This window comes from Eriocheir sinensis, chromosome 10 (genome assembly GCF_024679095.1).
Source record: "Eriocheir sinensis breed Jianghai 21 chromosome 10, ASM2467909v1, whole genome shotgun sequence".
NCBI lineage: Eukaryota > Metazoa > Arthropoda > Malacostraca > Decapoda > Varunidae > Eriocheir > Eriocheir sinensis.
This window is the reverse complement of record NC_066518.1, coordinates 21,565,095-21,637,183: the sequence shown is the minus strand read 5'-3', so window position 1 is coordinate 21,637,183 and position 72,089 is coordinate 21,565,095. Positions and strand designations below refer to the sequence as shown.

The window sequence follows — 72,089 nt, the reverse complement described above, 5'->3', positions numbered from 1 at the left end:
TTGGTAGAAAAAGCAATCGCCTGCGCTTGAAGTAGGTTATCAACTCAACTTTTATCTTTCTCTTTCTACTGCTGTCCGTGATGAGTTCTTCGAATTTCTTCATGAGTGCCAAGCACCTACAAGAAGTTAGTGACATTTATGCTGTGGAAATAACGACAACCCTCTCCGATTCCAGTTTGGAAAACTTTGAGAGAAGTCCGCAGAATCTTTGGTGTCGACGACGTTAGAGATGTGTTGTGTGTACGATTTGCAAATAGTGTCCTGCATGTTGTAAGCAGAGCTGTGCAAGGTCTTAGCGTTGTCCTCTTCGATTATGTCCCTCAATCCGCTCAAGGTAGGATTGACTGCAGCGACGACCCGATGTTTGTTTTCGCGTGTCGTGATGTCCAGAGGGTTGCTATAATCCGAACTCAGTTTAGAATCGATAGTCTTGGCTATCTCGCTGCTTTCAAAAACTTTATTGGATCTGTCGTAATCGTCGTTGTTGTTGTTGTTGTCGTCGTCATCGTCATCATCGTCTTCGCTAATCGTTAGCTTAGGATCTGTCGTTATGACAATGAAGTTGGGAATGGCGTCAATGATTTCTGGACCGTTGGTCATACAAACACAGATCAGTCCGTCGTGCATCACTTTTACGTCTACGACGCGTGCGAATTCTTTGATGTCGTTCATCTCAGGCTCGCTCAAGCGATCGCTGTCCAAGTCTCGGTAAGCCACGGGTTCAGAGGCCAGAGTGTCTCTGTAGATAGCGTACCTCTTAACGTTGTCTCCAGTGTATTCCTCGACTGCAAAATTGACATGGTCTATCACCAACGAGTCGTTCTGAAGGGATACTTGAATACCAGTCAGGTAAACTCCAAATTTGTTGACCAGAGGATAAGTGTTGTCGATTATGTTCTTGCTTTCGTTTTCTCCGCTGCTGAGCAGACAAGCGTACACACCGTCCAATCTGACACACGCACAAGCCTTGCTCGTCTAGTCGCCGCGGTGAACGAAAACCGTTTCGGTTAACGATCCTCAATAGAATGTTCTGTCTCAGGTTGATCAGAATATTCTCTCGTTCCGATGAAAAAGACTCTAACTGACCGACGATAGACTCTAATTCGAGGTTGAGTGCTTCTAGGCTGGCTTCTATAACGTTCGCAGAAGGTGATGAGTGCGACGAACCGTTCGTAGAACAATTCGAAGCAATGTCGCGACATTTCTTACTGGTCGTCTTGATATTTTGAAATGTCTTTTGGCGTTTCTCGATTGCCCCTTTGTGAGTCTCATTGACATTCGAACACGTGGATTGAACGTGTTGCCAAAGCAACGACAGTTTGTGGTTGATGTTCGCCACAATTTCCGTGGCGGTGACGGCCGATTCTTCGTGGGAGGAGGGATTGACACTGTGCTAGCATCCTCCTCCATGTCGTCGTGAGCGGAGGCAGGTCCGATCGATGTTCAAAACTTTGGAGACTTTGTTCTACACGTCGACAGATTCCGTCATGAGATTTGTTCTACAGAGTCTGAGACTTTGTTCCACTGATGTCTGTCATTTGATTGTCTAACTTAGTATGACGGAGAGTGAATGTGAGACTTTGTTCTACATGTTTACAGATTCCTAAACCGTGTGAATGTGCCGTCATGTGGCATATTAAGCCTTCGGCGAACGTCTGACTGTATGACGGAGTGAATGTGAGACTTTGTTCAACATGTCGACAGATTGTGACATCTTAGGCCTTCGGCTGGTTGCGAACGTCTGACCGACGGAGTGAATGTGAGACTACGTGCTGCACAGCGACAGATTCTCACACACATCCATGACCGAGTTGACAAATGAAGTCAAATTGTACTGGTGAAAAATAAACAATAAATACGGACTTAACATTCTATTTTACTCTTACTGTCCGATACATTCCCATTCAGTCTTTCATACGGAGACATTTCTTCCTTTGCTTGATGATTGATTTTTTCATGCATGTCGAAGGTTTTGATCTGGCCTTGAATGGTGCTGCAGATGCATTGCAGATGTTGTTAGTTGTGTGAATGCAATACTTTGTGTCAGCGGTAGACGGATTCCAAGTGTGTGTGTGTAAGTTAACTCAAATGTTGCTAATGTGAGACTTTGCGTCAGCGACAGACGGATTCTTTAACTCTTTCCTATGTGTGTGTTTTAAGCGTTTTTTTTTTAGATTCTCTAGCGATGTGTTCATCTGTGCAATCTTAAAATCATTATTCTTTATAGTTTTTTCACATATACTTAATTTATTTGTCTTTTCACTTAATTCGGTGCTAAGGCTTGTTACTTGTGTTTCTAATTCAGTTACTTTGTTACCTTCAGTGAATAATGTGGTTTTTAAGAGTTCGTTGCTCTTTTTGTACTCGGCTTCACAGGAAACGTACTTTTGATAATTTATCAAATTTTCATCGTTCAATGTTTTAATCTCGACGTCTTTGTTAATAATGCTTTCCTGATATGTTTGGATCTCGACGTCTTTGTTATTAATACTTTCCTCCAATTCTGTTATTTTTTGGGTTGCATTTTCTTTATCTACGGTCAGATCGGTAATTTGTTGGTTCATCTGTGCAATTCGTTGATTTATAGACGTTTCATTAATTGTCACGTTTTCAAGAATTTGCTTGTTCAACTGGGTTATTTCGAGTTCTTTGACACTGAGCGTTTCCTGATTCGGGCATTGTGCATCTAGACCAACAATGCAACTCTCTAGTTGCTCTTAATGCTTGTAAGATTTTGTACACTCCGCTGTTAGGTAGGCAAGAGTTCACAATCCGTCTAACGCCGACGCAAAGTCACATATTAACACAAATCCTGCCGTTAACAATGCAATTGCCGCTGCCACCAACACTGTTGTTTCCGGTGATCAAGCCTTTCAGACGTTATCAGACGAATCCGTTCAGATTTTATCAAACGTATCAAACGAATCCGTTCAGATTTTATCAAACGAAACCATTCAGAGTTTATCAGACGAAGAATGGTTCAGTAAGATTGAAAACATAGATCAGGAAAACATCGGTTTGTGAACGAAACACTGGTTAAGTTCTCGGAACAAGTGCTTGGCGATGAAGACTCTTTGAGAGCTAAAATCACCGACATACTAAAAGTTAACATACGCGACACCGTATTGAATCATCTGAGAAACATCGTCTCGGATGTCAACGACGATACTATATTTGATTTGACCGCCCATGTTAAACAATTAATCGACGAACATCAACTGCTCAGTAGAAGTAGTATCAACACATTTGTTATCGACGAATCCAATTCGAAGAACAAAGTACTTCACAAACAAAACAGGTTCTGCATATTGAATTTTTATTTCGACGACGATACGCTAACGTCCTATACCGACACGACTATACCTCAACAACACGGAGCGTTTCAGATTAAATTAATCGATACTCCTTTTTCGGAAAGCGACATAGTGCCTTCTGTGTTTTTGTACGCATGGATAGACAAAGTTTCTGTTGTTGCCAACAACGATGTGATCAATTTTAAAATTCGGTTCAAAAACACAGAAAACTTTAAAGTGTACATCTCTTTGTTTTCGGCACGTAACGATAAAAAAAACCTCCAATAAAAAAAATCTCAATTGTCCTTTTTGTTTTAATCAGTCACACAAGGATACTATCGGTTATAAATTAAAATGATAATATGATTCTTAGGATAAAGAACACTATAGAACTAAATTATGTTTGGTTTAATCCTGTTTTTTACTTTAATCGTTGTCGAGACTTTGTCGAATAACGCTACCGATTCTGAACTCAAAATCAGACGACCTGTACGACAAGGTCTCACATTCACCCCAACAGATTCTGACCAACAGATTCTGAACTCAGTGTTTGAAGGGGTTACTATTGTAAACTCAATTATTATTTTTCATCTGAACTCAAAATCAGACGACCTGTACGACAAGGTCTCACATTCAGCCCAACAGATTCTGACCAACAGATTCTGAACTGAATGTTTGAAGTGAATGCTAGTCTTTTGTCTTAATAATTAACTAATATTGACATATTGCATTACAGTTATGTGAATGCGAGACTTTGTGTCAGCTGTAGACGGACTCTGAATACTATTGTGTGAACATCAGGGTTAATAAAATGTTTATATCCTACATCATATTTATTATTTTCAACAACCTACATCACTCTTGAAATCGGTGCAGCGAGTTATTCTTGCACCGAGACGCGAAATCACGGACCCCACTCGTGCAGGTCAAAGATTGGTGTTTTAGGTGCCTTTTTATTTTTGGAGTGTGAATAAAAGGTTCGTTAGAAGTACATGTTTTATTTTAGACATTGACTCAAAGTTTCAATTCGGCCAACACGGCTTGTAGGTGTGCACCGTAGCCTTCGATGTCGTCGTACAAGAACCTGGCGAACACGGACGAGAACGGAATGGCAGCAGTGAAGATATTTTCGTACATAGTTTCTTTGATGGAGTTAGAGTACGACAACGATTAAAGTAAAAAACAGGATTAAACCAAACATAATTTAGGTCTATAGTGTTCTTTATCTTAAGAATCATATTATCATTTTAATTTATAACCGATAGTATCCTTGTGTGACTGATTAAAACAAAAAGGACAATTGAGATTTTTTTTATTGGAGGTTTTAAACAAATAAAATAAAAAGAATTAAATAGGACTGACTTTGTTTTACTTAGGAATGAATTTCTTTTAATGGTTGACGATTTGCAATGCAAAGGTAAACAATAAATACATTGAACACTCTACGGGTGTGCGTGCGTGGACACCGAAGCCTAATCGAGTTAGGATGGATACCCCGATAAAAGACACGGTACAAAGTAAAGTAGATGTCCCGAAAAAAGACCCTTTACAAAGTACAACCAAACCTCGAATGAAAAAGAGCGCTCCAGCAGTCAAGCGAGTAGCAAGTGGGAAGAGCCAGAAAGCGGGATCTCCGTTCTTACCAACCAGTTTAATCAAGACGTTGAATATACAAAGTCTCGAAAATCGTTCACCTCTAGAGAGGACGCAACAAAAGCCTAGCATATTGCTACCTTCTCCTCTCTCCAAAATAACAAACTCAGGTCAAACAGCTACATCCCCTCAACCAAAAAAATCTCGAGCGTCTTTAAAATGGTGAATTCAAAGACGTCATGTATCAGCGTCGACAACAACCGATTCTTTCTGATCGACGGGAATTTCCTCTTGGGTGGAAGATTAGAAAATGTCAATCTGAAATCAGACCATGTTTTTGAGACTCCTCAGCGTTGATTTGTAAAAGGAAACGTTGCTAGAAAAAGAGAAATAAATATTCTGAACCGCGTCTACGGCTTCGTTGAAATATAGTTCTGTCATCGTTTTTTTTATCAGAGTTATCATCGACGATCGATGCCTTCCATTTGGGGTGAGTAACAAACGATGTGCTAAAATACACAGTGCTAAAATACACAGTCAAAATACACAGTGCAAATACACAGTGCAAATACACACAGTGCAAATACACAGTGCAAATACACACAGTGCAAATACACACAGTGGAATCGTTGTCGTACTCTTCGCTGCAACCAAGTGAGAAGATAAGATTCATTTCGGGTTATGTACATGAATCTCGGGTTATGTACATATAGTAGAATTTCAGTTGACTGTTGAAACAAAGTCACACATTTACTTAGAGTTAAGATGTAGTAGATGTGGAGATGTAGTAGACTGTGAGGTGTAAGAAGACGATGTCGTGACATGTCGACAACTAACAAGACGAATTGCTAGAGTTCAGATGTTATGGGTGTAACAAGACGAATTGCACATCAGAGTACCTGACTGCCGATTCTACAAAGAAGCACATGGATGAATTACAAAATCAACAAACTAAACACGAAGAAGAAAATTCTGAATTAAGGAAAGAAATTGAAAAGTCATCTGCCAAAGTACAACAAATAATGACGATATACAAAGATGTAGATACGAAATTCTTAGAAGTTAATGCAAATATACGAAAGATAATCCAAGAGAAAGACCGACTGAACGCAGAATTATCTGAAAATAAAAACAAGATCGATCTTATGCAAAATGAATACGAACAACTCCAACAACGTAATAACGAATTAGATACAGAGAATGATCAATTCAAACAAGAGTTGACTCAAAATAAAACGATGTCCGACTAAACGAATCGTAACGCGCATGGGCAACATGAAGATCCCGTGCAACGCTTTTGAACTCCTCTCAGAATTCCACAAACTCGAAATACTGGGACCGAACGGGATTGGCAATCAATCGCTGTTGAACGAAGCGACTTTCGGCCAAGGAATTAACAGAGTAGACAACGGTAGGTTCTTGGGTTACGTGCACGTTTATGTTACCCTCCGACGTCTTTCTCCGGTACGAAGCTTGGTCGTAAAACGGATGGAGTAAGCGACTCTTTTTTTTTCGGGTATTTTCGAGATTTTAAGCAATTTTATTTGATCTTCTGCTGCCGCGTCACTCAAACGGTTGTAAGCGTTAGCAGCAGCGAAGTAGGCAAACTGCGTCCATCCTGGAGTGTCCGTGCACAGACCGTGGCGAAAACGCTGACACTGCTTCACTAATCCTGCGAACACCACATATTCATTGGGAGACAACCACATAGCTCTGACTCTTCCCGTCTTTTGCTCCAAGAACGACACCGGTAAGAATTTGGAGTTGAAATGTTGTTCGCTTCGCTTGTCGTATAATTTCATTCTAAATTTGTGACGTACGGTCAGAGCAACCAGCAGAACGATCAAGAGCAAGATGCAAAACACACCGACCACATGAGACCAATTCAGGTATCTCAACTCGTCTTTGGTCATTATTACTTTTGTTCACAGGTACAGCAAACATTCGTTTGTGACATATTAATTTACTCAAGAGATATCTATCTTTCTCATTTCACTTGACAATTTTCTTATTTCACTTGTGTGTATGTGACAAACTACTGGTGGTGATCTTCCCTTTTCTGATCGACATCGAACTGATCGACATCGAACTGTTCGGGATCGAACTGTTCGGCTGCACGTCTTGCCTGGATGGCTAAATTCAATCGTTTGTTTTCGAGTTTTGCATACTTGATGTTAATCTTCAATAGTTCGTTTTCGTGTTTCATTTTCTCGATCTCCGCGGTTATTGCTTTATTCTCTCGAACTAGTTCTTCTTGACTTAATGAATGCCTTGCATTACACAAGTTGCTGGTCGTCTCATCGCTGCACTTTGTAAAATTATTTTCAAACTCTTCAAAATAAAATCACTTGTCTCGGTACCGATAATTTATTTACTCCAAACCCCACTTTTTAGAGCACTGTAAAATTACAGAGTTAAGGTACATCAAATTAGAATATGTAGTGGTCATCACGTATACAAACCTTGTTTTGTCTGACTCTGTCAAGCAGGGTGAATGTGGGAGTCGTCAACAAATTAGGTGTGTATTTCAAAATCTGAAGAATATGTTGTTGTTGTCCAAAGCGGGTGAACTCTTGCGAACTGTAACAAGTTTAAGAATAGAGAGTTAAGATGTTCACCAGTCTTAGAGAGTTATGGTTCGATGTCGCGTTGCAGTCTCTCATCGATATCGGAGATTTGTTTATCCAAACGTGTGTGTTAGAAATGCAAAGTAAATTGTATGAACAGGCACGGACATTCAGTTTAGATTCCAGAACGTACATTGTTGATCAGATGACTAACAATTTTAACGCTTTGGAAAATCGACTCGAGGAAATAAAAAAAGAAGCAAGTCGACATAGAGAAGTTGAAAATAACACCACATAAATCTCATTCCACTATTAGTCGTGTCTATAAACCTATCATGAACCAAATGTAGAGACACCATCCAAGTTTGAGGTATCATAACTCTCTAAGACTGGTGAACATCTTAACTCTCTATTCTTAGACTTGTTACAGTTCGCAAGAGTTCACCCGCTTTGGACAACAACAACATATTCTTCAGATTTTGAAATACACACCTAATTTGTTGACGACTCCCACATTCACCCTGCTTGACAGAGTCAGACAAAACAAGGTTTGTATACGTGATGACCACTACATATTCTAATTTGATGTACCTTAACTCTGTAATTTTACAGTGCTCTAAAAAGTGGGGTTTGGAGTAAATAAATTATCGGTACCGAGACAAGTGATTTTATTTTGAAGTGTTTGAAAATAATTTTAAAAAGTGCAGCGATGAGACGACCAGCAACTTGTGTAATGCAACTGGGCGTGTGTGAGTATGAGTATATGTGCCTCACATGCATCCAACACACTGCCGACGATGTTAGCGGAATCAGACGCTGTCGTGCATAACGAACACGAACGTCTGAGACTTCATAGTCGGCGATCACGTACGCCTACACCCGGCAAGAAATTGACCAGCGCCACGAATAATCCGCGCTTCTCTTTCGTTATTTGTAAAAGGAAACGTTGCTAGAAAAAGAGAAATAAATATTCTGAACCGCGTCTACGGCTTCGTTGAAATATAGTTCTGTCATCGTTTTTTTATTAGAGTTATCATCGCCGATCGATGCCTTCCATGCCTTCATAAACTCTTCGATGTTTTTGACCAAAACTATTATTTTCTTATTTTCATCTTCGTTATGAGGAATATCTTTTAATAGTTGAGAGGACTCACCAAACATCAACACGTGAACATTATTACTTGGGTGACACTAAAATAACGGACAATTGAAATTTGAACAAAGTGAAGAAATAAGTTTGGAAATTTGAACATGTGCAGCGACAACCATCGCGACGTAGACGACCGAAGCAGATGCTGTTCGCGGTGAGTACACAACTTGCGTATTCAACAACTTCGTAGCTTGCTGGTGGAATGCGCATTGGACCCCTACAGTTGCACATCTGTACCGATCTGTCCAATTTGTTCCCAACCAGTTACTTATACTTACAAGTTCATAGCTTAATGCATCATCAGTAAAGAGTAGTGGTATGTATAGTCAATGCATTGTCATTGGGAATAAAAACAATTGGGTGTGAATAGTGTATGTAATGCATTGTCAGGTAAATGTTCTTGACGTGTAGTTTTACAGATTGGGTGTGAATAAAAACCATTTTTCTTTCTTATTTTTTTATATTTCATTACACGGTGCACTCATTCGGCAACAAGTGCATTGTTGTCCTTCGGCAACGAGTGTTTTGGGAACAAAAACAATTTCTTGATGTGTCTCGGAAAAGGTAAGGCTTTCCCACCTCCCGCACCAATGTAGGCTTTTGGCCAAGATATCAACCGATTATGAACTATTACATGTGAGACTTTGTCGAATAACGCTACCGATTCTGAACTCAAAATCAGACGACCTGTACGACAAGGTCTCACATTCACCCCAACAAATTCTGATCAACAGATTATGAACTCAATGTTTGAAGGGGTTACTTTTGTAAAGTCAATTTTGAGTTTTCAGGGGGGTACTACAACCGATCATGAACTTTACCCGTTGTGAGACTTTGTCGAATAACGCTACCGATTCTGAACTCAATGTTTGAAGGGGTTACTATTGTAAAGTCAATTGTGAGTGTTATGTCCATCACAATAGTGGGTACCGACTGGACCATTTCGGGTTTCGCCTGCTTGTTGCGTTGCGTCCTGTTTGTTTTCTTGGACGGTTGTTGTTCCTGTTGCTGTGTCAACCCTGTTTCAACTTTGCTTGCAGAGTCTTCCTGAGTCTCGAATTCCATGTTTGTCTTTTGTTGTTATTCTTCTTGGTGGTCGTTTAATGATAGTGGTGAGCGGAAAGGAATTGGATATCATTGCAAACCTTTCTCAAGAAATAACCAAAATTATGGTCGACAGTGTGTACGTGGCTGCCAATCCTAAGAAGAACATCGTCAATGTGAGCGTGAAAGTCTCTCTCGAGAGCAATACCTCCAAAGTTGTCATCGTCACGTTTGACTTTGTCATGTGAGTCGACGTTCCAATCTCTACATTCCGCTGTTAGGTAGGCAAGAGTTCAACTTACATACCAAAGGTTGCAGATGTTACAGTTGGTTAATATGTGACTGCGTCGGCGTTAGACGGATTGTGAATCGATTAATTGTTTAACATGGGCGGTCAAATCAAATATAGTATCGTCGTTGACATCCGAGACGATGTTTCTCAAACATTCGTTTGTGACATATTAATTTACTCAAGAGATATCTATCTTTCTTATTTCACTTGACAAACTTTCTTATTTCACTTGTGTGTATGTGACAAACTACTGGTGGTGATCTTCCCTTTTCTGATCGACATCGAACTGATCGACATCGAACTGTTCGGATCGAACTCGTCCTCTTTCACATTATATTTTTCTGGCAGCACTAAAAACCACATTTTCAGTTTCGTTAATAAGAATGTTGTCATTTCCTCGAATGTGTTCCGCTGTGACATACTGCCATCCAACAGAGTACTCCCTGTGTTAGGCAAGAACGGAATACACGAAGTTTTGTTCGGATGTGACTGTGTTGGGATGTAAGGGGGTAAAACACAAATTTGTGAATCAAGGGACGATCAAACACCCATGTAATCAAATTGTCTTTATTTTGTAGCACCATTTACCGTCCCCTCTGTTTGTTCTCAAAAACATTAACCAATTCTGATTGGAAATTTTGTATTTGTCCAACAAGTGTTTCTTAATTCTGTTGTTGTTGTTAAGATGAGGATTAATGGCGTTGAGAAGTTGTTTAATTTTTATATTGTTATATTTTATTTTCAGGTTGTAATATTGACTCAACCTATCTTTTTCTACCAAAGAATCGTATATTTGCTTCAGCACATTGTATGATCTTATAATGTTAATATTGGTTTCATCTGAATCGAATGCAGACTGCAGCGACGACCCGATGTTTGTTTTCTCGTGTCGTGATGTCCAGAGGGTTGCTATAATCCGAACTCAATTTAGAATCGATAGTCTTGGCTATCTCGCTGCTTTCAAAAACTTTATTGGATCTGTCGTAATCGTCGTTGTTGTTGTTGTTGTCGTCGTCTACAAGCGCAAACGCATCGAGAGTCTTCTCGACCAACTCTTTTTGACTTTCGAGAACGAGCAGGATACTATTGTAAACTCAAATAGAGAGTTAAGATGTGCAGTCTTCTGATTCTGAAAACCTTAGGGTGTCGGTGTCAAAGAACTCTACGTGTCAAGATCTCTGTCCAATTCTGCGTGATTCTGAATACAAATCTTACTTTGTCTCAGAGTTGGATCAAATGCGTTGCAGATGTTGCTAGTTGTCTGAATGCGAGACTTTATGTCAGCAGTAGACTGATTCTGAATACTATACGAGTGTTGCATGCTTATTCCCTCAGACTTTTCTGACTTGTCACTTTGTCTCAGAGAATGCTGAAGGATTACGAGAACACTTTGTTTCAAAAGAATGTATCAGCAAAGTGCTTCATACCCAACGGAAATTACAACAGCCTGATCGACGCTGTGAAGACCAAACAAATAGATATCATCATTCCCAAGCGATCTGAGGAACACACTCGATTGGAAACGCACTGCGTGTTAAAATCTGATCCGTCGCACTACGTGCGCATTCACGAATCGGGTCGTTTCCTCAGCGTCTATTTGAGGAATTGGAAAACAGACGATGATCCCGTTCTACGTCACCTAGAGGCATCTCCAAATTGTCGTCGCGCGTCTTCGTGGGTGTCATCAGTGTCTGAGCAAGACTTAGAAGATGCAATCAACCAGTACATGAATTGTGATTTCGTCACGGAGATCTATCAGAACGGCGATGCAAGGTTCGACGATATTCGAGCGGCTGTTAAACATCATTTCCTCACCGAGAAGAGATGCTTTGCTAGCATGCAAGAAGCGAAAGCTGTTCTATACACGATCCTGACAGAGAGTAACAAGGTAGTCGCTCCCCGAAAAAATAAAGAAAAAAATGAATCTGATGTCAGAGGTGGCCGTGTGCATCTTGTGTGCCACTAACCCAGTGAACGTGATCTTCCAACCTTGCACTCACGGGTGTTGTTGCATGTCGTGCGCCCGATCCGTGTCCACGTGTCCGAAGTGCTGCAAGGACATTTTCCTAAAACAATCCATCGCCTCGTCCTGAAGATAGGACCTTCACCAACGTTTCAGTGTACGTCACGATGAGGAAGAGATAGAAGACAGAGCCGAACACAAGGTGAACAAACAAGGAGAAATAGTTGCAGAAAGATGGTTTCTTAGAGTGGTGGATGTGCTTGAGCATTTGCAGAAGAGGTAAGTTCAAATCAGAATCTTCTCTTCCCTTCCACCAAAGAGAATGTATCTGACATTGAGTGAGGTGAGAGTAAAGACTTGGAGAAATGCGTTAGAATAGAGAAATGTGTTCCCGGTGCGAGTAGGCAGCGGCAGGGGAGTACCTCTCGGGACCCACGTGTCATCAAGAAATGAATCGATACGTCATCACCTAAACAACTGAGCGAACGGCTATGACACTTATGTTTGTACTAGACAACGTGAGCAGGTACCGTGTTGCTTAATCCTAGATTGGTCCAAGTGTGTTTGTGTGTGTGTGTGTGTGTGTGACCACGACAAATGCAGACCTTGTCATTTGGGAACACGTAACACAAATATATTTGGACGTACATCACATGTAAAAAATACAGACTTTGGTGGTAACAAATGCAGACTTTGCAGACTTTGGTCATTCTGGAAGTGTGTATAATAAATGCAGACTTTGGTCATTCTGGAAGTGTGCATAGCAGACTTTGGTCATTCTGGAACACGTGACGAACGTCACATTGACATGGGTGTAACAAATGTTGGACTCACATGACTTTGTTCTTCCCTAACAGCAGAGTGTACAGATTGGAACATCGACTCACATGACAAAGCTAACGTGACTGTTCGAAGATTGTGAAGTCTAGACCGAGTACGTTGCAGATGCAACGCAGCATGTCTGCTGATTCCTGATTTCCACTGTCGTCAGTCCTGTCAGGGTTGAGACGATTGGTTTCTAACGATGAACGTGTTTCTGAACACCGACCATTACCAAAAGTCAACTTTAGAAAATTTGAGCAGAGCGATGGCAGGGAACAGCAACCGGGAATCCATCGATCCGGTCCACCTTGGAGGCGATAAAAGAGTATGACTTGTTCTTACGTCTCATTTGTATGACTTGTTAATTATAAAATGTTATCTCAACTTTACGTGAATGAATATCCGACTTTGGTACCGTGTTGGCGTGTCTCTGTTCGACTTTGTCTGACCCCTTCCAAAATTCGATTGACCACATTCACTCATGTCAGCGCGCTGGGAAGGGTAGGATGTCATAAATGTCACTTGAAGGGTAGGATATATTAAATTCAGTATTTTAAATAATTGTATATTCATCATTTGTATATAAATCCGTTTAACATAGTCATCTTTGTTTCATGGGTTAGTCATCTTTGTTTCATGGGATACGTTAACATGAAACCCCACCTTTGGCAACATATTGTAACCCCTTTGGGCTGGCTACAAGTGGCTTCCCTTAACCATCCTGAGATAATGTGTGTTCATAAACACAGTGTCTCTGTCCTTTGCTCGTTTGTACAAAACTTTGTGATTCTCGACTCACTCGGCTCAGCCTTGTTGGTAAAAATGTTCTCTTCTACGCATTGTGCTGACCTGACATGTGAAAGCTTGGCTTGAGAAAATGTTGCACACTGCTTGTGATACTTTAGATAATTTATAGAAGTGCTGTTGGTTACTCCAGGTTTTCATGCAGTAATAGAAAGCATCTACACCTGTTCCATTTTTTCCTTACGGAATAATGAATTTAGTTTGTGCTAAATTAGATTTTAGTAATCTTTCCATGAATGCAAGTTTGTCTGAAACATGAACAGAATGTGTATGTTATGTATATATTTGTATAAAAGTATATTTAATAATTTCTTCTTTCTCTCAGTACTTCAACCTATCTATTCATCCATCTATCTATCTATCTACCTACCTATCATGTAATTCATATTTATCTTTCCCACAAATTTAATTTAATGTTAAACAAACTGCTGGGAGTTGGTGGGGTAAAAAGTTTTTGCTCCTTGTCCAGCAGCAGCTATCACATCACAAGACTATAGAAACACTTCTGAGAGGGAAGTCTGCACCAGTGTGGGTGTGAGGGCCTCACTGACTCTATCCAGCAGCTCACAGTCAGATTCCTGGAGTTCAGACATTGAGTCGTCAACGCCTTCCTCCTCCAGGGCGGAGAGGAAGGACAGGTCCGACACGCAGCTGTAGTCTCTGCAGTGGGAGGGGCGGCGGCTCCTGGGGCTGCCGAGCCTGTTGGCGTCCTCGACGACAGAAGGCACGTTGGATATCTTCAGGGCTGACTCTGGGCAGTCATCTTCAAGGTCCGAGACAATGTTGTATTTAGACGAATGATCAAGAGTCAGGTCTTGGCATGAGTCAACAGATATATTATTTGCCAGGAGTATTTTCTCAAAGCTGCAGGGATCATCACCAGCATCATCATTGTCCTCGTTACCGTCTGGACCGCCCCGGGCGTCCTCACTCAGCAGGGGTGTGGCAACAGAGCCTGGAGGGACAACACACACTCAGTCAGGTCAACAGTCATGGTGATTGTTACCATGGAGCTGGAACTAGTAGTGATAGCCAGTAGTGCAGTAACTGCTTGAATATCATTGGTGGAAATAGCAGTAGCACCAGTAGTAGCAGTAGTAGGAGTATAATAAAACCAGATTGGCGAGCCTGTTTTGGCGTTGGCTCCTGCGGGTCCTTTCCTCCCCTCTGCTCTGCCACACAGTCCCAACACCTATATTTTCCTTTCGTATGCTAGCTATAGCTAACATATGGGAGGAAGAGATAGGTGTTGCAACTGTGTGGCAGAGCAGAAGGGAGGAAAGGACCCGCGGGAGCCAACACCACAACAGACTCGCCAATTTGGCTTCACTATAGTAGTAGTAGTAGTAGTAGTAGTAGTAGTAGTAATAATGAGAACAGTTCGACAGCATAGTCTCAGTAAGTCCCATGCAATATTTGGCACCAACAGATCCACCAGCAAAAGTGTTTTCAGCAAGATTTCCAGCGCTTGCATGATAACCAATGTTACATAAGAACATAAGAACGCAGGAGTCTGCAAGAGGCCGGTAGGCCTGTACGAGGCAGCTCCTTTTAATATTTTTTTTTATATTACGGGTGAACCGCTCCATGGGTGTGGCGAGGTACACTCTACGGGAACAGTCTACCATGTTTACATTACTCACCGGCTCCCACGGTGGACAGTGCCGCCACTCAAGGGCCTCGGCACATCACAACCCTTGCTCATACACTTTGATCTGCTTCAATAAGTCGCTCCCTCAAAGACCAAAAGAATTATGTGTCCATCACGTGACAAGGTTGAAGTACATGTTTATATTTGGTTCTCTCCTCTGCTGCGCCTCTCAAATATCCTACATCACCATACTAGTCATGTGTTGACAGGATGAGTGGTGAGCTGCTACTCACTCTTCCTGCCGTGGTGAGCTCCTTCCCTCACACACACAAACTCCTCCTTGCTCCTCTGCTGTACATCTCACTGCCTGCATCACATTATTAATTTTCATATATATTTATTCATTTATTTTTTGTTTTACCGAATTTTGACAAGCATTATGCAAGTTCTACAATCAGTTCTAAGTCTGTTTACCTTGTGTAAGAGGCGAGCTGTGACAAACATCATAGTAATGTGTGGCACGAGAGCATGTGTGATTGACAGGCCATTGTCATGAGTCATAGAGAAACCCAGCCAATCAGGAGAGGCCTGACAAATATATTGCCAGGCACCAGAGAATCACTTCATTTGAAGAGACTACTGAGGAGCCCAACAAGGGCGGATTTGGTGCCAACATTATTTATATATATTCATGACACAAATTACAGTATAGGAGAAGAAAGCTGCTTAAACCTGATTGTAGATGCTATAACTCAAAGAAAATAACATCCACAAACACACAAAAAGTCTCACATAGCAGCAGTGGCGTTCCCTCCATGGGGTCGTCTCCGTGGAAGAGGGAGGTGCCCTGGCTCAGCATCAGCAAGTCTGGCGGGGCGGCTGTGGCCCCCTCGCTGCCGCAGCCCACCAGCGTGTGGGGGCCGTGCATGTCATAGTCATCCCAGTGGTAGCCTAGGATTTGGGAAACACAGACATATATTACCAGGCTTTCTGACACTGAGCCACATGTGGGTTTGTTGAGACAGATCCACATTCCTCAGCCTTCAGTGTATGTCAGTGTATTCACAGCGTGCTTTAAAGATTTCTACGTGACAGTCCCAGACCCATGATGCTGCAAGAGCTTTCTCCACATGCATCACAAGATGGTGAATATGATGTATGGGATACCATGCAAAAAAAATATTAATCTAATAGACTATAACACTTAAAGTTGCAACACCTCATTTAGCTTAATTCTCCTGCAGACTTTTATGACTTTTGTAAAACACACAAAAGGAGGAAATTATATTACTACTAAAGTATGGGTAGGTACCTTTCTTCTTCTGCTGGCTCGGTGCTGCGTGCAAGGGAAACAGAAGGCACGTGAGTGGTCATGTCCCAGAGGCTTATATTTACAATGTGCATTCTCCCTTCTCTCAACCTGGGAAACTTACTTAAAATTACAGAGCAAATTTATTATTATAGATGAGGTTCAAAAGTTATCATATATATATATATATATATATATATATATATATATATATATATATATATATATATATATATATATATATATATATATATATATATATATATATATATATATATATATATATATATATATATATATATATATATATATATATATATATATATATATATATATATATATATATATATATATATATATATATATATATATATATATATATATATATATATATATATATATATATATATATATATATATATATATATATATATATATATATATATATATATATATATATATATATATATATATATATATATATATATATATATATATATATATATATATATATATATATATATATATATATATATATATATATATATATATATATATATATATATATATATATATATATATATATATATATATATATATATATATATATATATATATATATATATATATATATATATATATATATATATATATATGAAACTTTTTGTAAGTTGTAAACCCAAAAAATCAATAAAAAATTGTGTAAATCAACAAAAGCACTAGCTTCATATTAACTATGTACTACTTTGTTGCTCTTTTGGCTGTGTGATGAAAGAGTGTCTGTGGCCATCAACCACAACACAAGACTGTGTCAGTTAGCAGCAGCTGAAGGAACAGATCACAAAGTTACACGGGGATGAAACGCGACAGCACTCGTGTTCTTAAGATATTAAAAAAGCACGTTACTATCACCATGTTAACTTGTATAGTTTGTCATGGTAAGTGCTACTCAAAGCTGAGCCTCAGAAGACTCGCAGCAGTGGCTGGTTATCTCAAGCAGCACACGAACTCAGTCGGGTGAGTGTTGGCACAGTGCTGCATTGCCTCTCAGAAACCCTTTGGCTGTCAAAGCCACGGGGAGCCCTTGTGTAGGGCCCATGCAAGGCAGAGGCCTGGCTCTGAGGGCCATGCAACAGTCTTCTGGTGTGGTCACTATCAGCTGTGGTGGCCTCTTGAGGGTAGTCTAAATGTGCTGGGGCCCGGCGAGCCAGGAGGTGGGGGCAGGGGAGAGGGGGCATAGCGGGGGAACCTGACGCCTGGCCCCTCTCTGCACCCGCCAGGATATAAATAGAAGTTTGTTATTCCTGAGGGTAAAGTCTTGTGATGAGAGTAAACTGCAAAACCTTCACACTTCCCTCCTTGCTGTGAGGGGAAGAACCTAAACCCCTCACAGAAAGGCTTTTAGTGTTTCCTTGGACAAAATCAAATTTATGCAGATCATAAATTAGAAGCAGGCACCAAATAAATACATGGAGTGAAATTTAATAGAATTTTCATTAGAGTACATTAACCAAGTCAGTGTTAAGCAGGCATGCTATTAGTGCCATCAGTGGGTGACCCATGCTGCAGCAGCACAGCGTGCCACCGGGAACCTCTGTGCAGTACAGGAGCTGGGCACTTCTGGCCAGCACCACATGATGCAACCCTGAGCCATCACACAAACAAAACTCCCGCCATGACAGATTAAAAGGAAAGATTTTTCTGAAATATATATATATATATATATATATATATATATATATATATATATATATATATATATATATATATATATATATATATATATATATATATATATATATATATATATATATATATATATGTATATACTATACTGTGTGTGTGTCTCTCTCTCTCTCTCTCTCTCTCTCTCTTTTACACACACACACAGAAACAATGGTGAGGGACATGGCAGATAAGAAAAAATGTCATAATGTTTGGTGTACAAGAAGAAAAACACAGTGAAGACTCAGAGGGAAAGTTGTGAGAAGAATAGGGTGAAAAGTGTATTGAGAAATTTGAATACTGAAGAAGAGGAAAAGTTTGAGGAAGAAGTAGATGAAATAACAAGATTGGGAAGGTATGAGGAAGGAAAGAACAGGCCATTAAAGATTAAGTTAAGATCCCAAATGACAACAGAAACCATCCTAAATAGGTTGTGGAGATTAAACAACTCTGAAGAATACAAACAGATATATGTGAGGAGAAATATGACGGAGGATGAAAGAATGAAGGTAAAAGAAATGATAAATGAAGTGAAAAAAAGGAATGAGGAAAGATCAGAGGAAGATAAGAAGAATTTTTTTTGGAGATTGAAGAACAAAAAACTGATGAAGTGGCGGAAAGGAGGCGAAGAGAGGGAGTAAGGGTGTTGATATCCTTTCCCTTCCTCCCTCCTTATTTTCACATATTCATTTCTTGCTATCTTAAAGTCTTCTTTATTCCTCTGGTTCTTTTCAATCTTTTCCACGCTTTGTCCCTTTTTTTCTTTGCACCTGCACATCTTGCGTTAAACCAATCTTGCTTTCCTCTTTCTATTGGTTTATATAATGGGACATTTTTTGACTCCTGTCTCATATGCCTCTATGAAAACAATATTTTCCTGCACTTCGTTTGTTCTTTTTAACTTTTCCCAGTCCAGTTTTTTGTAATATTTCTTGAGATTTTCAATGTCCACTTTCCTGTAGTTTCTCCTTTGTACAATTTGTCTTCCTCAGTGGCGTCCTCATCGGTTTCCAACTCTATTATTACATGATCACTTTTTCCCATGGGACACACATATCTTAACTCATTTAACAGGTGCACTCCCTTCGTCAGCCCCAGGTCCAGTCTTGCTGGCTCGTCATCACTCCTGTATCTTGTATTTTCAGTCACCCACTGCATCATTATGTTTTCCGTAGTCAGTTTTAAAAATATCTCTCCCCATGCCATGTGTGTGTGTGTGTGTGTGTGTGTGTGTGTGTGTGTGTGTGTGTGTGTGTGTGTGTGTGTGTGTATGTGTATGTGTGTGTGTGTGTGTGAGTGTGTGTGTATGTGTATTTACCTAGTTGTAATTTTCCAGGGCCTGGGCTTACGCTCGTGTGGTCCCATCTCCGTATCTATAATTATCAAACTTTTCTTTGAATCTTTGCACACACTTCGCCGATACTATTTCTTCACTTAATCTGTTCCAAACCTCTATATTTCTTTGTGGGAAGCTATATTTCTTTATGTCTCTTGAGCATCTTCCCTTCCTCAACTTTTTACTACAGCGTCTAGTATTCCTGCTGGAAGGTTCTTCTCTTAGCAATTTCTCGTTATCTACTTCTTCCATGTTACTCAATAGCCTATATATTTGTATTAGGTCTCCTCTTTCTCTTCTTTGTTCTAGTGTTGGCAAGTCCATTTCCTTTAGTCTCTCTTCATATGTCAGTCCCTCCAGTTCTGGAACCATTTTTGTTGCCATCCTCTGTATTTTTTCTAGTTTTATTATGTGTTTCTTCATGTGTGGAGACCACACTGTTTCCGTGTATTCTAGTTTAGGTCTAATCATAGTAGTTATTAATTTTTTCATCATTTCTTTGTCCATGTAGTGGAATACTATACCTACCTATATTTTTCACCATGTTATATGTATCACCGAAGATCCGATTTATATGACTTTCTGGTTGCATATAATCTTGCATTATTACTCCCAGGTCTCTCTTTTCATTTACTTTCTTTAATATTTCACCATCTCCCATTTTATATGTCCATTTTGGTCTTTCTACACTTTTTCCCATTTCCATAACATGACATTTCTTCACGTTGAATTTCATCTCCCATTTCTGACTCCATTTCCAAATTTTGTTTAGGTCTTCTTGCAGCTCCTTGCAGTCTTCATTGTTTCTTATATGTCTTTGCAGTTTAGCATCATCCGCGAACAGGCTCATGTAGCTGTTTATTCCCTCTGGCATATCATTAATATAGACTAGGAAGAGTACTGGTGCTAAAACCAACCCCTGGGGCACTCCACTTTCCACTGTTCTCCATTCCGATCTAGTGTCCTTAACCACGGTTCTCATCTCTCTTCCTCTTAAGTAGCTTTCCATCCAGCACTTCATTTTTCCTCTCAATCCTCCTTTATTTTCTAGTTTCCACAGCAGTCTTGAATGTGGAAATTTGTCACTTTGTGTGTGTGTGTGTGTGTGTGTGTGTGTGTGTGTGCAAAAGATGTAAGGTACCAATTTCTTTTTCTCCTTTCTCATGTTGAAGATTGGCTTTCTTTATGTCTTGAATAAAATAAATCCATTAATCTGCACAAGTTATCAATGCTGAGTTAATATTTTTCTTTACTTATTATCTAATTCTCAGAAATCAATGGCAAGTCAATTTTTAAAATGGCAAATGACGACTGAAACACGGCAGATATACTTTTTGAGGAGTAGCTAAGTTAGGGAAGGGGGAGGAAGGAGGGGAGTGAGAGGGAGGAGTGGAGGAAGGGTGGGAAAGGAAGGAGATAATGGAGAGGAGGGAAAGGAAGGTGATGAAGGAGGAGCAGGAAAGGGAGGAGGAGGGAGAGGAGAGAAAAGGTGGAGGGGAGGGAAAGGGGAAAGGAAGGGAGATGAGGATAAAGATAGGGATTAGGATGAAATAGGAGAGGAGCACAGATGGGAAAATGGCAATAATGATAATGGTAATGATGATAATGGTAAGGAAAGTAATGATGAAAGAAAAGCCTATTGAGAAGAAAGCTAAAAAAATAAAGAAATAAAATACAGGGGTCTGGAAGGGCTACATTAACCCGGTAGCAGCAATGGGCCAAATTTGTGGCTTTACAGTGTAGCAGCAACGGGCCAAATTTGTGGCTTTACAGTGTAGCAGCAACGGGCCAAATTTGTGGCTTTACAGTGTAGCAGCAACGGGCCAAATTTGTGGCTTTACAGTGTAGCAGCAACGGGCCAAATTTGTGGCTTTACAGTGTAGCAGCAATGGGCCAAATTTGTGGCTTTACAGTGTAGCAGCAACGGGCCAAATTTGTGGCTTTACAGTGTAGCAGCAACGGGCCAAATTTGTGCCATAATATAAACCCCCAAAATAGATGCTACATAATCTGATCACAAATACTTTGATATATATTATGAAATGGTTTGTGTGAGGGGTGATTTTTTCTCATTTTTCTCGCTTGGTGGGACCATTAAGAAACCTGATTCCCGCTGCTACCGGGTTAAGAATGTCATACCTGAAGAATCGTCTGAAAATGGAGACTGCCGGGCCGTGGAGGTGTGGGTCTCGCCGAGGTTGGTCACCAGGTCACAGCCCACATCTGAAAAACAACGAGGACACATGAAGTTCTGGTCCTCACAATCTGACGCACTCCCAACGCCTCAGATACAAATAAACATAGTGCAGTAAGGAGAGGAGACACTCAACAGGGAAAAGGGGATCAAGTTGCAAGTTATAATATAGTTCTGGTCCTCATGGTTTGGTGCACACCCAACGCCTCAAGTACAAATAAACACAGGCCAGTAATGAGAGGAGACACGAAAAAAAGGAAAAGGCCCCAATTCTCCCCAAGCCTTTGAATAAATTACTCTTAAATTGGTGGCCTGGCCATCTCATTCTTAAGGCAGTGAGGTTCCCCAACATCACACTTGACATTTAATTTCTTAGGTGATTCATCAAAAGTTGTGTAGAAATCTCTGGAGACAAACACTGACGATCTCAGGGCAAGAATCACAGCTGCCATTGAAAGCATGGAAGTGTTGCAGTGTACATGGCAGAACATAGAAAATACAAATTAGTATGATGATATTTCCATATATGTTTTGGCAGCTCCTGCTCAGCATTCCCTTAGAAGGGCTGCCACAGCAGATGTGTATACACATGCAGTGAAGAAGGGAAAATACTTAAAGCATCAAGCTGCCTGTGCTCCTTGTACTGCTCTAGGGCTGTGAGGTAACAGTGAACGGTGAGCTGATGCCTTCTGTAACGCACACCTTGGCAGGACTGCTGGGCATCACTAAAGTGGCTGTGTGTCAAACTACTAGCTATCACTTTAGTAAACAGGAAAATTAATCAAGGCCTTTTTTTACCTTCATTCCCTGTGCATGCAAACTTTTGCTCTATGGGCCTATGACTCACTCCCCACAAGTCACCCCTGCTCGCTGGGATGTATCTGTAAGAGACAACTCTTGGTGAGGCAGAGCACAGGGAGGCCAACAAGTCTTGTGCCCTGAGGGAAATGACTGACCCTGCCAAGACTTATTTCCAATGGTAAGGGAGCTGCTGTGGAGGCCTGGACATTTCCAAACCACTGGCCACTATGGTTATGAAGTCGTCCATCACTGGGGTAGTACTGGCACTAGGGAAAAGGCCAATGTTGTACCAATATTTACAAAGGGGGATAAATAAGCTGTGTCTAATTACCACCAACTGGTTTAAAGTCAGTTGTAGGGAAATCATTTGTGTCTTACAGCTAGAAATATTCATGGCCACCCAGACAAATACAATCAGATTACTGACTTCCAGCATGGGTTCACGAAGGGTAAATCTCATCTCACTAACCTTATGTCACTTCTCAAAAAGGTGCATGAAGGGGCAGGAAAGGATGAAAATTATGATGTTGTTTATGTATCTCACTTTAAGTTGAGCATTCAAGACTTAAATAAAGTCAAAGCACATGGGACAGAGGGCTAAAGTTTGGGGTGGATCAGGAGGTGACTAAGAGACAAGACGCAGAGAGTTCAAGTAAACACAGATAAATCAGACTGGGTGTGTGTTACTGATGGCAGCCCACAAGGTTTAGCTTTAGATCCATTGCTATTTACTATTTACATCAATGATCTTGATTGCAGTGCAACCAGTGACATCAGGAAGTTTGTGGATGACACATAAATAGGACGACTAATCAGTGACACTGGCATTGCAGGGCGACCTAAATGCACTGTACGAGTGTTCCCATGAATGGATGATGCAGTTCAACATGGAGATGCTGATACTTTTAAGTGTAGGAAAAAATGATCTTCCAAGTAGTTAAAACAAATAATGAAAACAAATAAATAAAACAAGTCTTGGTCACTCTAGGCATGTGTGAGCCCTGACATTCAACCCCCAAATCAATGTATTACTGCCCTGAACCACACAATTTTTTATTTTTTATTTTTACAGCAAGGGAGGCAGCTCAAGGTCAAAAAACAAAAACAGCAACAAAAAGGCCTGCTATATGTACACTGTTCTGACAAAAGAAAAAAAGAACGAGAGGCCAGAAGCGAGGTCAATTTTGGGTGGATAGGGGTCTTGATACTCTCCACTTGAAAGAGCTCAATGCAAAATAGTCTTGGGCTGTATTTCTATGGGCATCAGCAACTGGCAGTGCAGAAGTAATCCTAGTTGTATATTTGCCACTGGTTAGACCCTTCCTGGATAAGACTGCTCAATTTTTGTGCCCCTATTACAGAGAGGATACAGTTCCTTTAAATTAGTACAGAGGAGAGACTAAAGTGATCCAAGGACATAGAAACGAGCTGTATGGGGTGACTGAAAAACTTAACCTGGTAGCAGCGACGGGCCAAATTTGTGGCTTTACTGTGTAGCAGCGACAGGCCAAATTTGTGGCTTTACTGTGTAGCAGCGACAGGCCAAATTTGTGGCTTTACTGTGTAGCAGCGACAGGCCAAATTTGTGGCTTTACTGTGTAGCAGCGACAGGCCAAATTTGTGGCTTTACTGTGTAGCAGCGACAGGCCAAATTTGTGGCTTTACTGTGTAGCAGCGACAGGCCAAATTTGTGGCTTTACTGTGTAGCAGCGACAGGCCAAATTTGTGGCTTTACTGTGTAGCAGCGACAGGCCAAATTTGTGGCTTTACTGTGTAGCAGCGACAGGCCAAATTTGTGGCTTTACTGTGTAGCAGCGACAGGCCAAATTTGTGGCTTTACTGTGTAGCAGCGACAGGCCAAATTTGTGGCTTTACTGTGTAGCAGCGACAGGCCAAATTTGTGGCTCTACTGTGTAGCAGCGACAGGCCAAATTTGTGGCTTTACTGTGTAGCAGCGACAGGCCAAATTTGTGGCTTTACCGTGTAGCAGCGACAGGCCAAATTTGTGGCTTTACCGTGTAGCAGCGACGGGCCAAATTTGTGGCTTTACCGTGTAGCAGCGACGGGCCAAATTTGTGGCTTTACTGTGTAGCAGCGACGGGCCAAATTTGTGGCTTTACCGTGTAGCAGCGACGGGCCAAATTTGTGGCTTTACCGTGTAGCAGCGACGGGCCAAATTTGTGGCTTTACCGTGTAGCAGCGACAGGCCAAATTTGTGGCTTTACTGTGTAGCAGCGACAGGCCAAATTTGTGGCTTTACCGTGTAGCAGTGATGGGCCAAATTTGTACCATGATTTAAACCCCCCAAAATAGATGATCCACACACTGATCACAAATGCTTTGATATATTTTATGAAATGGTTTGTGTGAATGATGATTTTTTCTCATTTTTCTTGCTTAGAGGGACCATTAAGAAACATGATCCCTGCTGCTACTGGGTTAACATATTCTCCGGAAAGCCCTACACTGTGAGGTGATTTATTATAAGTTTTCAGACGGGTTACAGGTGTAGCGTGGAAAATCGAGAAAAAATAATATAATAAATTAAATAAATAAATGAATAATTAAAAGCTACATCCCTTGATTATGACAACCACTAGGGTAGTGAATGGTATGTGGTAGCGTGGTAGTTGTCGAGCGCTGGTCCCGGATGTTAAGGCCTCAGGACAAGTGAACACTCGTTCCGAAGTTTGTGACCAGAAGGGCGTTACTTATGGAAGGTGGGAGGATTTCCGTGGGAACCACTTTTTGAGACAGCATTAAGAAATTGGATGGTGATTATGTACTATGGAGGGGATGTGTGTATGGTTCGGTAATTTCCAATGAGCAGCAAAACAGGCTCCAAATGATAACACTCAGTAAGGTTAGATATAAATATGTATTTGGTTTACTTTAAAGGTTAGCGGAGTGCTAATAAAAAATATGAACAAAAATGAATGACCGACAGGCCGTAGGCCTCTAAACTAGCTAACTACCGGCACAAGGGGAGATTTGGGGAATACACAGAATGCTTAGCTCTGTAGTTGATGGATGCGGAGGAGGAGGAGCTGGCGTGAGTGTCGGGCTCGGCAGAGGACGTCCACGATGGGAATGGGCGGTCCTGGTGCTGGACAGACGGGCGCCGCTTGGCGTGGAGATGGAGCGGCTCGGGTGGTATGAAGAGGCGGGCGCCCTTTGATGTAGGGAGCAGCTTGGGGGCAGTGGTATTGGAGCCCCCAGGACAGTCGAGGGGCAGGTTACCCCGCCATACAAGTTCCCATCCTGTAGTCCGTCTCACCCCGCAGGCCGTGGGTGGTCTTTCGGGGGGGGGGGGCTGAGTGGAGAGGTGGACACCGCTCTTACTCAACTCGCTGCCTTTCCTTGCTAGGGCTGCTGCTCGTCTCCTGCTAGCCCGCCTCACACAGTAGGCCGTGGGTGGTGTGTACGTTCTCCAAGCTTCTGGCTTGCTGCCGTGGTGCTCGTCTCCGGTCTACCCAGCTTCTGCCTTGCTGCCGTGGTGCTCGCCTCAAGTCTACCCCGCTTCTCGTTGCTTCCTCCTCCTCCTCGCTTACTCATCAGCTTCTCTCCTCCATCACGTGATCTTTTAACCCCGCATTACTGACTCTCTCCCTTCCGGAACATTCTTTTACAATCACTCCTACCTATCTAACTAACTAGTTATTGGTTTCTTGGAGGGGTTCGAGGCATTTCAGTAACTCGTTCATATATTCGCTCATTCGCTCGCCGTTTTATCTTCTCATAACCTTTTACGCACTTACATTCCTCAGCTACCCATTCACTCTTTCACTCATTCACTCATTCACGCTCCCACTCGCTCATACTTACTCACTCTGTCACCGACTTACTCACATTCTCTCATTCATTCACATTCGGACCGTTACACGGCTCCCTCCTTCCTGAGACTGAAATCCCTTTCTCAAAGTCTCTAACCCATGGGTAACATGTCTAAAAAACAATCACATTTCTACTCACTCCAAATAAAACATAGTTACATCTTATATAAAACATCCTACTAAACAAACAAAAAATACATTACTAGATTATTTAAGGGTCACAAAAAAATTGGTTTTCAATCGCGGCCAACCATATGTACTACATTATTCCATAATATAGGCACGAGTGCCTTGGGGTCTCATCAGGACCCGGCATCCTGGTAGGGTGTCAGGTGTGTACCTCCCACCTCCTCCTGGCATCCGGGGTTGCGTGGTAGGGCCTTTCCAGCCCCTTTTCCACACCTTCTGCAGGGAGCCCAGGTCGTCCCAGATATTCCTGGTGGGGTTGACGAGGTTCTTCTGGGTCCCCATGCTTCCTCGGGTTTCGCTGACCCTGGATGCGGGAGAGATTTCCCAGTGCCACTCTGCACTGCAACAAAGAGGGTTCATTACTGTCCTGCACCGCACAACTCTGTTCCAGGAGCCTACCTAAACTTCCTCTATTAGCCTTCGGGGCGGCCTTCTTTCCCTCGTGGGACGTTGTTCAACTTCGTCCTCATCACTATCGTCCACCGGTGGTACGAGTACTTCCTCCTGTTCGATGAGGATTTGTTCTTTTCCTACATATGGTTTTATTTTTTCGGCCGCACGTTGTATTTGTGTTCCATTGAAAACATTCTCTAGCACATATGCACTTCCATCCCTAAGTATTTCTTTAACTTTGTACGGACCTAACCACTTCACTCCCAACTTCCGCTGTACCGAGGACTCACCTTGTTCCTTTTTCACCCAGACCAAACTGTTAAGTTCTACCCTCTGATTAGTTCTCCCTCGATTAGCCTTGTCTCGCCACTTTTGTGCTCTCTCCCTATTAGTTTCTTTAACCACCTCATGCGCGATTTTTATGTCCGCGTCATCATCGTCTTGTGGCAAGGGCGCACTTACACTTCGTGGCGCGTAACGAGAGAACATTAGGTAGAACGGTTGCTCCCCGGTGGTTTCGTGCACTGCCGCGTTTAAGACTGTCTGGCACTGCCCGAGATAGTTTGGCCACCGGTGGGGGTGTCCTCGGCACAACGTAGCTAGGACTGATTTCATTGTTCTGTGCATCCGTTCTGAGATGGAGTTGCCTTGGGGATGGTAAGGAGTGCTGAACACCAACTGGGTGCCCATTCTGGTACATAGGTCTTTGACAATGGTTGCGTGGAACTCGCGCGCATTGTCCGTTAAGAGCACTTTCGGTGCCCCAAAATCTCCCATGTACGTTTGCAAACCCTTCACTACCTCCTCCGCTAACCTTGATCTCATCTTTATAAATTTTACATACCTAGAGTAGTGACCTATAAGCGTCAGGACATATCGATGTCCGCTGTTGCTCGTGTGCATATCTGTGATGTCCATACTAATTCTCTCAAGGGGTTTATTACATGGTGGAAGCTCTTGCCATTGCATTTGAAGGCCCCTAGCAGTTTTGAGTTGCTGACAAGTTATGCATTCTTTAATATGTTTTCTCATATCTGCTCTCAAGTTGGGCCAGTAAAAATAGTCTTCTGCCTTGAGGGCAGATTTGAGAAAACCTAAATGACCCGACTCTCTCTCATGTGCAAAACTTAGAGCCTGCCGCCTTAATTCATTTGGTATTACCAGGGTGTACAATATGGTGTTGTCTTTCTTCCTGCGGGTGGAGTATAATATTTCATCCTCGATGTTAAATTGTGCGAGGGTTGCTCTAGGGTATTTTGAGCGTGGGATACATCCTCCCTCTAAATACTGTCTCATCTCCCTCCACCTTGGTTCCTGCATTTGCAGCTGGCTAAACTCTTCCCTTGTTCTTCCCAGAAATAACTCACTTTGGCCGCCCCAGGGTCTTATAGGTCTTACTGGGCGACTTAATTGGTCAGCCACTACGTTCTTTTTCCCTGATTTGTAATCAATTGAAAAATGGTAATCCCTCATTTCTAAAATCCACCGATTCATGCGGGGTGATTTAGTTTTTTGCCTAAAGATGGAGACTAGCGGTTGGTGGTCTGTCCGCACAAATACTTTCGTGCCCCACAGGAAATGGTGGAACTGGCGACATGCCAATACTATAGCTAAAGCTTCCCTGTCGGTGGTTGAATACCTCATTTCTGCCGGACGAAGTTTTTTGGAAAAATAACCGATGACCCTGGGTAAATTATTATCATCGATTTGCATTAGCACAGCACCCACATGGGTGAGGCTGGCATCTGTTTCTAGGATGAAGCTTCTTGACATATCTGCCCGTCCTAGGATGGGGGCTGCTATTAATTTCCCTTTCAGAGTCTCGAAAGCCTGCTGACACTCTGTTGACCATTCGAATTGTAATCCCTTTTGGGTTAAGTTAGTTAAGGGGGCGGCTAGTTTCGAGAATTGCCCAATGTGTCGTCTGTAAAATGAACACATTCCCAGGAATCTGCGGGTTTCTTTAACGGTTGTTGGGGCTTTCATTTTCTCAATTGCTTCGATGTTTTTAGGGTCCGGTCGATATCCTTCCCGAGAGACTACATGCCCTAAGAATTTGACTTCCTTTTGCCCAATGTTACATTTTGATAGGTTCCTTTTGCCCAATGTTACATTTTGATAGGTTCAACTTGATTCCTACCCCTCCCATGTGCTCGAAGGTCTCATGGAGTCTACTGAGAAGGGTATTAAAGTCAGGTGCACTTATGATCACGTCGTCTAAGCAAGTCTTTATCCATTCCGCCTTTAAGAGGGGTGCAAGGGCGGTTTGTAACTGTCTACTAAAAATAGCTGGGGAACAAGACAAGCCAAAGGGTAACCTTTTAAATCGGTATAGATTAATCCCCTCAGTAAATGTGGTTAAATCCCGGCTTGGTTCGTCTAAAAGCACTTGATAGTATGCATCTTTCATATCTAAGGTGGCATAGTATTGCTGTCCCGACACTCTCTCTACCAGTTCCTCAAGTTTTGGTAGAGGGTGTATGTCTACTGCTAAATGGGTGTTAACCTTGCGGTAATCCAGGCACATTCTTTTCTCGCCGGACGGTTTACTGACCAGAACTATTGGTGACAACCAGGCGGCGGTAGATGGCTCTATTATGTCTCTCTGCGCTAGGTCCTCTATAATATCTGCTATTAGCTCCTTTGCTTTTTCTGGGTATCTATAAATGGGTGCCCTGCATGGTACGGGATTCTCGACATTAATGTGGGCTGGGGGCGCTGTTATCAAGCCTAACTCATTTTTGTCTACCATAAACAACAACTCGTGGCGCCGTATTACTTGGAATAATTTCTGTTTCTGCTCTTCATCTAAGTGAGTCCAATCTCTTTCGCTTAATATGGTGTTTAATTTGTCTCCTCTGGACATTTTCCCTGGGACCGCGTCATTTTCGGGCCCCATCGACTCACTGATCGTGGTTTTTAAGCATTTTGCCTCCGGAAACTCTTCAAGGTTACTGTTGATTATTTCATAACGTGCCAGAAATACCCCTTGATGTAGTGTTAGGTCTAATTTACTATTATTGATCATTGGGAGGAAGATGGTTTTTTCCTCGGTTACCTCCGTAATGAGAGGCAACCCTCCTTGCACGTTCTTATGTTCCGGGTCAACCACCAGGGTAGTACCAGGTGCTTCATCCACTTTGATTTCCCTCATAGCAGCACTGAAAGGTGGTAATTTTAATTTTGCTCTTAGTCTCACGAAAGCTTTGGCCGGGGAAGATTTGTGGGTGGCAATGGATTGAATCTTTATGTGCGTCACCTTCCCGTAGCGATGTTCATGATATTTAAGTGGGTAGGTGACATTATTCCAGGTAATTCTCTTGTTTCGGTGGTCAAGGGCTAGGGTTACTCTTCCCAGGGCATTCATGCCCAACAACAAGACTGGTTCTAAGTAATTATCGGGTACGATGGCTAGGGGTACCTCTAAAGGTTGATTGTCACCAACTATGATGGAGGTAGTGGTTTGCCCTAGGATTCTGAGTTTCTTCCCTGTAATACCCTGTAATTGCGGGATGGTTTTTCCTGTAACTACCTTGAGATTGAGTTGTTGCACCACACTTTCTTTGATTAGTGACATTTCGCTACCAGTGTCGAGCAGGGCCTCTAGCATATGGCTTTTGATGTTGACTGTGATTATTGGGGACCTAGCTTGCGCCAGTCACCGTGTCTGAAAGGTCTTCCTCCCTGGACAACCAGGGTACCCTCTTCGGCAGTTCATCCTCAAACAATCAAAACACGAACCGGGAAGCGGATTCTTAAAGCATGACTGCACGTCGTGTGTTGTGGACCTACAATACGGGCAGTACACGGATGTCCTTCTCTCTCGAGGTTGTTTCTTTTGCTCTTCCCACCGCTCTAGTCTGCGCTCGATTCGATCGAGATAGGAGGCTAAGGCGGTAGGTTCGGCCAAGGATTCAGCCTTCGGGGATGTTAATGGTGGTGCTCCAGTGCCTGATGCACCAGCTGGAGGAGCCTCATCCGTCACCATAAAGACACAGTCTTTTTTCCTTGCTTGGGCTACTAGTCGTTCCACCTCTAGTTTTTCCATAAAGGTGTCGAGTGGCACGTGATTATCCATATATATTTCTAGCCTCTCTCTACTATCTCGAGGCATTCCCTTTAGCAACTTTGTTTTTATCAACTTTTCCCTCTTTGGCACTTCTCCTGGATTTGATTTTACCTCCAGGAGTGCGAATTTACATTTAAGTTGGGTGACAAATTCGGTCGCGTCTTCCTCATATGAGTATTTGAGGTCATTTAAGGCGTCGAATACCTTTCCTTTACTCTGATCCGTTAGTTCTTTGATCAGTGATGTCTTGAATTCTTCCCAGTCCACCACGGGGCCATGCTTCAGAGTGCTTTGGATATAAACTGCTAATTCGGCGTCTACTCGACTCAAAGCTATTCTTTTTCGATCTTCCCCCCGTGGGGTGCATTGTTCAATCTGGGAAAGGAATACCTCTAATCTGCCTCCTCCTTCTACTCCCTTCAAGTGTCTTCTCTCGAGGATGGGTATGTCCCTTGGTTTAAGTAGTGGTTTGGTAGGCGAGTCTTCTTGGCTTCTACGTAATCGGTCCACTAATTCTAACATTGATGTTTTTAGAAAATCTACTTCTTCCTCGAGTTCCTCCATTTTCACGGTGTCACCCGCTTGTGGCTCTTTCTTTGACTGTGTTTGTGCCCTAGGGTCTGCCTGGTCAGTGTCAGTACGCTGTTGGCCTGGGCAGTGTTCACTTTCCCATGGACCCAGCAAGTCAGCTATCTCTTCTTTTACAGTTTTCTCCATTGTGTCAAAATTTCCTATGTTCCCTCAGTATCAATATTTACAGTTTACTCTACTAAAGATAAGAGAACAACCAAAGCAAACTAATAAAACAAATATATAAAACCCATAAACTCAAACGAAACTACCTTCGAACACATGAGCAAGGGAGGTTAAGCACTTGTCTGATCGTGATAATTACCGCGCCATTGCAGACTACCACTTTCCATTATTCTGCGCGAGACTCTTACCACGCGCTCGCTCCTTCCACCTCTTCCCTTTCCTCCTCATATACTGCCTGAATGCAGTCATCCTCAAAGAAATTCCCGGCTTTTCCTCCCGGGGCACGAAAATTATCTACCTGAATTTCCTGCTCCTCTACCTCCAATTCCCTTTGAATATGACTATGCCCTACAAGTGCTACTCTAAACATGTTCTCTGGTGTTATGAGCACCGAGAGAAAAAAACGTTAATGCAAAGACACCAAAAACAAAATGTTAAGACTGCAAAGCAATAGGGCGACCAACAATCAGTCAACAGAAAAAAAAAAACAAAAAAAAATATTAATTATACTGTCTAGTTAACTCTGCTTCAACAACGGGGGGGGAATGGTTCACAGGGAAATCCCACCGCAAAAGCCACCATATGTAGCGTGGAAAATCGAGAAAAAATAATATAATAAATTAAATAAATAAAAAATTAAAAGCTACATCCCTTGATTATGACAACCACTAGGGTAGTGAATGGTATGTGGTAGCGTGGTAGTTGTCGAGCGCTGGTCCCGGATGTTAAGGCCTCAGGACAAGTGAACACTCGTTCCGAAGTTTGTGACCAGAAGGGCGTTACTTATGGAAGGTGGGAGGATTTCCGTGGGAACCACTTTTTGAGACAGCATTAAGAAATTGGATGGTGATTATGTACTATGGAGGGGATGTGTGTATGGTTCGGTAATTTCCAATGAGCAGCAAAACAGGCTCCAAATGATAACACTCAGTAAGGTTAGATATAAATATGTATTTGGTTTACTTTAAAGGTTAGCGGAGTGCTAATAAAAAATATGAACTAAAATGTTTGACCGACAGGCCGTAGGCCTCTAAACTAACTACCGTCACAAGGGGAGATTTGGGGAATACACAGAATGCTTAGCTCTGTAGTTGATGGATGCGGAGGAGGAGGAGCTGGCGTGAGTGTCGGGCTCGGCAGAGGACGTCCACGATGGGAATCGGCGGTCCTGGTGCTGGACAGACGGGCGCCGCTTGGCGTGGAGATGGAGCGGCTCGGGTGGTATGAAGAGGCGGGCGCCCTTTGATGTAGGGAGCAGCTTGGGGGCAGTGGTATTGGAGCCCCCCAGGACAGTCGAGGGGCAGGTTACCCCGCCATACAAGTTCCCATCCTGTAGTCCGTCTCACCCCGCAGGCCGTGGGTGGTCTTTCGGGGGGGGGGGGGGGGCTGAGTGGAGAGGTGGACACCGCTCTTACTCAACTCGCTGCCTTTCCTTGCTAGGGCTGCTGCTCGTCTCCTGCTAGCCCGCCTCACCCAGTAGGCCGTGGGTGGTGTGTACGTTCTCCAAGCTTCTGGCTTGCTGCCGTGGTGCTCGTCTCCGGTCTACCCAGCTTCTGCCTTGCTGCCGTGGTGCTCGCCTCAAGTCTACCCAGCTTCTGCTTTCTTCCTCCTCCTCCTCGCTTACTCATCAGCTTCTCTCCTCCATCACGTGATCTTTTAACCCCGCATTACTGACTCTCTCCCTTCCGGAACATTCTTTTACAATCACTCCTACCTATCTAACTAACTAGTTATTGGTTTCTTGGAGGGGTTCGAGGCTTTGGGATGAGGGATTTCAGTAACTCGTTCATATATTCGCTCATTCGCTCGCCGTTTTATCTTCTCATAACCTTTTACGCACTTACATTCCTCAGCTACCCATTCACTCTTTCACTCATTCACTCATTCACTCATTCACTCATTCACGCTCCCACTCGCTCATACTTACTCACTCTGTCACCGACTTACTCACATTCTCTCATTCATTCACATTCGGACCGTTACACAGGGATGAATATTGGCAATTTAGTAACCTTCTCTGACTTAATGAAAGCCTAAAATCACTTAACTCGTATGGGGTGAGATTAAAAAGCTTATATTCTCTGGAAAGCCCTAGACTGTGAGGTGATTGATTAGAAGTTCTCAGATGGGTTACAGGGATTAATAAGGGACTTAATGAAAGCCTAAAATCACTTAACTTGTACAGGATGACTAAAAAAAAAAATTAACTTACATATTATGGAAAGCCATAGACTGTGACGTGCTTTATTAGAAGTTTTCAGATGGGTTGTAGGGATTAATAAGGGCAATTTAGTAACCTTGCCTGACTTAACAAAAGCCTAATTCACTTCACTTGTACGGGGAGGACTAAAAAAAAAAAAACATATTCTCCGGAATACTGTAGACGGTGAGGTGCTTTATTATAAGTTTTCAGGTGGGTTACAGGGATTATCCTGGTAGCAGCGACGGGCCAAATTTGTGCCATGATATAAACCCCCCAAAATAGATGATACATAAACTGATCACAAATGCATTGATATATATTATGAAATGGTTTGTGTGAGTGATGATTTTTTCTCATTTTTCTCGCTTTGAGGGACCATTAAGAAACATGATCCCCGCTGCTACTGAGTTAATAATTACTGAAAGCCAAATTTACTTCACTCATATGAGGTGACTGAAAACCCTCAAATTATATTCTCCAGAGAGCTGTATAGACTGTGAGGTGATTTATTATAAATTCTCAGATAGGTTATAGGGATGAATAAAGGCAATTTAGTAACCTTGCCTGATTTAACGAAAGCCAAATTCACTTCACTTGTACGGGGTAACAAAAAAAAAAAAAATAAAAAAAAATTAACATATTCTCTGGAAAGCTGTAGACTGTGAGGTGATTTATTAGAAGTTTACAGATGGGTTATAGGGATTGATAAGGGCAATTTAGTAACCTTGCCCGACTTATTGAAAGCCTAAAATCACTTAACTCGTATGGGGTGAGATTAAAAAGCTTATATTCTCTGGAAAGCTGTAGACTGTGAGGTGATTTATGAGAAGTTTCCAAATGGGTTATAGGGATGAATATTGGCAATTTAGTAACCTTCCCTGACTTAACAAAAGCCTAAAATCACTTAACTCGTATGGGGTGAGATTAAAAAGCTTATATTCTCTGGAAAGCTGTAGACTGTGAGGTGATTTATGAGAAGTTTCCAAATGGGTTATAGGGATGAATATTGGCAATTTAGTAACCTTCCCTGACTTAACAAAAGCCTAAAATCACTTAACTCATATGGGGTAAGATAAAAAAGCTTATATTCCCTGGAAAGCCCTAGACTGTGAGGTGCTTTATTAGGAGTTCTCAGATGGGTTACAGGGATGAATAAGGGCAATTTAGTAACCTTGCCTGACTTATTGAAAGCCCAAAATCACTTAACTTGTATGGGGTGAGATTAAAAGACCTATATTCTCTGGAAAGCCGTAGACTGTGAGGTGATTTATTAGAAGTTTCCAAATGGGTTATAGGGATGAATATTGGCAATTTAGTAACCTTGCCTGACTTAATGAAAGCTTAAAATCACTTCACTTGTACAGGGTGACTAAAAACCCCTTAACTTACATATTCCGGAAAGCCGTAGACTGTGAGGTGATTTATTATACGTTCTCAGTTGGGTTATAGGGATTAATAAGGGCAATTTAGTAACCTTGCCTGACTTTCCTAAGGCCAAAAATCACTTCATTCAGGCAGCTGCTTCCCATCAATCATGTACCTCCCTCTCCTGCCACCTCTCTTACACCCTCCTTCCCCTCCTCTTCCATCACAGCACTCATTCATTCCCACCCTGCCATACAAAACCATACAGCACCTCAGAACTCATAGCACGGTACAGCACCTCATCAGAAGAGAGGGAGCAGATAACAAGAGGATTATTTTTTTACAAGGGAGGCAGCTCAAGGGCAAAAAAACAAAAAGAGCAACAAAAAAGCTTGCTATACGCTGCTTCAACAAATGAAAGCAGAACGAGAGGCCAAAGGAGAGGTCAATTTGAAGTGGAGAGGTGTCTTAACCTGTCCGCTGCGATTGGCACAGATTTTGCCCTCACTGGTTGCCTGGTATCATATATATCCCTTCACTGGTAGCCTGGTAACATATGGTCCCAGGTCTTTCTCTGCCTCTGTGGTGGATAGTGGAGTGTTTCCCATGTGGTATTGGTGTGCTGGATATCCCTTCATTGGTAGCCTGGTAACATATAGTCCCAGGTCTTTCTCTGGCTCTATGGTGGATAGTGGAGTGTTTCCCATGTGATATTGGTGTGCTGGATATCCCTTCATTGGTAGCCTGGTAACATATAGTCCCAGGTCTTTCTCTGGCTCTGTGGTGGATAGTGAAGTATTTCCCATATGGTATCGGTGTGCTGGATATCCCTTCATTTGGTAACATATAGTCCCAGGTCTTTCTCTGCCTCTGTGGTGGATAGTGGAGTGTTTCCCATGTGGTGTTGATATGCTTCCCCTCCCAAGGTGCATGACTTTACATTTTTCTTCACTGAATTGTAGCAGCCACTTTTTGTTCCATTCCTGTAGCTTGGTGATGTCTTCTTGTAGGAAATCCGCAGTCAAGCAGTTAATACTCTGTGGCAGCCTTTAACTGCTCATGCATGTAAGTACCACCCAACAGTCTGGCACATCGATCATCCACCACCGGGCTGCTCACCTCCAAACAGGCTGAGCGGACTTTTACTGTACGTCTTAATAACCTCAGTACCAGGGGTGTGGAGTCGGAGTTAAAATTTTCCAACTCCGACTCCGGGAAACTTTAAAGTTGCGACTCCGATTCTGACTCCGGCCCCCATGCCCCTCCCCCTCTATGGCAATTTCTTATTTTTTTTATAGATGTTGCCTGTAGTGCCGGTAGACTCTCTTGAGGTCCTTTCTCTTACATGTATTTACATCAAAATTATATGTACTCTATATAGACAACATCCGGATAATGTATAAGAAAAAAGTTCACAACTACATTACACGATAAAGGATTACGTTAAGGAGTCAGAGTCGGGGGTATTTTTATCGACTCCGACTCCGGCCAAAAGTACCCGACTCCGACTCCACGGCCCTGCTCAGTACTATTAATCCAGTGCTGAAATCTTACCTCATGACTTGACATTAAAGTTTCAGTATTGGATTAATAGTACTGAGGTTATGTTAGGTTATGCATGTTTGTATGTATAAACTCTATATCAGGGGTTCTCAACTTGGTGTAAATCGTCCCAAGTGTGCTAATTTGATCTTTTCTGTTGGGCAATATTTATTTATTTTATATTTTCTTATTTATTTATTTATTCATTTATTGGCAACTGGGAGACAGACGGTAACCAAGAAAAAAGTCTCAGTAAAATCCTATCCATTGTATTAGGCTTCAATTCACTAGAGGCTCCATATGTTCTTCTCTGTCCTTTTTTATTCCTGCTATTTACCTCGGCCTAATATACCACATACAAGTTTATTAACAAGTTTTCAAAGTGTGGACGCTAAAATGTAATTGTGGAAGCCTGAGCAGCGAGGGGAGATGAGTAAAGGGAGGCATGGAAAATGGGGTCATGGGTAAACAATGGTTGGGACCCCCTGCTCCATATATTGCTCTATTTACAGAGCTATTTGACTCACCCTTGATGGGCATGAAGTAGGAGTCGTTGAGGTTGTTGTGGTGGTCCCAGGGCTTGTGGAGAGAGTCTGAGTCACTGTTGGAGGGCGGCGGGGGGGAGAGGTTGGGCGGCATGACCACGGCCTTGTTAAGGCTGTGGAGGAACTCGTGGGAGCATCGTGAAAGTGTCTCCAGCTCAAGACTCTCGTGTCCCGCAGCAGACAGGTCCGCCAGATGCTTAAGGGTGTTGAGAATGGCGGAGTCGTTGCCGCTGGGGGTGTAGGAGGCCGGGTGGGGGGGCAGCGGCGGCCCCTGCTGTGTGGCACCAAGGCAACAAAAAGAAAACAACTCAAAAGTCTGTAAGAAACAAAACATCTATGACGCTGACGCCCTAACACACAGAGGCTCAACAACATCCACAAAATGAAATATGGACAGAAAACATTCAAATTGCAGCCTGTAACTTGATGCCAAGGAAGTGAGTCTGATAAAACTAACATGTACCAGTGTCTGTCTTACCTGGTCTGCCTCCACGTTGCAGATTTTGGAGTTTCTTTTGGGTGCGTCATTCGCCTTGAGGTCGTTCTTCACGTGGTGGTCCGTGAGCTTGACGCGGTTGTTCTGCTGGTGACGCTTGTGCCTCCACCGCCACCACTGCCAGGCCCCCAGCAGCAGCACGGCCATCACGCACCCCAGGAACACGGCCAGGATGCACAGCAGCTCCTCCAGGGTGATGTTCAGGGAGGAGGACGGCTCTTCAGGCTTCCTAACGGCCTCTGTGCAGTTATTCACCGCACCGGTAACATTGGAGGAACATATGCACTTGAACCCACCAAAGAAGTTGAGGCAGGTTCCCCCGCTCTGGCAAGGGTTGCGGGTACACTCATCAATGTCCAGCTGGCACATTGCACCGGTAAAGTGTTGGCACTTGCATATAGGCCCATCGGTACCCTCCTCACAGCGACCGCCATTCTGACAAGGGTTTGGGTTGCAGAAAATGCCATATTCACAACGTTTTCCACTCAGTTTTGAAGGACACTGACACTTATAGGTGTGGCCAACAACGATACATTTGCCTCCATTAAGACAGGTTGAGGAGGAGCAGGGAGCCGTGTCCACCTGGCACTGTCCTCCGGTAAAGCGTGGAGGGCAATTGCACTTATAAGAACCTTCATTTTCTATGCATGTCCCAGCGTTCTGGCAAGGGTAGGAGCCACACGCGCCGGCCAACGGCAGCACGCCTGGACACTGGAGCTCCACGTTGGCCAGGCGCGTGAGCACCGTGCCCCTGGAGGCCGTCCCTGTTATTGACACGGGAAGCTCGGTGCCGTCAATAATGATCTGATCGAGGCAACCCACAAATCCCAGGCTGCTTTGGGAATAGGAAGACATGCCTGACTCTGGTTCACTGCTGAGGGTAGCACCGAGATACATGAAGTTTGAATCCATGTTCAGAATGTCATTAGCACCCGGCGCCGCTCCTGAACTCACCTCGCTGTCCACACTCAGTGTTGATATGGTGCCGTCTCTGGTCAGGTTGATGAAGTGCCACGCATCATTGTCGACCCTCACCGTGGACACCCTGACCAGCCCTTCCCCGCTGCCACAGTCCCGGCGGTACTGCAAGTGTCCGCCGGCCACCTCCAGCACGCTGTAGTCCACATCCCCGGCAGTAAAAACCAGCGTTCCCACCGGGTGTCTGGTGCGCATGAAGGCACTCAGCATCAGTGAGCTGTTCTCACTTTGCTGAGCTATGCTGTACTGGGCATAGCTCTTTCCCCTGAAGGAGAGAGGCCTCAGTGGGTAGTGGCACGCAGGGCTGCGGCACTTTGTCAGGTCCACTCGGCACGAAGGTCCTGCTCTGCCGGCAGGGCACTGGCACGTGTAGCCTCGGCTGCTGGTGTTGGTGGGCGCACACTCCTCATACTCAGCACAGGGTCGGTGCCCACAGGCATTGACTAAAGTAGTGCAGTTCTGGCCTCCATACCCTTGGTCACACACACAGCCAACTTTCTGGGTAAATCTTGGAGCAACCAGACTAGACAGCTGTGTGTTGAAGGGCATGGCCACATCATCGTTGATTTCCACCACGTCCACACAGTCCCCGTGGCCGCCGCACTCTGAGCCAGACACACACAGGGACTCCATGATGTCCACGAAGGGCAAGCCAAGCTTCTCTTTTATGTCAACTTGTTTTTCTTTTAGCTTCAGCAGCAAATGTTCTCTTGTCATATATATTTCAAATAACCTCACAACTATCAGAACGTCAAGACTCCTCTGTATGTCTCTCTTGGAACGTTGTGGAATGTAATCTATTTTATCTAAAGAGTGTGAGTGTACGAGGGCTGGCTGCAGGCTGACCAGGACCACAGAATGCTCCTGAACTGACAGCTCTATGGCAATAGCTTTGAGGAAATATTTCTGATACCTGGAGAGAAATTCATCGGAGGACAGAGGACCCAGGTGAATGATGACGGCATTTTCAACCATTTCCTCAGTGACCACGGAGACCTCGATGGAAGCCTGCACGGTGCGGTGATACCTGCCGTCTGACACACTGACGTTGACGCTGTAGTTGCCAGCATCAAGAGGCGTCAGTGCCACCAGAGTGCCGTCCTCACTATCAATGTCAAAGTACTTGATGGAGCTGACTTCCTCTGGGTAGGGCACAGAGTACTGCAGGGTGTCGTAGGGGTCCTGGTCCAGTGCAGTGACCCGCCCAATGATGCCTCCGGGAGAGGCACTCCGGAAGCTGATGACCACGGTTTTAAGCGGGAAGAGTGTTGGCGGGAAGCGGGACTCCTCCACCACGCTGACGGTAACTTGGGTGTTAGCGTGGAGTGGTGGCGAGCCGCTGTCCCACACTCGCACCTGCACCACGTACCGATCCTGGACCTGGTGAAGAAGAGGAAACAGGGACTGAAGAATGGCACTCATGTATTACTCTCACTATCTGTGGAGCTTAATTAAAAATGCATACTTCCTTGAGCACTCAGACCACCTGATGGTTTTACTGGATTAAATGCGTTACAAAATATTGAGCGTTACCTTGTGGTTCAATTTATTGGTGGCCAGCCTCAGTGAGCCATCCTGGTCCAGGGTGAAGGCACGACTCTCAACAGGCTGGTTGATCACCTCCCAGGTGAAGGGAGCGCCGCTGGGGTCAGCGTCGGCATCGGTGGCCATGAGGCGGATCACTGAGCAGCCCACAGCTCGGTTCTCCTAATAAAGAAGAACCACTTGAGACGCACCACTTCAATGTTCACTGGATATGGATACGGATGTGCATGTATATATGTAGTTGCATATAGTTGAAAATGAAAGATGATTGGAAGACCCCTAGAAATACAATTCTCTCAATAGATGCGGTGTACAGTGGATCAGCCTGGACAAAGAGGTTGTTCAATCTAACTTTTAATCAAATTTAAAGCTAAATCTGACCTACTGAGACTCAGAGATGGGACTCCACTAGTGTAGCTCATTGCCTGTGATCACAACTGGGTAAACACACACACACACACACACACACACACACACACACACACACACACAGAAAGATGGGCTGGTGAGAGACGTTGTTGAAAAGAAGAGTGTAGTTGTCTTTGGGCTGAAGGAGAAGGTCCTGCCAATACGACATGAGAGAGAGAGAGATAAATGAAAAGCAGGCAGCTGTTGAGCTGGTGAGGGAGGTGCAGCATGAAGGCACAGTTTGGAGGACAAGGTAGAGGAAGTACTCCTGAGGATTGGCAAATATGTAAAAGGAGGACATCGACCTTTTAAGGTAAGGTTCAGATTGCAGGTGGCTGCAGAGGAAGTGCTTGCAGGAACTTGGAAACTCTAAAAGAGAGGATTACAAAGACGTATGGATCAGGAAGGAAGAAGAAAGGGCAAAAGTCAACAAACTGTGGGAAGAAGCCAAGCAAAAAAACGAGAGCAGGACAGAGGCGGAGAAGAAGAGGTTTTGGTGGAGGGTCACAGACTTAAGATTGAGGACGTGGTACAGACGGTCAGCAGAGAGGGATGAAGTGAACCAAAGGTTGCATACACAAACATGAATGGGTTAACAATGGCACTGGCAGAAGAAAATGATTACCGGAGGGAGAACGAACTGGACATCATGGGAATAGTTAAAACAAAGCTGGGCAATGCTGTCGTGTCCCTAGACATTGGTGGAGGAAAGTACAATATGTGGAGAAAAGACAGACGGGAAATGCAGGGAGGAGGAGTGACGATGTTGGTTAACCTGGTAATAGCGACGGGCCAAATTTGTGCCATGATATAAACCCCCCAAAATAGATGATACATAATCTGATCACAAATGCTTTGATATATATTATGAAATGGTTTGTGTGAGGGGTGATTTTTTCTCATTTTTCTCGCTTGGAGGGACCATTAAGAAACATGATCCCCGCTGCTACCGGGTTAAGAAGGACCTGGGAGTTGACAGTGTAAACTATGGCAAGGGATGTGCTGAAATGATGAAAGTTGGAGTACACTGGGAAGGAAGCAGAAACAGAGACTTTGGTGTGGTGTGTGTTCCACCAAAAACAAGATCTTGGGGTAATGAAAGATATGAGAGAATGATGAAAGACACAAGTGAGGGTATGGAGGAAATGATGAGTGGAAGTGACAACCTAACCATGATGGGGACTCCACCTGCAAAGAGGTGTGTTGGGAGGAGTGGACGTCAGAGGGCGGTGAGGGTCATGGGGAAATATGCTGCTGAGGATGGCAATAAACAACACTCTTACACAATGGATCAAGAACACAAGGTTTCAGGGGAGTGATGAACCCTCAAGGATTTACAAAGGAGTCTGAAATAGTAGATAGAGTGTCGTACAAAACACCTCTAGGACGAAGTGATCACATGGTACTTGAGTTTACGATGAATGAAAGAAGAGAAGTGAGGAGAGGAGACCACAAAACTGGGAGATACAATTACAGCAAGGTGAACTCTGCATAGCTGAGAAAGCACTTGAAGAAGCGGACTGGAGTAAGTTCTATGGAGCGGAAACAGTGGACATGAAGCGGCTGTCCTTACTGGAGACTTACAATGAGGGAGTAAGGCAATACTTGTCAAAAAGGGGAAGAGGGAAGTTAGAAATAAAATTTGGTTCAATAAAAGATATGGAAGTGAAAGTGAAGCAAAGTGAGAAAGAGATGTAGCATGGAACAGGTGGAGAAAAGGGAAAGACAGAACCTTTGGCTGAAGTACAAACAAGTATGCATCTCACGTGTGGGGGGCTCCACTCACACAGCTCTCCTGGACAGAGTGGAGTCTGAGGGTCGTATTATAAGACACGTCATCGCTCAAAAACACATATTTGACAAGGCTTTCATAGGAGTTGTGGGCATTTCCAGGGGTAGTTTTATGACCCTGGTGGTAGTTTGACCCTTCCTCTGTACGGTGAACCTGAAGAAACACTCATTAGACCCCGACTGACCCCCTCTTTGACCTTTAGAAACAGCTGATGTGAGACCTGAAAGTGTCTTCTAATACCAACTTAAGGCTCTTCGTCTCATCAGCTCTCCTCCTCTTACTGACAGTCTTCTACCTCTTAAATTCCGCTGCCACGTTGCTTCTCTTTCTTTCTTCTATCGATATTTCCACGCTGACTGCTCTTCTGAACTTGCTAACTGCATGCCTTCCCCCCTCCCGCGGCCCCGCTGCACACGACTTTCTACTCATGCTCATCCCTATACTATCCAAACCCCTTATGCAAGAGTTAACCAGCATCTCCATTCTTTCATCCCCTTCACTGGTAAACTCTGGAACAGCCTTCCTTCGTCTGTATTTCCTCCTGCATATGACTTGAACTCTTTCAAGAAGAGTGTATCAAGACACCTCTCCACCCGAAATTGACCTCTCTTTTGACTACTCTTTACTTTTTAGTTTTTTGGGAGCGGCAAGTAGCGGGCTTTTTTTTTGTACTCTTTTTGTTGCCCTTGAGCCGTATCCTTTGATGTAAAAAAAAGTGAAATGAATGAAGAGAGGAACAGAGAAACTACTTGAGAAATGTAGGCTACTAGAAAATTTTAAAGCACAGCTGAAATTATTTTATAGATATGTCAATAGCAAGCTGAATAACAACAAAGAAATAAATAAACTTAAGGTGGACGGTGAAAAGTACGAGGATGCTGCAGCAATGGTGGAAGTTATGATTTTTTATTCTTTATCTTATTTATTTATCTTTTTTTTTTACGTTTTCACCTATGGCACTGGTAGGCTTTCTTGGTGGGGCCTGATGGTCGGCCCCAGCCCATTGTGGCGCAGGCAAGTGTTTATAGTGGTGCCATCTCGCATTGGCTCATGCTGCCCCCCTGAGCTCACCTTTGATCCTAGAATCTAGAGTCTGGGTGAATGTTTTTTTTTCAGGCAGTGTTTACAAGGGAGAGTGACTTTAATGGACAAGAAGGAAGAGAAGAAAATATGGAGTACCTGGAAGGAAGACAAGTTTCAGTACAAGAGGTGGAAGGATTAATGGGAGGTCTGGACGTGAGGAAGGCACTAGGACCGGATGGTGTGTCAGGCTGGGTCTTAAGGGAGTGCAGTAAGGAATTAGCTGATAAAATCCAATGTGTCATAGTCAGCTCTCTAGCAGAAGGTAAGGGCCCAGCAGACTGGAAGTGAGCAGACATTATGCCAATTCACAAATGAGAATGCTGGGAAGACTCTGGGAAGTACAGGCCAGTCTCTTTGACAAGTGTGGTGGTGAAGATCTGTGAAAGGTTGATCAAAGATAAATGGATGAACTATCTGGTGAGACAACAGATTGACGGACAAACAGTACTATGGCTTTGGAGGAGGAAAATCTTGTACAATGAACTTGATGTGCTACGCAGCCACCACTACCCTCTCGCCTCACCTGCACGACCACGGTATAGTTGTCTTGCGTGAACTTGGGTGCATTGTCGTTGACGTCGCCCACCTGGATCACGACCTGAGCCATGGCAGTGTTGCTGGGTGTGCCCAAGTCCCTGGCACCCAGCGTCAACTGGTACTTTGTGACCTGAGGAGGTGATGAAAAAGAAGAGGAGGAGGAGGAGGAATAAGATGAAGAAATGAAAAGAAGAAGAGAGAAGGAAAGAGAAAAGGAAAGAAGAAAAGGAAAATAAAGAAGGGAAAATAAGGGGAGAAGAAGAAAGGAAATAAAAAAACAAAGAAGAAGAGGAAGAAGAAGAAAAAAGAAGAATGATGAAGCAAGAGGAAAAAAATAATAATAATGACAAGAAGGGAAAGAAGAAGAAAAAGAAAAAAAGTTCAAAATCAATTAAATCAGCTTTGTATGATAATTTAGGAACTGTCTTGACATGCCTGATTTAAATTTCCAACAACACAAAGGATTTGATATCACAATTATTTTCTTACTGGGAATATATGTAACCCAAGGCCAGTAAAAACGAAAGGCAAAAAGGAGCTGCCATTAAGCTGCTAAGGGTATAACATCAACAGTCTTGGAGGGTCACAAAAAGAAAATGGAAGAGGTATTTGGCCTAGGAAGGTATGAGGAGGGAGGTTAAAGGCCACTATCAACTATATTTGGGTGGCAAGGCAATGAGAACAGAAAGAAAAAAGGAGCTATAAGGGTATAACATCAAGCCTTGGAGAGTAACAAAAAAGAAGAGACAGAAGAGGTATTTAGCCTAAGAAGGCATGAGGAGGGAGGTTAACCCGGTAGCAGCGACGGGCCAAATTTGTGTCTTTACCGTGTAGCAGCGACGGGCCAAATTTGTGTCTTTACCGTGTAGCAGCGACGGGCCAAATTTGTGTCTTTACCGTGTAGCAGCGACGGGCCAAATTTGTGCCATGATATAAACCCCCAAAAATAGATGATACATAAACTGATCACAAATGCTCTGATATATATTATGAAATGGTTTGTGTGAGTGATGATTTTTTCTCATTTTTCTCGCTTAGAGGGACCATTAAGAAACATGATCCCCACTGCTACCGGGTTAAAGGTCACTATCAACTGTAATTGGGTCACAGGGCAATGAGAACAGGAAGGACAAAAGGAGCTGTGAGTTGCTAAGGGCATAACATCAAGTCTTGGAGTAACAAAAAAGAAGAGATGGAAGAGACATTTAGCCAGGAGAGATAGGAGTAGAAAGGTGCAAAGCCACTATCAACTGAATTTGGGTCACAGGGCAATGGCAACAGAAAGGAGCTTAGAGTTTTGAAAGGGTATAAAATCAACTGTCTTGGAAGGCAACAAAAAAAGAAGATGGAAGAGGTATTTAGCCAGGAGAGACATGAGTACAGCGCTGCAAAGCCACTATCAACTACATTCAGGTCGCAGGGCAATGAGAACAAAGATAAAAGGAGCTCAGAATTGCAAAAGGGCATAACATCAAGTGTTGGAGGGTAACAGAAAAGAAGATGGAAGAGACGTTTATCCAGGAGAGATACGAGTAGAGTGCTGCAAAGCCACTATCATCTGTATTTGGGTCGCAGGGCATGTTGAATTATACGGCCAACAGGACAGAAACTAGCAGACAGCAATATTATTTGGATGAGGAAAGTTATTACATCATGAGAATGCTATACCTAAAAATATGATCCTAGTTACTTACCTTTTCCCTGTCCAGTTTCTTGATGACAGTGATGATGCCGGTGTCGTCATCAATAGTGAAGCAGTGGTCTTCGTTTCCCGCCCTGATGCTGTAGCGGACGAGGCTGTTCACGCCATGGTCCACGTCGCTGGCTGAGACCTGCGGTGAGGGGAAAAAAGTTGTCATTTGTAAAGTCACATTAGTGTAGTTGTGGGTCGCTTTTAGTTTGCTAACACCTTGACTGTGGATTTCCTACCAGAAGACATCACCAAGCTACAGGGATGGAACAAAAAGTGGCTGCTACAATTCAATGAAGAAAAATGTTAAGTCCTGCATCTTGGGAGGGGATATCCAGCACACCAATACCACATGGGAAACACTCCACCATCCACCACGGAGGCAGAGAAAGACCTGGGAGTATATGTGTAGTGCGGCGACTAGGTCTGACAAGGGAGCCTCCCATAACCCACTTGGCGAGTGGGGGCACCTCTTTGGCCGACTCGGTAGGGAGTGGCTCTCCCGTCACGCTGGTCGCGGGTTCAATCCCAGGCAGCCGGCGAATACCTTCTCCTGGTCTTGATTAATTTCTCGTGTGTTTCGATACATGCAGAGGTCGTGTTGGAGAATAGGAAAAAGGAAAATTATGCTCTCGGGGCATGACATATGTTACCAGGCTACCAGTGAAGGGATATCCAGCACACCAATACCACATGGGAAATACTCCACTATCCACCACAGAGGCAGAGAAAGACCTGGGAGTATGTGTTACCAGGCTACCAGTGAAGGCCAAATTCGTACCAATCGCAGCAGATGGGTTAAATGAATGTACTTGAGAAAATGAGGAGAAAAAGGAAAAGGAGGTAGAGGAAGAGGAAGGAGGAGGAGAGGGAGAAAAAAGAAGAATATGAAAGGAGAAGCAAAAGAAGTAAAAGAAGAAAAAGAGGAAACAGAAAAAGAAAAAGAAAAAGAAGAAGAAGAGGAAGATGAAGAAAATGAAGAAGAAAAGAAAAAGGAAAAAGAAGAAAGAAGGAAAAAGAAGAAGGAAGGAAAAAATAAACTATTCCGGAACTCCTAAGAGGCAGTGGTGAGTTGACAGTGTGACGGCGCCGCGTTCAGGAGGATGCGAGTTCAATCCCCGCCCGGTGCCACCAAGCTGAGATTTTTCAGCCGCCGCCGAGTGGCTTAAAACTTCCCACATGCTGTCCAAAAGACCACCTATCAACCCGGACTTTAGATTCTAGGAGGGCAGCATGAGCCAATGCAAGATGGCGCCACTATAAACACTGGCCTGCGCCACAACGGGCTGGGCCATACCATCAGGCTCCTCCAAAAACAAGCCTACTGGCGCCACAGGCGAAGATGTAAAAAAAGAAAAAGAAAAAAAAAGTGTTGCTGACTAATGTCACCATCAAGTGAAGCGCTGCACCAGGTGTGTCATGTTCCTCAGTATCATCCGGCACACACAGAAAGGATGCTTTTGATTCCCACCTTCACTACTCTGCATAAGCTTAGTGACACCAGCAGCAAGTAAAGACATCTGGGTTCAATTTTCTACTTAAACAGGATATTCATTCTTTTATCCTGCTCACTGGTTCACTCTGCAACAGCCTTTCTTTCACTGTATTACCTCCTTCCTGAGACCTATTCAGCAGTTAAGGATTTAGTGGTTAGGGTAACTGAGGAGGTTGTTGGGTACAGGGTGAGTGGAAAAGGGAACTAAAACATTGCACCAGGTATGTCAAGTTTCCCACTATCAGACGGTGCACACAGAGAGAACGATTTTGATTCCCATCTTTACTTCTCTCCATAAGCTTAGTGACACCAGCAGCAAGTAAAGACATCTGGGTTCACTTATCTCCTCAAGCAGCATATGCATTCTTTCATCCTGTTCACTGGTACACTCTGCAACAGCCTTTCTTTCACTGTATTACCTCCTTCCAGACCTGTTTAGCAGTTAAGGATTTAGTGACTAGGGTAACTGAGGAGGCTGTTGGGTACAGGGTGAGTGGTGGAGGGAGTGCACGGAGGTCAGATGAGACGAAGGAGGCACTTGCTTACCTGCACCACGCTGGCGCCTTGCAGAGCGTCTTCCCTGACTGTGGCGGTGTAGGTGGGCAGCGTGAACACCGGGGAGTTGTCATTCACATCAGTGATTGTTAGGTTGACCAAGGCCGTGGCGGACAGAGGCGGCACACCCCCGTCTGTGGCCACTACTGTCACCACCACCTGCTGTATGCGCTCAAAGTCCACCTCGGCGCCAATGCTTATCACACCTGTGGCAGTGGTGGGTCATGAGGGACTTGCAGGGAATTAGAACACACACACACACACACACACACACACACACACACACACACACACACACACCAGCCAAAGAGACTAATTCAATTTTCAGCGGTGAAATCAAACTATCGTCTGACACCAGTATGAAGTCAGTCTGGGTGGGGCCCAAACCTCCTCACAGCGCTGCCGCATCATCACAAATACATCACTCCCTCCCTCGTGTGTTATCTACATACTATTTGAAATTGTGTATCAAGTATTCAGTATACAGTAAATAAGATTTGATGCTATGGCCAGGAAACTCCCCGAACACCCTGCCCAAACTGACTTCATGGCTGAGTTGAACTATAACAACCTACTGATATATATATATATATATATATATATATATATATATATATATATATATATATATATATATATATATATATATATATATATATATATATATATATATAAAAAAAAAAAAAAAAAAAAAAGGGTGTTGATCACAAGTGTACCAGTCTTTGGGTGGATGTGCAGGTACTCCTCCAGCGTGGTGTGCTGAAGGGAGTAAGAGATTTCTGCATTGATGCCGATGTCCCTTGAGGTGGCCATGACCCGCAGGACTTCTGTCCCCACGGCCGTGTTCTCTGCCACGGAAGTTTCGTGGAGTTTCCTCACAAACTCAGGAGCATTATCATTCACATCTGTGGGGGACGGAGCTCACAGCCTTGCTTTGAAGCATTCTCGTACAAGAAGAGATCATAATGCAGATATACGGGACAGAGGCTCAAAAATATATGGAGGATGGACTCATTATCTAAAATACAAATAAACTTGGCCTTCCAAATGATATCAGTGAGACTAAGTTTGAAGAATTGATTATTCCTTGAAATTTTTAAACATCAAAGCAACTATTTTTTTTCATGCAAGTAAACTCTGATTGCTGTTGATTACTGTTGGCAGGACACTTTATTTTGTGAGGACTCAATGGTCAATCTAACGAGGGCATGTTGGAATGGTTCCTTTAAACATATCTTCTCAATCGTGACTTATGGATAGAGACTACCATTAGGAAAATCTGTCTGTCTGGTCAGGGCAGTTAAGGTAGTGCTCTGCTACTGGTAACATGTAACACAGTACAACCAGCCGCAGGGTCGGGTAGTCAGCGGCTAAACCGGCAACCCCACTGGTTTTGTTTTGGACCAGTGAGGAGGGTGTGCTGGACCCCCAGGTGGATTAAAATCAAGACCATTCTAAGGGCAGATGAACTCATGTTTATTAGAGTCAATGGCCATCCAGTTCCAGCTACAGGTGAAATAGCGGGTGGTAAACTTCATAGCCCCCTGCTCCTGCTGCCTTGTAGGGTTTGCCTGTTTCGTTCAGGCAAAGGCTTGGGCCACCATTTAAAATAAGTGGTTGGGTGTGCAAGGGCATGCACCCAGAAAATCTTGCGCCAAAAACTGAAAATGGCTTGATTTATGAGCCATAAACCGCCCAACCACTCATGAAGAGTGAAAACAGACTTTAAACGAAATGATGATGATGATGATGATTAGGAAAACCTGTTTGAGTAAATTGGGTAATATAAAACATGGATTTCAGCATAAATCTGATCCTCTGTTGGAATCCACTCTTGTCTTAAACTAGCAAGGCTTAGGACATGAGAACCAATGTAGACGCATGCTCCATTAGCTCGGTAGCAGCGACGGGCCAAGCTTATGGTTTACCGCGTACCAGCGACGGGGCAAATGTTTGCCTTGATATAAACCCCAAAAATAGAGGATGCATAAACTGATCACAAATGGGTTGATATATATAATATAATGATTTGCATGAGTGATGATTTTTTCTCTTTATTTTGCTTAGAGCGGCCTATAAGAAACATGATCCCTGCAGCTACAGGGTTAGAGACAAAAAAAATATCCTAAACTTCTTAGTATTTTTTGATAGATTTGTTCTGTTTTGGGTACTAGTTTGTGCATGACAGATTTCTGTAATAAGTGTGTCTCTAATGGCCCATGCACCTCCACTGGTACCTACTTATGCCCCACAAGACACTTTGGGAGGGCAGTGCAGGGCAGCGGCACGTCACAAACCTGAGACTGTGACGATGAGCTGCGTGGTGGATGACAGCGGTGGGCTTCCCTGGTCCACGGCGCACACTGTCAGGCTGTAGGAGTCCCTTGTCTCACGGTCCAGGGGCCGGGCCAGGCTGACCACACCCTCCATCTCGTCAATGGTGAAGTGGCCCTCCGCTGAGTCCACAAAGTTGTACAGCAGCTGTCGATTGATGCCTGGGGGTACAGAGGAGACGTTCTTATTATTATTACCTCCGCCAACGAAGTTGGGAGGAGGTTATACTTTCAGTCCGGTCGGTATGTTTATTTGTTTGTTTGTTTGTGAGCAGTCTCCTGTACACAATTTTGTGGATATCTCAACCAATTTTTCAGGGAAGTTTCGTGTCCATCCAGAATAGAAACCATTAAATTTTTTGTCAAAGGTCATGGTCAAGGTTACAGTCTCCTGTGCACAATTTTGTGGATATTTCAACCAATTTTTCAGGGAAGCTTCGTGTCCATCCAGAATAGAACCCATTAATTTTTTTATGTCAAAGGTCAAGGTCAAGGTCGCACAAAATGTCAGATTTACATATTTTTGGCCATAACTTAACAGTTCTCCTCATCACAGACTTCAGACTTGGTTCATATTTTAGCGCATGGAAAGATGCACCTTGAACGGCCTTGATCTTGACCTTTGACCTTGACCTCAAAAAGTTTGCTCAAGGTCAGTTTCCAAAAGAAAAAAAAATATCAAATTTCAAAACAAATGCTTCCATATGATGCACCTTGCATGGCCTTGACCTTGACCTTTGACCTCAAAAAGTTTGCCTAGGTCAGAGTTTAAAAAAAAAGAATTTCATCAAATTTCGAAACAAATGCTTCCATATGATGCATAAGGTCACAGTTGATGCCCATACCAATTTTCAAGATGATCTTTGGCGGAGGTGTGCACTCTCCGAGTGCTATGAGTCTAATTATTATGATCATTATTATTCTCATTATCATTATCACACATTACTGATCATGGGCCTCACAGAACAGCATAAAAGCCCTAATACCCGTGTCTTTTGTGAGGGGCATGAACAGCAAGGAAAAAGGGAGTGAGATTTGTGCCCCTGAGCTGCCTCCCTAGATGTTAAAAAAAAAAAAAAAAAAAAAAAATCACCCAGACCTGATCCCCTGCCACAACAAAGCCTTTACCGAGGTCAGGGTCCGTGGCAGACATCTTGAGGACGACGGTGTTGATGGGCGCGTCCTCCAGCAGGGTGGCGGCGTGGGTGGCCAGGGAGAAGGACGGGGGGTTGTCGTTGGTGTCCGTCACCAGGACCTCCACCACCACCTCACACTGCCAGGCCTTGTGCTCCCAGTCCTCCACCACAACCTGGACAGTCACACCCAGAGTTTTGGGCTCATCATAGGCACCATTACCCTAACCTGGCTACAACTAGTATTAATATTGTTATTACTATTATTACTGAGCCATGAAAGGCCAGTGTGTGTTTGTGTGTGTATTTACCTATTTGTAGTGTACAGGGCCTGAACTCAAGCTCGGATAGTCCTGTCTCCCAATCTATATTTGTCCAACGTTTCCTTCATTTTTTGGACACTGCCCGCTTCAACAATGTCTTTGTTTAGTCCCTTTCATATATATATTCACACTTCAGTATGGAAAACTGTACTTCTTTATGTCTTTCAAACAAGTCTCCTTTCTCAATTTCTTGCTATGTGTGTGTGTGTGTGTGTGTGTGTGTGTGTGTGTGTGTGTGTGTATTTACCTATTTGTAGTCTACCAGGCCCGAGCTAAGCTCTAACAGTCCCGTCTCCATATCTACATTTATCCAACCTTCCCTTCAATTGTTGGACACTGTTCACCTCCACCACTTCTCCCCAGAAACTGTTCCAGGTGTTAACACTTCTATGTGGAAAACTATACTTGTTTTAAGTCACTCAAACAGGTTCCTTTATTAAGTTTCTCCCTATGTCCTCTCAGCCCATGCATTCTCGCAGTTAAGAAGATATCATCTCTATCCACCTCATCAAACTTATTTACCAACCTATAGCCTACAGCATGATCAGATCTCTCTCCCTTCTTTGTTCCAGTGTCGTCAAGTCCATCTCCTTCAATCTGTCTTCATACATCATATTTGAGAGTTCTGAGACCATTTAAGTTGCAATTCTCTGTATCCTTTCCAGCTTTCTGATAGCCCTTTTTTTTTTTTTTGTGTGTGTGTGTGTGTGTGTGTGTGTGTGAATACTTACAGTGAGGTGGTAGTGGTCCCGTGCCTCTCTGTCCAGCTGGGTGGCTGTGGCCACGTGGCCATTCAGCTGGTCAATACTGAAGTGGTGGGCGCTGTCCCCGGTGAGAATGTAGCGGCTCCAGGCAGCAGTGCCTTCATCGGCATCCCAGGACACAACAGAGGCCACGTGGGTGCCTGGGGTGGCGTCCTCGGAGATCTCCTGGCAGTAGATTGGCTCCTTGCACACCGGACCGTTGTCTGTCGTGAAGCACACCAGTGTGAGTCACAGAAGTGCTAGACACTCTGCTTACTTAATTCATGACCTATTACCATACATTATCCATTATCATTTCAGGCAAGACTATACTGTCACCAACCGTTGATGTCAATGACTGTCACAGTAACAGTCGTGTTGGCCGTAAACTTCCCGTCGGTGATGGTGACGGTGAGGGTGTACTCGGCCTGCCTCTCCCGGTCCAGCTCACCGGCCACGTACACCTGGAATATGGACCACAGCAACGTGACTCTCTCGTTAAGGAACAGTTTAGTTGTTGGCAGGTCACCATTGTTGTTGTGTCTCACCATCCCTCCCACCCACCTCCCCTGAGGCGTGCACCAGGAATTGGCCGTCAGGGTCGCCGCCGGTGATGAAGAAGTCAAGTTCGGCCACAGACTCGTCGGCGTCCGTCACGCTGAGCTCCACCACCGCCGTGCCCGTGGCGGTGTCCTCAGGCACTGGCGTCAAACAAAACTAATTTGTCAATGTAGATATATAAAACCTTCACAGCCAATGACATATTACAGAGAAAATCAATTTCCTGTCAATCATTTATCTACAAAACCCTTGTAGTGCCTCACCAGCAGTGACGTAAGTGTCTTTGGTGAACACTGGAGGGTTGTCGTTGTAGTCCTTGACCAGTACAGTGACTCTTGTGCTGGTGGACAGAGGCAGGGCCCCGTCAGTGGCAGTGACGGTGAAGGAGTACTGGGCCATGGTCTCGCGGTCCAGCAGGGCCGCCAGGGTCAGCGTCCCGGTGTGTGGATCAATGCGGAAAGTTGACTTCACTACAGCGCTTTCATCGGGGCCGAGGCTGTACTGGATCTGAGGAGGGAAGAGCAGAGAGCAGAGCAGACATTTAATAATTTATTCTGGAGAATGTTTTCATGGACTGAAAATAACATGGAGACACAGGCAACATTTACCTGGCCATGGTTTCCTTCATCGTCATCAGCGGCCGTGAGGATGGTGACGGTGGCGCCCACCTCGCTGTTCTCGGCCACCAGGGCTGTGTAGCTGGACTCAGAGAAGCGTGGAGGGCAGTCATTCACGTCCATCACCTGTTGGTCATTCCAGAACAAGACCCAACCAATTCAAAATCCATAAATTAAAATGTCTTTCTTTGACTGTCATTTCAGCCCAAAATCCAAACCGTAATCAACCATAAGGATAAGAGATCAAAACTTCATGCACTCTGCCATCATTCACATCCATCACCTGTTGGTCATGCCAGAGCAAGACCCAATCAGTTCAAGACCAATATATTAAAACGTCTTTCATTGACCCTCATTTCAGCCCATAATCCAAACCCTAATCAACAATACAGACAAGAGACCAAAACTTGCTGCTTCCTGCCATAAACTCACCACCACAGAGATGGTCATGTAGTCCACCGTGGGCGGCGTGGTCAGTGTACGGTTGGTGACGCTGATGTGATGTGTGCGTCGCCGCTCATGGTCCAGGGCCCTGTGCACCACCACCAGGCCAGTGGAGGTCACGGTGAAGGGCCCTGAACTCTCCCCAGACTCCCTCTCCTCACTGGCTGCCTTCATGCCCTCGTCCACCATGATCAGGTACTGCACTGACTGTGGCCCCGCCATCCACAGGGACGTGATCACATTGCCTGCCAACACAAGGCAAGACTTTGAGCATACAGAAGGTGGCTAGCTGGGGCCAGAATGTTATGAGGTGCAGATTGTGATGTGTGTGCTAGTATGTGTTATCTGAGGAAATGAGTGTATGATTTCACTTTACTTTAATGTGTCTGTGTGTGTATTTACCTATTTGTATTTACTTATTTGTAGTATACATGGCCAGAGCTCAATCTCAGTCAGTCCTGTCTCCCACTCTATATTTGTCCAGAATTTCCTTCATTTTACGGACACTGCTTGCTTCAACAACGTCTTTGCTAAGTCCATTCCATGTATTCACACTCCTGTATGGAAAACTGAACTTCTTTAGGTCTTTCAAACAAGTCCTCTTTCTCAGTTTCTTACTGTGTCCTCTTAGTTGCCTCCTCCCTTCAGTCTCGATTAAATCATTTCTATCCAACACTTCCATTCCACTTTGACCCGGAAATTTAATGCCTACGGAGAGCCAAAGTTGCAGTGAAACTCGAAAAATATTTTTTGTAAATTTTTGTAGTTTTTTCATTCTGGAATGAATCTCATTGAATAAAAGTTGTAAAGAATCATCCGTAAAATTCAACTGTGAAATCAGATTATTATTTGGACAGACCGTTTAGCTGGAATTCCATGATTCCCAAAAAATTACAACTTCCGCTCCCACTCCTTTGAACTAGATACTGGTCCATCTTGAACATCACGTAAATCAGTGGAGGTGTCAAGACTACGCTCAGTACGCACACTACAAGTAGAAACTAAAGAAAGACCGCCAAAAAAGGACGGCTGAGGGAACAGAATTGCTCTACAGACGCCATGATGTGTAGGCAGGAACTGTAGACTATTTTTTGCACGGAATGGTGGTGGGGGACATCGCAGGAACAAAAGAGGTGCCAGTTAGTCACTCAGCATCGACAGAGACCTATAGTTACACGCGCCCTTCAAATTTTGGAAAGCTTCTAACTCTCCAGCGCTGGCGTCATGCTCGTTGCCCATGTCTGATAGAACTATATGATGCCAGCGGCATCATCGTCATTAAGGGGTTAATCAACATCTATTTCTACTTGAAAGTAGGTATACAGTCCCTGAAAGTCAAGATCAAGACCAAGATGGCCCATCGAACGTAGCATCCCCGTGTGATTAGTTCCTTCAGTAGCACAATGAAAGTTACCGCCTGCACACTGTGCAGTGAGTGAATTTACCAACCAACCCTTTTGTTTACCATTTCAAAGTCACAGCTGCTCGGGGTAAGAGCACTGTAATTCTTCAACAAACAGTGGAACACTTTGAACACAGAGAAGGGCACAAAGCAACATACGGTATCATAGTCATAATTGTAAGTAAGGTGGCCAAATGTAATACTGCACACACATTAAGTTCAGGGAATTTTTTTTTTTTTTCAAATATATCTTGCCAAATTATAGGTGTCTTATACGTCAGTGCGTCTTATATGGTGGGAAATACGGTACATATGTTTCTCCAAATATCTTATTTATGTGCTTCTCAAATGTTAGTGTATCTTGTATTATAATTCTTAAGTCTTTTTCTTCCTTCACTGTATCGATGATTGTCCCTCCCATCCTACACACTCCACTTGCTCTATTTTTACTCTTGCCCATTTTCATTGTGTGACAATTCTTTTCATTGAACTTCATTTCCCATTTTTTACTCCATTCATGTATCTCATTGGAATCTTCCTGTAGTTTATTACAATCATCATCTTCATCTCTTATTTTTCTAAGCAGTTTGGCGTCATCTGCAAACATACCCTTGTAACTCTTTACTTTTTCTGGCATATCATCTATAAGTATTAAAAACATAATATTCGCTAACACTGACCCTTGTGGAACGTCACTTGTGACCGTTCTCCATTCTGATATCTCACCTTTCAACACGGTTCTCATTTCTTTGTTTGTCAGGTAATTTTTCATCCATAGTCATTTTTCTCCCAATCCTCCTCTATTTTCTAATTTCCACATCAGTCTCTTATCAAATGCCTGTGTGTGTGTGTGTGTGTGTGTGTGTGTGTGTGTGTGTGTGTGTGTGTGTGCCAAGTGATCTGCATATTGTTTCCTTCCTTGTATTTTCTTAAATAATATGCATTTTACCAGTGACTTTTTAATTTTATCTTATTTTTTTATGTGTGTGTGTGTGTGTGTGTGTGTGTGTGTGTGTGTGTCATATTACTGATAGCTGTGGGTGCTCACCGATGGGGGCGTCCTCCCTGATGAAGAACTGTGCATACTTCCTGGCGCAGTGCGGGGGGTTCTCATGAGGGGGCAGCAGGAAGATGGTGACGGGCACGTCGGAGTGGTGCTGGGGGGAGCCGCTGTCCTCGCCACGGATGAAAAACTGGTACACCTCATTTTCTGTAACATTTGGGAGTTCACTGATACTTATGGAACTAATGGAACAGTCTCTCTATATACGATAATCACTTGTGCATCCAAACTCACACTTTTTAGAGTAAAGGAAACAGCTCAAAAAAAAAAAAAAAAAGTACAAAAATATGAAAGTTTACTGCTATTTGTGGAACTTTTTTTTTTTCAGTAGTAAAGGAAGTAAAAAAAAAACAAAAAAAAAAAAAAAAAAAAAAAAAAGCCCGCTACTCACTTGTGAATCCAAGCTCAATTTTTTTACAGTAAAGCACACGGCTAAATATATGAAAATGCTCGCTGGCATAACTATCCTAACCCAGACACGCTCCGGACCCGCATCAGTAAAAAATATTAAAAAAAGCATGCGTAATTTTGGAGAGGTAGATGTAGTACTTGTGCACGAAGATGACACAACCTGGTGGAGCATTAGCAGACAGCAGGAAGTGTAAGGCGCCTCAGATCAGTATTATACACTTCTGACTCTCACATCAGGTATTTCCAAAGGCTGAGAAAGATTAACCCGGGAAGCAGCGGGGATCATGTTTCTTATTGGTCCCTCTTAGCGAGAAAATTGAGAAAAAATCATCTCTCACACAAACCATTTCATAATATATATCAATGCATTTGTGATCAGTTTATGTATCATCTATTTTGGGGGGTTTATATCATGGCACAAATTTGGCCCATCGCTGCTACACGGTAAAGCCAGAAATTTGGCCCGTCGCTGCTACCAGGTTAACCCCTTGACTGCAGATTTCCTACCAGAAGACATCACCAAGCTACAGGAATGGAACAAAAAGTGGCTGCTACAATTCAATGAAGAAAAATGTAAAGTCATGCACCTTGGGAGGGAATATCCAGCATACCAATACCACATGGGAAACAAACACTCTACTACCCACAGGGAGTATATGCTACCAGGCTACCAGTGAAAGCCAAATCTGTGCCAATTGCAGCGGACGGGTTAATTGGATTCTAATGAGTAGCTTTGTAGGTCCAAGTTATAAAAGCTTCATCAATCTACCACTAGTATCCATGGAAACACCTAGGAATCCTACGAAAGCCTAGTCAAGTATGTGAGCTTGGGCACTGAAATGTATAAAAATATGGTCCTTAGGTTGTTGGAATAATTGTTTTGAGGCAGCAGGAAATACTAAATGTTACAAAGGAAACTGATAACACAGAGGAAATGGAGATAGAAAATGAACAAGTTAGAGAAATAATAAGACTCAGAAGACTGACATACAAACTGTTACAAAGAAAAATGATGACTGAGAAAATAGAAATGGAAAATGAACAAGTTAGGGAAATATTAAGACTCAGGTTCGACTCTGGTGACTCAACTCCGACTCTTCACCCATGACCGTGAGTAAGTGGATGAATTACCTCGGCTGTGGATGGTCTGTGCCACGGTGACCTCGCCGGTGGTGGGGTTGACCGAGAAGAGCTCCAGCGCCTCAGAACTGTTGGCTTCATACATGCGGTACCTCACTTCACTGTTTGCCCCTTCATCTGCGTCACTGGCCTCGACCTGTGATGGCAAGCATGGAGAAAGTATAACAAATGAGATCTATAGCTGGGTAAGGGTAATCTGGAACCACTGCACGTATTCTCAAACTATTCTTCACTGTTAACTCCATCTGCATCACTGGCCTCTAACTGTGATGGTGAGCATGGAGGAGGTATAACAAACAAGATCTATAAGTAGGTAAGGGTAATCTGAAACCACTGCATGTATTCTCAAACTATTTTTCACTTCCTTCTCTTTCCCCTTCCCTCTCCTTCCTCTTTCCTATATTCTCCTCCTTGTAGCCTTGCTTTTACTTGACATTTCCTTTACTTCTCCCTGTCTCCCTCTCTTCCCTTTTTTCTCTTTCCTTTCCCCTCCTTTTGGCTCACAACAAATATTTCCCAAGGCCACGGAGGTGATTGGCTGAGTTCACATGATTGTTTTTCAGTCATGGTGCGAAAGCCTTGTGAATTAAACTATAACTAGACTCATTGGCCTACCCATGGAAATACTAACACAACCTCAACAAAAGCCTTACCAAATACCTATGGGTGTGTAAGCCCAGAAATGCTTGAGAATATGGGCCTAATGCAGCCATACAGTTCCATCGATCAGTTTTCCTGACACTAAGGTTGGTATTCTCAGATGATTCCTTCCCTTACATCGATTTCCAAAGGCCAAAAAGGAGATCAGTCAGGTTCTCATGGGTGTTTCTTTAGATTCATGGTACAGAGGAAGGGTCAGACTACCACCAGGGTCATTAAACTACTCCTGGATATCCCCACAACCCATATGAAAGCCTTGTCAAATATGTGAGCTTGGGTGCCAAAATGTTTAATAATACAGCCTGAAATGGTGGCTTGCAGTCCCTTGTGATACATACATACAGAAACATAGTGGAACAAATCAACACCTTGACTGAAGATTTCCTACAAAACCTCACCAAGCTACAGGAATGGAACAAAAAGTGGCTGCTACAATACAATGAAGAAAATGTAAGTCATGCACCATGGAGGGAAATCCAGCATACCAATACCACATGGAAACACTCCACTATCCACCACAGAGGCAGAGAAAGACCTGGGAGTATATGTTATCAGGGTACCAAAAGGCAAAATCCATGCCAATCGCAGCAGACGGGTTAATAATATGGCTCCATTGCAGTCCATTGTGATGCCTACATAGAGAAACACAGTGCAGCAAATCAAGGTACAGTACAGTTTCACATAAAACAGTATTATATGGTAGAGTGAAATGGAGTTTAGTGCAGCGGGGGGCAGAATATTGTAGTTATTCTATTTTTTTATTACAGCAAAGGAAGTAGCTCAAGGGCAAAAGATAAATTAAAAAAAAAGTCGGCTAAACACTGACTCTATAAAAGTAGGGGAGTTTTTTCTACAGTAAAGGAAGCAACTCAAGGGCAACAAAAGAAAGTGTAGAAAAAGGCCTGCTAATCGCTGCTCCTATAGAAGTGGAGAAGGGTGGCTGAGAGGTCAATATCAAGTGGTAAGAGGACTATGTTCTTATATGAGAAGAAGCAACAGGGCAACAGACAAAAAATATTACACTGACGAGTTTTTTACAGGGAATATGGAGGTTAGAAAAGGAAAAAAAGACCTCACTGCTTGCTGGCCCTAAAATGACACACTAATCACCTCCAGAGAAACATTATAAAAGAAGGAACAGGGCAATAGACAACAAATAGTACACTTACGAGTTTTTTTACAAGGAATACGTAGGTCAGGGAAGAAAAAAAAAAAGACCCTCATTGCCTGCTGGCCCAAAAAACAACAGATTACATAATAAACTTACTGGTTCTTTACAGAGAATAGTAGGTTAGAAAAGAAAAGGCCTCACTGACTACTGGCCCAATAAATAACAGACTAAAAAATAGATCTACTGGTTCTGTTCAGAGAATGGAGACAGCATAACAACCGAAATTACTAGCTAGGTAAGGGTACTAAAAGCCAGGCCTGTAAGGACCATATTATACAGGCAGCGCCACACGTGGCCACTCAGTGAACTGTCAAAGCAGTACTTTCCACAGAACTCAAGTTATGTATTAGGTGTCTGAGGTTGCCTCCAGGATACAAGGTTTGGTGCCGCCACCGCTCCAAGCCAACGACTGCACACACTTTCCTCCTACCCGATTTCCTGACTACTATTTGACATGGAGAAAACTGAAATCGGGTAGGAGTGAAGAGTGTGCAATCATCGGCTGGGGGCGATGGCGGCATCATGGCCGTGTATCCCTGAGACAGCCTCAGACGCACTCTAGTCTATAACTTGAACTCTATGGGAAATTCAGCTTGGAGTTGAGTGGCCACATGTGGCGCTGCCTGTATAGCCAATACAGTCCATTCTTAGACTATTTTGGGTCTCTCAACAAATATTTCCAAAGGCCATAAAGGAAATTAGTTGATTAAGGCGCCATTCACACTGTGCTGACTCTGGGCCATGACAACCCAGCGACTAAGGGCACACAAGGTCTTGGGTGTGAAATGCTGATGTGAAAGGGTCGCACATGGTCGGAAAGAGGTCTAGAAACGATTGTCAGATGCCGAGTCGGCACAGTGTGATGGGGGCCTAAAAGTCGCTGAGTTGTCATGGTCCAGAGTTGGCACAGTGTGAACGGGGCCTAACTCCTCCCTGCCCAGTGTTCCCCACCTTGAGAATGGTTGTCCTGGGAGCCAAGTCAGTGTTGATGTTCGCCTGATACTCCGGCAACATGAAGACTGGTGGGTTGTCGTTCTTGTCGCGGACCGTCACACGCACCGCCGTGAAGCTGGCCCGGCCCCCCTCGTCCATCACAGACACCTTGAGGCTGTGCACAGGCAGGGACTCGCGATCCAGAGGTGTCTCAGTGTATAGGTTGCCTGGGAAGGGGTGAAGTTTGTATGGTATAAATTAACAAAGAATGAGGTCCCCCTTTTTTTTTTTTTTACAGGAAAGGAAGCAGCTCAGGGGCATAAAAGTGTAGAAAAAAGCCTGCTAAACGCTGCTCCTAAAAAAAGGAAAGAAGTAAAAAATGGCCAAAAGAGATGCCAGTTTCAGGTTATATAGAAAGTTTCTTTAGTAAGGATGCAAATGTGATTTTTCCGAGTCAAGACATATGGTGACTGTTTGGTAATCGTCGGCGTTTTGTTAAGTTTGGGTAAGTTTAGGGTATCTTTCATTCAAAGCCTCACAACTGTATGCTCTAGTGATGTGGTTCCTTGAGGTTTAAAATGTAGTTAAATAAACAAGCTACTGTAATGCTGTCTCAGGGAAAACTTCAGTAAAATATGACTTGAAGAGCATGTTTTCCATCCTTTTTTTTTATCTCCTTAACCTTCTATTGCTACCATTACAGTTACTACTATGACTACAACTACTTTTACTACTCCTACTAATACTATCAACAACAACAACAACATTCATACATCAAACCTTCAAATGAAATCTCTTACTGCAGGAACCTAAAATTCAAAAGTATAGTACGAGCAAATTCAAAGGGCCGTATTACTAAACATTTTGTCTCCCAAGTTCACATATTTGACAAGGCTTTCGTAGGAGTTTTGCACATTTCTAGGGGTAGTTTTATGACCCCGGTGTTAGTTTGACCCTTCTTCTGTACCGTGAACCTAAAGAAACACTCATTAGAACCTGATTGATCCCCTTTTTGACCTTTAGAAAAGTTGATGTGAGAAGCGAAAGTGTCTAAGAATACCAACCAATGTCTCTCTCTACCTTCTTTGTCCACGGTGAAGGCTCCCTCTGAAGTCTGGTGCAGGATGGTGTACTGCAGCTTGCCCAGGTCCCAGGCATCAAGGTCCGTGGCCACCAGGTTGATGACTAGCTGGCCAGGAGATGAATTTTCCTCCACGTAAGCTTCATATAGAGTGCGATTAAACCTGAGGAGTATAAACAGACACTGAGGTTGTATGATGTATGATAGCTAGTGCAATGTAGTGTGTTCCAATGGTTGATGATAAGGTTGAGGAGAAGAGTTTTACTCCATGTAGTCTTCATAGAGAGTGCAATTAAATCTGAGGAGGATATACGGACACTGAGGTTGTACGGCACTGCTTGGTAGGATGTGTGGTAGGTAGTGCAATGTAGTGTTCCAATGGTCGATAAGAAGGTTGAGGAGAAGAGTTTTCCCAGGTAAGCTTCGTAGAGTGCGATTAAATCTGAGGAGTATAAACAGACAGTGAGGTTGTATGGCACTGCTTGGTAGGATGTGTGGTAGCTAGTGCAATGTAGTGTGTTCCAATGGTTGATGAGAAGGTTGAGAAGAGTTTTCTGCCATGTAAGCTTTGTAGAGAGTGCAATTAAACCTGAGGAGGATAACAATACAGTGAGGTTGTATGGCACTGTTTGGTAAGATATATGATAGGCATTGCGATGTTGTAATATGTTACAAGGATAGTGCTCATTTCCTGCTATAATGCCTAGGTAAGGTCTGGGTGTTTGTGGCTGACTGGGCTGCTTGAGGACTTTGCTGGTGTTGCTTATTATACATGCTGTCTACCTATCAGTGCCTTACTAGGTGAGATGGGAGAGAACAATATGAAAACTTGAATATAGCTGACTGTCTTGGGCCTCCTTAAAATCTGCCACACTGAGAAGAAGGTATATCCCTTGCTATCTTTTATTTGTCCAACGTTTCCTTCATTTTTTGGACACTGCCCGCTTCAACAATGTCTTTGTTTAGTCCCTTTCATATATATATTCACACTTCAGTATGGAAAACTGTACTTCTTTATGTCTTTCAAACAAGTCTCCTTTCTCAATTTCTTGCTATGTGTGTGTGTGTGTGTGTGTGTGTGTGTGTGTGTGTGTGTATTTACCTATTTGTAGTCTACCAGGCCCGAGCTAAGCTCTAACAGTCCCGTCTCCATATCTACATTTATCCAACCTTCCCTTCAATTGTTGGACACTGTTCGCCTCCACCACTTCTCCCTGCAAACTGTTCCAGGTGTTATCACTTCTATGTGGAAAACTATACTTGTTTTAAGTCACTCAAACAGGTTCCTTTATTAAGTTTCTCCCTATGTCCTCTCAGCCCCTGCATTCTCGCAGTTAAGAAGATATCATCTCTATCCACCTCATCAAACTTATTTACCAACCTATAGCCTACAGCATGATCAAATCTCTCTCCCTTCTTTGTTCCAGTGTCGTCAAGTCCATCTCCTTCAATTTGTCCTCATACGTCATATTTGAGAGTTCTGAGACCATTTAAGTTGCAATTCTCTGTATCCTTTCCAGCTTTCTGATAGCCCTTTTTTTTTTTTTTTTTGTGTGTGTGTGTGTGTGTGTGTGTGTGTGTGTGTGAATACCTACAGTGAGGTGGTAGTGGTCCCGTGCCTCTCTGTCCAGCTGGGTGGCTGTGGCCACGTGGCCATTCAGCTGGTCAATACTGAAGTGGTGGGCGCTGTCCCCGGTGAGAATGTAGCGGCTCCAGGCAGCAGTGCCTTCATCGGCATCCCAGGACACAACAGAGGCCACGTGGGTGCCTGGGGTGGCGTCCTCGGAGATCTCGTGGCGGTAGATTGGCTCCTTGCACACCGGACCGTTGTCTGTCGTGAAGCACACCAGTGTGAGTCACAGAAGTGCTAGACACTCTGCTTACTTAATTCATGACCTATTACCATACATTATCCATTATCATTTCAGGCAAGACTATACTGTCACCAACCGTTGATGTCAATGACTGTCACAGTAACAGTCGTGTTGGCCGTAAACTTCCCGTCGGTGATGGTGACGGTGACGGTGAGGGTGTACTCGGCCTGCCTCTCCCGGTCCAGCTCACCGGCCACGTACACCTGGAATATGGACCACAGCAACGTGACTCTCTCATTAAAGAACAGTTTAGTTGTTGGCAGGTCACCATTGTTGTTGTGTCTCACCATCCCTCCCACCCACCTCCCCTGAGGCGTGCACCAGGAATTGGCCGTCAGGGTCGCCGCCGGTGATGAAGAAGTCAAGTTCGGCCACAGACTCGTCGGCGTCCGTCACGCTGAGCTCCACCACCGCCGTGCCCGTGGCGGTGTCCTCAGGCACTGGCGTCAAACAAAACTAATTTGGCAATGTAGATATATAAAACCTTCACAGCCAATGACATATTACAGAGAAAATCAATTTCCTGTCAATCATTTATCTATAAAACCCTTGTAGTGCCTCACCAGCAGTGACGTAAGTGTCTTTGGTGAACACTGGAGGGTTGTCGTTGTAGTCCTTGACCAGTACAGTGACTCTTGTGCTGGTGGACAGAGGCTTGGGGCCCCCGTCAGTGGCAGTGACGGTGAAGGAGTACTGGGCCATGGTCTCGCGGTCCAGCAGGGCCGCCAGGGTCAGCGTCCCAGTGTGTGGATCAATGCGGAAAGTTGACTTCACTACAGCGCTTTCATCGGGGCCGAGGCTGTACTGGATCTGAGGAGAGAAGAGCAGAGAGCAGAGCAGACATTTAATAATTTATTCTGGAGAATGTTTTCATGGACTGAAAATAACATGGAGACACAGGCAACATTTACCTGGCCATGGTTTCCTTCATCGTCATCAGCGGCCGTGAGGATGGTGACGGTGGCGCCCACCTCGCTGTTCTCGGCCACCAGGGCTGTGTAGCTGGACTCAGAGAAGCGTGGAGGGCAGTCATTCACGTCCATCACCTGTTGGTCATTCCAGAACAAGACCCAACCAATTCAAAATCCATAAATTAAAATGTCTTTCTTTGACTGTCATTTCAGCCCAAAATCCAAACCGTAATCAACCATAAGATTAAGAGATCAAAACTTCATGCACTCTGCCATCATTCACATCCATCACCTGTTGGTCATGCCAGAGCAAGACCCAATCAGTTCAAGACCAATATATTAAAACGTCTTTCATTGACCCTCATTTCAGCCCATAATCCAAACCCTAATCAACAATACAGACAAGAGACCAAAACTTGCTGCTTCCTGCCATAAACTCACCACCACAGAGATGGTCATGTAGTCCACCGTGGGCGGCGTGGTCAGTGTACGGTTGGTGACGCTGATGTGATGTGTGCGTCGCCGCTCATGGTCCAGGGCCCTGTGCACCACCACCAGGCCAGTGGAGGTCACGGTGAAGGGCCCTGAACTCTCCCCAGACTCCCTCTCCTCACTGGCTGCCTTCATGCCCTCGTCCACCATGATCAGGTACTGCACTGACTGTGGCCCCGCCATCCACAGGGACGTGATCACATTGCCTGCCAACACAAGGCAAGACTTTGAGCATACAGAAGGTGGCTAGCTGGGGCCAGAATGTTATGAGGTGCAGATTGTGATGTGTGTGCTAGTATGTGTTATCTGAGGAAATGAGTGTATGATTTCCCAGTACTGTAATGTGTCTGTGTGTGTATTTACCTATTTGTATTTACTTATTTGTAGTATACATGGCCAGAGCTCAATCTCAGTCAGTCCTGTCTCCCACTCTATATTTGTCCAGAATTTCCTTCATTTTATGGACACTGCTTGCTTCAACAACGTCTTTGCTAAGTCCATTCCATGTATTCACACTCCTGTATGGAAAACTGAACTTCTTTAGGTCTTTCAAACAAGTCCTCTTTCTCAGTTTCTTACTGTGTCCTCTTAGTTGCCTCCTCCCTTCAGTCTCGATTAAATCACTTCTATCCAACACTTCCATTCCACTTTGACCCGGAAATTTAATGCCTACGGAGAGCCAAAGTTGCAGTGAAACTCGAAAAATATTTTTTGCAAATTTTTGTAGTTTTTTCATTCTGGAATGAATCTCATTGAATAAAAGTTTTAGAGAATCATCCGTAAAATTCAACTGTGAAATCAGATTATTATTTGGACAGACCGTTTAGCTGGAATTCCAAATTACAACTCTTCCGCTCCTTTCACTTTGAACTAGATACTGGTCCATCTTGAACATCCGTAAATCAGTGGAGGTGTCAAGACTACGCTCACTACGCACACAAGTAGAAACTAAAAGAAGACCGCCAAAAAGGACGGCTGAGGGAACAGAATTGCTCTACAGATGCCATGATGTGTAGGCAGGAACTGTAGACTATTTTTTTCATGGAATGGTGGTGGGGGACATCGCAAGAACAAAAGAGGTGCCAGTTAGTCACTCAGCATCAACAGAGACCTATAGTTACACGCACCCTTCAAATTTTGGAAAGCTTCTCACTCTCCAGCGCTGGCGTCATGCTCGTTGCCCATGTCTGATAGAACTATATGATGCCAGCGGCATCATCGTCATTAAGGGGTTAATCAACATCTATTTCTACTTGAAAGTAGGTATACAGTCCCTGAAAGTCAAGATCAAGACCAAGATGGCCCATCGAACGTAGCATCCCCGTGTGATTAGTTCCTTCAGTAGCACAATGAAAGTTACCGCCTGCACACTGTGCAGTGAGTGAATTTACCAACCAACCCTTTTGTTTACCATTTCAAAGTCACAGCTGCTCGGGGTAAGAGCACTGTAATTCTTCACCCAACAGTGGAACACTTTGAACACAGAGAAGGGCACAAAGCAACATACGGTATCATAGTCATAATTGTAAGTAAGGTGGCCAAATGTAATACTGCACACACATTAAGTTCAGGGAAATTTTTTTTTTTTTTTTTTTTATATATCTTGCCAAATTATAGGTGTCTTATACGTCGGTGCGTCTTATATGGTGGGAAATACGGTACATATGTTTCTCCAAATATCTTATTTATGTGCTTCTCAGATGTCAGTGTATCTTGTATTATAATTCCTAAGTCTTTTTCTTCCTTCACTGTATCGATGATTGTCCCTCCCATCCTACACACCACTTGCTCTATTTTACTCTTGCCCATTTTCATTGTGTGACAATTCTTTTCATTGAACTTCATTTCCCATTTTTTACTCCATTCATGTATCTCATTGGAATCTTCCTGTAGTTTATTACAATCATCATCTTCATCTCTTATTTTTCTAAGCAGTTTGGCGTCATCTGCAAACATACCCTTGTAACTCTTTACTTTTTCTGGCATATCATCTATAAATATTAAAAACATAATATTCGCTAACACTGACCCTTGTGGAACGTCACTTGTGACCGTTCTCCATTCTGATATCTCACCTTTCAACACGGTTCTCATTTCTTTGTTTGTCAGGTAATTTTTCATCCATAGTCATTTTTCTCCCAATCCTCCTCTATTTTCTAATTTCCACATTAGTCTCTTATCAAATGCCTGTGTGTGTGTGTGTGTGTGTGTGTGTGTGTGTGTGTGTGTGTGTGTGTGTGTGTGTGTGCCAAGTGATCTGCATATTGTTTCCAAAGGCCATAAAGGAAATTAGTTGATTAAGGCGCCATTCACACTGTGCTGACTCTGGGCCATGACAACCCAGCGACTAAGGGCACACAAGGTCTTGGGTGTGAAATGCTGATGTGAAAGGGTCGCACATGGTCGGAAAGAGGTCTAGAAACGATTGTCAGATGCCGAGTCGGCACAGTGTGATGGGGGCCTAAAAGTCGCTGAGTTGTCATGGCCCAGCGTTGCCACGGTGTGAACGGGGCCTAACTCCTCCCTGCCCAGTGTTCCCCACCTTGAGAATGGTTGTCCTGGGAGCCAAGTCAGTGATGATGTTCGCCTGATACTTCGGCAACGTGAAGACTGGTGGGTTGTCGTTCTTGTCGCGGACCGTCACACGCACCGCCGTGAAGCTGGCCCGGCCCCCCTCGTCCATCACAGACACCTTGAGGCTGTGCACAGGCAGGGACTCGCGATCCAGAGGTGTCTCAGTGTATAGGTTGCCTGGGAAGGGGTGAAGTTTGTATGGTATAAATTAACAAAGAATGAGGTCCCCTTTTTTTTTTTTCTTACAGGAAAGGAAGCAGCTGAGGGGCATAAAAGTGTAGAAAAAAGCCTGCTAAACGCTGCTCCTAAAAAAAGGATAGAAGTAAAAAATGGCCAAAAGAGATGCCAGTTTCAGGTTATATAGAAAGTTTCTTTAGTAAGGATGCAAATGTGATTTTTCCGAGTCAAGACATATGGTGACTGTTTGGTAATCGTCGGCGTTTTGTTAAGTTTGGGTAAGTTTAGGGTATCTTTCATTCAAAGCCTCACAACAGTATGCTCTAGTGATGTGGTTCCTTGAGGTTTAAAATGTAGTTAAATAAACAAGCTACTGTAATGCTGTCTCAGGGAAAACTTCAATAAAATATGACTTGAAGAGCATGTTTTCCATCCTTTTTTTTTATCTCCTTAACCTTCTATTGCTACCATTACAGTTACTACTATGACTACAACTACTTTTACTACTCCTACTAATACTATCAACAACAACAACAACATTCATACATCAAACCTTCAAATGAAATCTCTTACTGCAGGAACCTAAAATTCAAAAGTATAGTACGAGCAAATTCAAAGGGCCGTATTACTAAACATTTTGTCTCCCAAGTTCACATATTTGACAAGGCTTTCGTAGGAGTTTTGCTCATTTCCATGGGTAGTTTTATGACCCCGGTGTTAGTTTGACCCTTCTTCTGTACCGTGAACCTAAAGAAACACTCATTAGAACCTGATTGATCCCCTTTTTGACCTTTAGAAAAGTTGATGTGAGAAGCGAAAGTGTCTAAGAATACCAACCAATGTCTCTCTCTACCTTCTTTGTCCACGGTGAAGGCTCCCTCTGAAGTCTGGTGCAGGATGGTGTACTGCAGCTTGCCCAGGTCCCAGGCATCAAGGTCCGTGGCCACCAGGTTGATGACTAGCTGGCCAGGAGATGAATTTTCCTCCACGTAAGCTTCATATAGAGTGCGATTAAACCTGAGGAGTATAAACAGACACTGAGGTTGTATGATGTATGATAGCTAGTGCAATGTAGTGTGTTCCAATGGTTGATGATAAGGTTAAGGAGAAGAGTTTTCCTCCATGTAGTCTTCATAGAGAGTGCAATTAATTCTGAGGAGGATATACGGACACTGAGGTTGTACGGCACTGCTTGGTAGGATGTGTGGTAGGTAGTGCAATGTAGTGTGTTCCAATGGTCGATAAGAAGGTTGAGGAGAAGAGTTTTCCTCCAGGTAAGCTTCGTAGAGTGCGATTAAACAGACAGTGAGGTTGTATGGCACTGCTTGGTAGGATGTGTGGTAGCTAGTGCAATGTAGTGTGTTCCAATGGTTGATGAGAAGGTTGAGAAGAGTTTTCCACCATGTAAGCTTTGTAGAGAGTGCAATAAAACCTGAGGAGGATAAAAATACAGTGAGGTTGTATGGCACTGTTTGGTAAGATATATGATAGGCATTGCGATGTTGTAATATGTTACAAGGATAGTGCTCATTTCCTGCTATAATGCCTAGGTAAGGTCTGGGTGTTTGTGGCTGACTGGGCTGCTTGAGGACTTTGCTGGTGTTGCTTAGTATACATGCTGTCTACCTATCAGTGCCTTACTAGGTGAGATGGGAGAGAACAATATGAAAACTTGAATATAGCTGACTGTCTTGGGCCTCCTTAAAATCTGCCACACTGAGAAGAAGGTATATCCCTTGCTATCTTTTATTTGTCCAACGTTTCCTTCATTTTTTGGACACTGCCCGCTTCAACAATGTCTTTGTTTAGTCCCTTTCATATATATATTCACACTTCAGTATGGAAAACTGTACTTCTTTATGTCTTTCAAACAAGTCTCCTTTCTCAATTTCTTGCTATGTGTGTGTGTGTGTGTGTGTGTGTGTGTGTGTGTGTGTATTTACCTATTTGTAGTCTACCAGGCCCGAGCTAAGCTCTAACAGTCCCGTCTCCATATCTACATTTATCCAACCTTCCCTTCAATTGTTGGACACTGTTCGCCTCCACCACTTCTCCCTGCAAACTGTTCCAGGTGTTATCACTTCTATGTGGAAAACTATACTTGTTTTAAGTCACTCAAACAGGTTCCTTTATTAAGTTTCTCCCTATGTCCTCTCAGCCCCTGCATTCTCGCAGTTAAGAAGATATCATCTCTATCCACCTCATCAAACTTATTTACCAACCTATAGCCTACAGCATGATCAGATCTCTCTCCCTTCTTTGTTCCAGTGTCGTCAAGTCCATCTCCTTCAATTTGTCTTCATACGTCATATTTGAGAGTTCTGAGACCATTTAAGTTGCAATTCTCTGTATCCTTTCCAGCTTTCTGATAGCCCCTTTTTTTTTTCTTATTTTTTTTTTTTTTTTTTGTGTGTGTGTGTGTGTGAATACCTACAGTGAGGTGGTAGTGGTCCCGTGCCTCTCTGTCCAGCTGGGTGGCTGTGGCCACGTGGCCATTCAGCTGGTCAATACTGAAGTGGTGGGCGCTGTCCCCGGTGAGAATGTAGCGGCTCCAGGCAGCAGTGCCTTCATCGGCATCCCAGGACACAACAGAGGCCACGTGGGTGCCTGGGGTGGCGTCCTCGGAGATCTCGTGGCGGTAGATTGGCTCCTTGCACACCGGACCGTTGTCTGTCGTGAAGCACACCAGTGTGAGTCACAGAAGTGCTAGACACTCTGCTTACTTAATTCATGACCTATTACCATACATTATCCATTATCATTTCAGGCAAGACTATACTGTCACCAACCGTTGATGTCAATGACTGTCACAGTAACAGTCGTGTTGGCCGTAAACTTCCCGTCGGTGACGGTGACGGTGACGGTGAGGGTGTACTCGGCCTGCCTCTCCCGGTCCAGCTCACCGGCCACGTACACCTGGAATATGGACCACAGCAACGTGACTCTCTCATTAAAGAACAGATTCGTTGTTGGCAGGTCACCATTGTTGTTGTGTCTCACCATCCCTCCCACCCACCTCCCCTGAGGCGTGCACCAGGAATTGGCCGTCAGGGTCGCCGCCGGTGATGAAGAAGTCAAGTTCGGCCACAAACTCGTCGGCGTCCGTCACGCTGAGCTCCACCACCGCCGTGCCTGTGGCGGTGTCCTCAGGCACTGGCGTCAAACAAAACTAATTTGGCAATGTAGATATATAAAACCTTCACAGCCAATGACATATTACAGAGAAAATCAATTTCCTGTCAATCATTTATCTATAAAACCCTTGTAGTGCCTCACCAGCAGTGACGTAAGTGTCTTTGGTGAACACTGGAGGGTTGTCGTTGTAGTCCTTGACCAGTACAGTGACTCTTGTGCTGGTGGACAGAGGCTTGGGGCCCCCGTCAGTGGCAGTGACGGTGAAGGAGTACTGGGCCATGGTCTCGCGGTCCAGCAGGGCCGCCAGGGTCAGCGTCCCAGTGTGTGGATCAATGCGGAAAGTTGACTTCACTACAGCGCTTTCATCGGGGCCGAGGCTGTACTGGATCTGAGGAGAGAAGAGCAGAGAGCAGAGCAGACATTTAATAATTTATTCTGGAGAATGTTTTCATGGACTGAAAATAACAAGGAGACACAGGCAAAATTTACCTGGCCATGGTTTCCTTCATCGTCATCAGCGGCCGTGAGGATGGTGACGGTGGCGCCCACCTCGCTGTTCTCGGCCACCAGGGCTGTGTAGCTGGACTCAGAGAAGCGTGGAGGGCAGTCATTCACGTCCATCACCTGTTGGTCATTCCAGAACAAGACCCAACCAATTCAAAATCCATAAATTAAAATGTCTTTCTTTGACTGTCATTTCAGCCCAAAATCCAAACCGTAATCAACCATAAGATTAAGAGATCAAAACTTCATGCACTCTGCCATCATTCACACCCATCACCTGTTGGTCATGCCAGAGCAAGACCCAATCAGTTCAAGACCAATATATTAAAACGTCTTTCATTGACCCTCATTTCAGCCCATAATCCAAACCCTAATCAACAATACAGACAAGAGACCAAAACTTGCTGCTTCCTGCCATAAACTCACCACCACAGAGATGGTCATGTAGT

General features: G+C 43.7%; 1 protein-coding gene across 4 annotated transcripts; it reads right to left on the bottom strand.

Moving 5' to 3' along the window:
* Positions 1-13,024: 13,024 nt before the first annotated feature.
* LOC126996680 (fat-like cadherin-related tumor suppressor homolog) lies at positions 13,025-70,947 on the bottom strand. Of its 4 annotated transcripts, none has more exons than XM_050857419.1 (19): positions 65,200-65,666; positions 64,759-64,893; positions 64,411-64,657; positions 53,055-53,191; positions 52,834-52,954; positions 52,479-52,714; positions 51,420-51,600; positions 50,256-50,453; positions 48,675-48,863; positions 47,950-48,164; positions 45,913-46,050; positions 44,205-44,348; positions 40,387-40,560; positions 37,858-40,233; positions 37,362-37,653; positions 21,629-21,712; positions 16,432-16,455; positions 15,912-16,070; positions 13,040-14,483 (listed from the first exon to the last, which is right to left on the bottom strand). In XM_050857419.1, exons 1-19 carry the CDS (start codon positions 65,431-65,433, stop codon positions 14,020-14,022), a joined length of 5,748 nt encoding a protein of 1,915 aa, XP_050713376.1. In that variant the 5' UTR covers positions 65,434-65,666; the 3' UTR covers positions 13,040-14,019. The 4 variants fall into 4 exon arrangements, with proteins under 4 accessions (XP_050713378.1, XP_050713377.1, XP_050713376.1 ...); XM_050857418.1 differs by lacking the exon at positions 53,055-53,191 and adding an exon at positions 64,151-64,287 and having other exon boundaries at positions 13,042-14,483; positions 65,200-65,665; XM_050857420.1 differs by lacking the exons at positions 64,411-64,657; positions 64,759-64,893; positions 65,200-65,666 and adding an exon at positions 53,315-53,400 and having other exon boundaries at positions 13,031-14,483.
* Between the last annotated feature and the right edge of the window lie 1,142 nt (positions 70,948-72,089).

Coding starts and splice junctions, on each gene's coding strand:
- LOC126996680 (XM_050857419.1), bottom strand. CDS start 65,433: ATGGCGGGGCCACAGTCAGTGCAGTACCTGATCATGGTGGACGAGGGC. Junction 64,658..64,758: donor ATGAAGGAAACCATGGCCAG/GTAAATGTTGCC, acceptor TTCTCTCCTCAG/ATCCAGTACAGCCTCGGCCC. Junction 21,713..37,361: donor CTACTTCATGCCCATCAAGG/GTGAGTCAAATA, acceptor GTTGTTTTTCAG/ATGTGGGCTGTGACCTGGTG.